Genomic DNA, 72,089 nt, shown 5'->3' on the forward strand with positions numbered 1-72,089 from the left:
TTTTAAAAAAGGAGATGAAATAGCAAGCTAACAGGTTCCGAAAAACAAAAAGACATGACCCTTAATAGGAAAGAGCCTAAAACCGCGATAGGTGAAAAAATAACGTCCAAAACGTAGGCATCTTGCTTTGAATGTCCAAAAGTTTATGACGGACTAACTAAAAGATTTGTTACTACAAGATTCACCGAACACCTAAGGGAAGCAGAAACAGCAAGGAAAAAGGATAGAAAGGCTATCAAATCACCATAAAGATGTCAACAACGTGATGGCACTGAATCAGGTACAAAAAAAGCACCCTATTAGATGCGTACGAAAGCCTATGGATTAGATTAAATTCAGATATAGGAGACTGCAGCTCACACTTGTTTAGGATTTTATAAGATAGTATAATTAGAGTATATAGATTCCAATTTTGTTGACAGAAGCCACTCAGCACTGAAGAAGAGGACAAGTAGTTCCCGAAATATCGGTAATTTCAAAATGAAAGCTACTACTAGCGACGGAGATGGTGTTGTGTTTCAATTCTTTAACTTAACAAGAAACACCGTGAAGATACATCGACTTTAAAGTCCAAAACGCTATAATGTCCAAAACGCGACGGTTGGACTAATGTTGAGCCAAAAAAAGCTGAAAAGAAGAAAGAAAAAATGAAGATCCCTCCTGAAGCAATCATCATTTCTAGCACTGATAGCATTTTGCTTAGACATACTAGGAAAGGTGAAAGCTGACCTTAACCTTACAAACTTGGTGGGGAATGGAATTTCATGCAATGGTGAAGCTGAAAAGTTCGAGCAATGGCAAAGCCGAATGCTTCTATAGTCTGCTGCTCTTCCAAGCCTGACGTGGGCTGAGTTCGCGGACATATTGGACGGATTGGTCTTGAACCCAAAAGGACTGAAACCAAAAGTCTTTACCAATGATTGTAACGCATGGGCCACAGAATGGAAGGGTCAACTGGCTAGAGGAAGTTATCTTTTTGAGACGTTTGTGCAGTTTGACAATATATTCGCTAATGATATTCAGGTTAATAGTTACTGGAAAAGTGGCTCCGGTTCGACTATGGACCTAAATTTTATTAGTCCTTCAATAGTTCGGAAAACGTCCTGGAACATCAGTCCACACTATAACCACAGTGATCATCATGCGCTCGTCTTTGATCTGAAGAACAAGTCAAGCGGTAGGAGATCGGTACGGTTAAGAATGAGGAAAACCAAAGTAATTGACGAGGAAAAATTTATGAATATGTGGTTGGACCAGGGTACTATACCAGGCACATCCTTAGAGGCAGCCTTCCCCCATGACGAAATACAACTCATCGATAACGGGACGTTAGACTTTCTGGAGCAGTGAATTGCGTGATCATCGTCGGGTGTCATCGGACTATAGAACAATGGGTAGGAATGACCAGGAGGTTAAGAAGCGCAACTACAAAGAAGCCCGAAGAAGCTTCTTGATTCCTATACAGCGCAAAGTGAATGCTTGAAACAACTCTGCACAGATGCGTATATAAACTGATGGAGGGGCAGATTGTCATAAGAAGTTTTCAGTTGCTTAGCTGGGCTTATCGACACCCACAATTTGTCCAGGGAATATATTAATTCCATAGGAGTTCCACAGAGCTGTGTGCCGGGGCTACTATTGTGAAATATCATATAGCTTTTTATTCAGCATTTACCGCAGGCCTGCATTAAGACATCCAATATCAGCGTGGCCTTAGCAAAGATGATACTAAATGTTAGAGGTTGGTGATGCAACCGTTGACTGCTCTATACTGTTTTATGCAGCGCCAGTCTGGGGAGCTGCTGCATACCACATGTAATGTTCAAAGGATGAGTGGGGCTTAAAGGAGAACTACCATATGTCTCTGTTGTGGTCTTAGAACCGTCTCAAACTAAGCAGCCTTAGCTGGAATGATACCGATAAACATTTAGGCTGATGGGATTACAGGCACCTATGAGTCCGGTTGTTCCTCTGATCGACACATGAAAAACGCCGAAAGGAAAAATCATTGCGCAATAGGCCACAACGATGGAAACAAGTCGATGGATTCATAGACTGATCCCTAGCAGAAAAAGCAAGGCAAGATAAACTATGATCTAAGGTAGTTTTTCTCACGCTAATCTAGAGGACCGGAGGTATATCTTCTTCCATTATCCTACATTCGTAGGGAAAAGGAACACTCTAGAGGAGACATTTGGAAGAATAGTGGCACCGGAAAGTGTAACTGGAGAAATGCTTTCATGCCAGGAGCACTGGAATGCATGTAGTTAACATGGTGGGCCGGATAGAGTGCGATGATTCTGCGAGGAAGAAGACTGGAGTTTGAGGGTGGATTTAGTGGGCAAGAACCCTATATGCTGGGACATGTGTCCACCTTCGGAAGGCAAATAGACAAAGGAAAGGAAGGCTCGTTTTAATAAGGCTTTATTTTTCGTAAAACTTGGAAAAATTGTTTAATAAATATATTTGTTACTCCAAGGTTTCGTCGAATCTCGTTCCAATCGAAACGGTTTTTTGTCCAAGGGTAATTTTTAAAAATTTGCAGTTGTAAAATGGGACTTTTGAAAGGGCTAACTAACAGGTCAAAACTAGCGGATGTTTTCGAGTACGAGGGACGAATTGCACAGCAAATGGCAGTAACGTTGAAACAACTCTGACAAAAAGCCAATGAACGCATACACTAACCCCCCTGTATTGAGAAATGGGTTGAATAGAAGCATGGAAAAAATAAATCATTACTGGATACAATTCCTTATGAGGCATTGCGATTCTAGGACATACTCGCATTGCACTGAGTTGGACCAGTCACTTGAACGCTCAAATATCTTCAAATTGTACTGTCTAAGGTACCAGGTATAAAGCGTAATTCCTTCTTTATTATTGGTTTTTTTCTTCCAATTCGTCTTCAATGAAATTGTTCTTCAGTTTTATGATCATCACAATTAGTGATGTGACAGTGATAGGGCTAAAGTAACTAGAGAACCACAAAGACAAACTCAGAGAGCTAAGAAGAAACCAAAACCAGGAGATCTAGAGGCGAATATTCAATCAGCCATCACAGCCATTGAACTTACATGAGAAAAAACAAACGATTGATTACGGCTTCAAATAACTAAAAAACTAGATTTACTAATCAATCCTCTTACAAGAAGGGGCTCACTAATAGAGAGTGGCTAATACAAGAAGAAAAAGTTTTCGTATCCTAAATCAAAATGAGGTGATCGAGGACCTCTCTCTAGCTAAATCCGAAGTTTCATATGTCATCCAGAGTATAATCAATAAAATAAAATTCTCATATCAAATCGTTCCAGAAACACGAAAATTGTCCTGCACAATCAAAAACCCCAATCTCAGTGAAACAACAGAAAATCTTCCCAAAAACTTACAAAAGTCAAACACGCAATCAAAAGTGAAATCTGTCAATGTTGAGAATCCATTAGACCGAAAAAGGAATTATCTCCACCGAATTGTGTCATTTAGCAATTCGACATGTGTATTCGAATTGGTTCAGGACATCCATCCACGTACGCGTACTGCATCCAAGTTTTGTCGGCTCACTTCTATTGTCACTGCTCCGTTGGCAGGGTCACAAAATGCTCATTTTTTTCCGGCAGTTATTTTTTCTGTTTCGGTCGCAAGCCGCAACAAAAGAATCCCTGGGGGTTGGTTGATTCCCTTGACGTTGACGATTCCTCGTTTGACGAAAAAAAAACCTGAGGGCACTTGAGAAGATTAATGTGTGGACATCGGCAACAGGTACCACTGAAAAGATGTCACATACAGGTGAAGGCGAATACAAGGAAACAAGTGTTTTTATTGCATGTCCTTTTTTCAGTCTTTGCTGATGTTTGATGGTTTGTTCATTTATCTCGGAGCTGTGATAAATGTCGTGTTTATTGCAGGGAGATGAATGACGTGATAGTGAATTGGGGAAAAAATGGGAGAAGGTTAGATATAATGAAAACATAATTAAGATTTGTTTTTAGAGGCTTTAAGGGTAGCGAATAAAAACGGGACAAATTGTACCAACTGGTCCTTCAGGTTGGGGGTTGGGTAGGGCTGACAACCCTACACGGAAAACAACCTGTTACGAAGCCACAACAGGAGCCTCGGATAGGACGGATGTTAAAACGACGGACCCGGCAACGACAAAGGAACAACGATTTGCGCATTTTCTCATGGAACGTGCGCTCCCTGTACAGAGATGAAGCTGATAAGCAGCTAGCCGATACCCTGTCCCAATATAGGGCTGATGTAACAGCGTTGCAAGAGATGCGATGGACAGGGACCGGTTTCCTGGAGAAGAGCCACTACACCATATATTATAGCGGCCATCCAGTAAACCATGTGCTCGGAGTAGGTTTCTTAGTCAGCCAAAAAATGAAACCTGCTGTTATCGGCTTTGAAAGTATAAGCGAACGGCTATGCACTCTGCGCTTGCGAGGCAAGTTTAGAAATATAAGCCTCATAAACGTTCACGCCCCTACAGAGGAGACTGCAGAGTCGGAGAAGGATACCTTCTACGAGGCAGTAGAAAGAACCCTCGAAGCCTGTCCCAGATATGATATCAAAATCATACTTGGGGATTTTAACAGCCAAGTAGGGAAGGAGCCCGTATTCAGGCGATACGTTGGCTCCTATAGCTTACACGAAAAAACAAATGATAACGGACTGCGGACTATTCAATTAGCAGGGTCACACGAAATGGTTGTTGGAAGTACCTGGTTTGCGCGGAAAGCGGTCCACAAACATACGTGGGCCTCTCCAGACGGGACCACTTTCAACCAAATTGACCACGTGTTGATCGAACGCCGCCACCTCTCAGCCTTGATGAATGTCAGAACATATAGGGGGGCCAATATAGACTCGGATCACTATCTCGTTGGCATGGTGCTCCGAACTCGAATAACAATACCACCTAGAATCCCCTCTGACAATCAGGTGAGAGTGAACACTGAAGCCATCCACAACACAACCCTCCGCGACACCTATAAGAGGGAAATGGATGCCGCAATAACCGCAGTCAATAGAGGACCTGGAGATGAAGCATCAACTAATGATCTTCACAACCACCTGAAGAACGTTATCATGGATACGGCCACAAATATACTTGGCCCCAGCCGCAAAAGGAGTCGGAACGGCTGGTTTGACGATGAATGTAAGCTAGCAACGGAACGGAAGAATGCCGCATACCGAGTAATGTTGCATTCTCAAAGAACGCGGGCACGCGCAGAGACTTATCACGAACTCCGTCGAGCGGAGAAGCGACTTCACAGACGGAAAAAGGAAGCCTGGGAGAACCAACAAGTCTGTGAACTAGAAAAGTACAGGGAGCAACCGCACCAGGCGCGGAAGTTTTACCAACAAGTCAACAGGATGAAGCCTTATACACCTCGATGCTCATCCTGCCGAGACAAAGAGGGAAATCTGATTTCCGACAGAATGGGCATATTGGAGCGATGGGTTGAGTACTTTGATGAGCTACTGAACAACCAGAATATCGGCGAGTTGGAGGTCCCGCCAACTGAAGACGACGGACAAATACTGCCACCACCAAGTTTAGGAGAAACAGTCCGTGCAATTCATCGGCTAAAAAATCATAAGTCGCCAGGAGCCGATGGAATTACAGCCGAATTGGTTAAATATGGAGGCGACCAGTTACACCAAGTGGTTCATCAACTTGTGCTCAAGGTATGGGACAGCGAATCAATGCCTGACGATTGGCAGCGAGGCATAATCTGTCTCATACATAAAAAGGGAGATATCACGCAGTGCAGCAATTATAGAGGTATCACGTTGCTGAGTACCATCTATAAGATATTCTCCACTATCTTGCTAGGCCGGATAGCCCCATACGCCCAGAACATCATTGGCCCATACCAAAGAGGCTTCACTCCAGGCAAATCAGCAACAGATCAGATTTTCTCTCTGCGGCAGGCGATGGAAAAACTGTTGGAATATGGACAACAGTTGCACCATCTGTTCATCGACTTTAAAGCCGCCTATGATAGCATAGCCAGGGTAAAACTGTACACGGCCATGAGAGAATTCGGTATCCCGACGAAATTAATAAGACTGACTAGGCTGACCCTGACCAATGTGCGAGGCCAGATAAAAGCAGCAGGATCACTCTCAAGACCATTCGACATCAACAACGGTCTACGACAAAGGGATGCGCTATCATGCGTCCTCTTTAACCTGGCCCTCGAGAAAGTGATCCGTGATGCTGAGGTGAATGCAAGAGGTACGATCCTCTTCAAGTCCACCCAACTACTGGCCTATGCTGACATCATGGGAAGAACCACCCGAGACGTTCAAACTGCCTTCATCCAGATCGAGCAGGCGGCGCGAGATCTTGGGCTGCACATCAATGAAGGCAAGACAAAATACATGGTGGCAACGTCAGCACCGAAGACGAATCAACCAACAACATCAAACCGCACTGGTCAAATACAAGCACGAACAAGAATAAGGATAGGGGAATACAACTTTGAGACCGTTGACAATTTCTCCTATCTAGGGTCGAAAATCACAACCGATAACAACTACGATGATGAAATCCGCGCACGGTTGTTGTCAGCCAACAGAGCCTACTTCAGCTTACAAAGACTGTTCCGCTCGAAACGTCTCACCATAGGGTCAAAGCTCTTACTGTACAAGACTATGATCTTGCCAGTCCTCATGTATTCCTCGGAAACTTGGGTTCTTAGCAAGAAAAATTGCGAACTCTTGGCCGCATTCGAGAGAAGAATCCTCCGAAGAATTTTTGGCCCCCTACATGAGGATGGACGATTCCGTAGCCTACACAATGACGAAATCTATGAGCGATACCATGACCGTCCGGTTGTGGATAAAATCCGGCTCAATAGGTTACGGTGGGCGGGTCACTTAATCCGTATGGATGAAGATGATCCCACCCGGAAAGTCTATAAGGGCAATATCTATGGTAGGAAAAGAAGACGAGGCAGACCCTGCCTAAGATGGAGCGATGGCGTGGGCCAGGACGCCAGACAGCTTTTAGGGATATCGAATTGGTGGACCTCGGCGCAAAACCGGGATGTCTGGAGTTCCTTATTAAGGCAGGCCTAGACCGGATACCGGTTGTTGCGCCGTTGATGATGATGATGAATAAATAAAAGTACCATTCTAGAGATACATACTTTTTTGGGTAGGGTAGTTGATTATATTTCCGCACACAGTGTTGGTTCTCCACAAAGCCACGGCTACCACCTAAACACCTCCTCAGTGCCAGAGAGCTAGCTTGGAATCGTTTGCCACATTACTTCGGGCTAGCCCCCGAGCTCTCCGGCCTTGCGGAGCCTTCAAATGCTAGTTCAAAGAATTCGGCCTTTTCACTGATCGAGCGCTGTCTACTTCGCAACAAGAATAACGTGAGCCTAATGCGCAACACGGTTCCACCTGTCAGTGCTCCTCAGCATCTCCTCAACAATGCTGCTTGAAGAGAGATCCCCTGTATCTGCATAGAATTGCCGACGAATCTCATCCCAAATTCCACAAGAAAAAAGGTGTGATGGGCGTCGTCCACAACTCCATTCCAACATACACAATCAGAAGTTGGTGCTTTTCCAATTTTGTGCAAGCAAGAGTAAAAACTTCCATGCTCACTTAGGAGCTCGGTAAGGAAACAGGCAGGCCCACCATGTTTCTTATTCAGCCAGGCACCTAAGTTGCTAAAGAGTCGCGCAGTCAGTCTGCCTCTAGTCTCATTTTGTCAAGAGAGTTGCTAATCATCTAGTGTACGCTACCGTTCTATACGAGCAACCACCTTCGTTGGGTCTTCTCCCTTTTGCTTGTATATGGTTTTGGGTTCCTTAGCAAGAAGAGCAACAGGGATCACCATCACGACCGTTCAAAAGCAGTCCGGTACGCAGGCGCTACCCGCAAAGCTCTCCTTTCCAAAAGGAACAGCTCATACCCCTGCGCCATAGAGTAGGACAAATTGCGTTGAACTCATCAGGAGATGTCGCCTACTACACGTAGGGCCCCCAATATTTGCCATTAGCCAAATTGAAACCGAAATTCCAGCTGCAACCTTGCCGCTACTGCTTTGATTTGCTCGAAAAAGGTCCCGCAACCGCCGTTGCTCAGATAATGCCCAGTACGTGGAAAGTATTGTCTAGTGTACCAAGAATGCCCTTCTATTTTACGGAATTAAATGAAATGACGTCAAGCATTGCGAGGAATCCCATCCGTCAAGCTCGTCGACTGTGTGCTTCCACTCGATGAACGGCATCCACAACTTCCATGGCAGCATCAATTGGGGACCTCCCCACAAGCCGACTTAGGAATTGTTCTCTCCGATTGTGTATATGACGACATGTAACAAAAAAAGTGCTAACATCGATCCTAAAGAGAGAGCGAGAGAATCACTCCTTCGATAACTACCATATTCGGATTTGAGCAAAGCTCAGCGTCTTTGCAACTGAGAAAGGCGTTGCTTAGAGCATCAGCCCCAACTCGCCCACAAAATGAACTGCGTCGCACTCATAAGTCCGCATCTCCTGATAGAGTTAGTGCCCCCTATTTAAAGCTGAAGTTCCAATAATAGCCGACCTCAAAGCGAAACTCATGTTGCAGCCTTGTTGACTGCCGCTTTGATCTGCTCGAAAAAGCTAATCTTCAAGTGGAGCGTCAACCCAAGGTGCTTAACCATTGACTTTAAAACGATCCTTGTCATGCCAATCGCCACGGGACGAAAGGTAGGGATTCCTTTTTAACATGGGTATTTCAGTTTTTCCAAGCGCAAGGCTGTAATCATCGGTAGTCATTCTTTTGCTTATTAGTTGCATCAATAGGCCAACAACTGTCACAACATCATCTACATAACCGATCAGACGCGATTCTTCCAACATGTCGACTGTTAGAAAACTATCGGGACCGATAGACCCTGCCTAAAGAACCGCATCCACGGTCATCATAGAGGCATCCACTGTGAGTTTTTTGCTATAGAACTGAACCGTTTTGTCAAAAATACTCCGGCTGCACGTATCCCTTCGACTAGTATTCACCTTATGAGTAAACATTAAATTCGCCGAAAAGTAAGCCCAGATGATGGTAGAACACAACCATGTGTGCTTCTACCGAGATAGTGACGAAATCTTATTTTTCATAAAAAGGACTGCTTTCTCACGGTAAAAAGTAAACATTCCTCGACGTCTTCTACGCTGGTGATATCAAACCGAACAGAATGCGCAGGGAACAATGTTCCAGAGCTTCAGTGGAGTTCCGATTTTTCGGGTAACCAATTTATAACCAAGTCCCTATCGATCCCCATCTACCTCAATGACTAGCTCTGTCCTGAAGCGAACTTTCCTTTCATTAATTGCACCACGTAGTCCGCTTTTTGCTGATTTGTTCTCAGTCATTCTGGTGCATGCTTCCTTCCGTCGTTTGAAAGCTGTGCCAGCTCGGAAATTTCAGTCGTCCACCAGAATATAGAAGGCTTGTTACGGTTGGATGCCCTCTGGGACATGGCAATTCCACAGGCCATCCTTATCAGGTTCATAACTGAATTTATGATAATATCAACTGCAGCTTTTCGACTGCGTCAGCATCTCGTGAGCGGTTGCACTTCAGTGCATATTTATCTGTAGGATGCGGATCATGTTGACCGCGTCCTCGTTCCTTCCACTTCTGCTCCGAAGATTGGACCTCGCTCCGAGCCCGCAGTGTGTGCAACGCTCTCGTCAGATGCAACACGATTCCTACACAGAAAGCAACTCTCCTTTTCGCTGCAGGAGTCCGCTTTATTTCCTGTCTGACTACATTTGCCGCCTTGTTGCCCTCCTGTCTTCGGCAGGTTGTAGGCATGTGCCCATAATCCAAGCATCTGTAACAACTGGTTGGGGCGGCACGGCTCGTTAATATTACCCAATCAATTCCGATTTTTTCGCTTCTACCATAGCAAGTTTTTGGCATCGGGAGTTCACAGAGGTAATACCATTGCAGACATTGGTTACCTACCTTGCTTTTTCTTCTACCTCGTTTTTTTTGTGTGAGGCAGTTAAGGTCTCGGATTTCGAGAGAACACGAGGATTCCAGGCTAGAAAACAAAGCTTTATCCCCCAGTAGCCCCTTGTTACCCATGAAAAGGTGAGAGCTGCCATACTGTCCTTTGAACATTTCAAAGCACCTGGCATGGATGGCATCTATCCGGCAATGCTAAAGGAGGGTATGGAACATTTAGAGCGACCTCTGAGAAAAATTTTTGGAGAATGTCTTGCTCTGGGCTACGTGCCTTCCTCTTGGCAAAAGGTTAAGGTAGTCTTCATACCGAAACCGGGGAAAGATGACTATTCTAATCCAAAGAACTTCAGACAGATCAGCTTGACTTCATTCTTGCTGAAAGGTTTAGAGAGACTGGTGGAGCGTTATATTCGTGGAAACGCACTTAGGTCACCCACTTAGTGAAAACCAACATGCTTACCAACGTGGAAAGTCCTGTAAGTCTGCTCATCATTCCTTGGTCACAAAGATAGAGGATGCAACTTTGAATGGTGAGTACCCGATGGGGGTGTTCGTGGACATTGAAGGGGCTTTTGACTGTGCGCATTTTCAAAAACTTTGCGATGCCGCCAGAGCGCATGGTGTTGATGATGCTTTAATTAAGTGGATCCATGCTATGCTAACGCAGAGATTGCTGTGCGCTGATGTGCAGAAGCAACGAAGGGCTGCCTCCAAGGAGGTGTGCTTCCGCCACTTCTGTGGAGTATGCTGATCGACTCACTACTATGCGAACTGCAAAATTTGCCAATACACGCTCAAGCTTATGCTGATGACGTGGCTGTACTTGCTGTTGATGGGGATCTTGGAACGGTGTGCAGGAATATACAACGTGCCGTTGATTTGATAGACAGTTGGTGCCTCAGACATGGTCTGTCAGTTAATCCAAATAAAACTACAATGGTTTTATTCAGAAAAAGGAGAAAACTGGATGGACTTTGCCTCTGTGAGATGAGGGGTACTACCCTTCAACTCTCCGAAGAAGTGAAATATCTAGGAGTCACTCTAGATAAAAAACTTCTTTGGAGCTCTCACAGCTTATGGGCTGTGCAGACGGATTTTGCCTCAACATGGGGACGCAGGCCTCATGTGGTAATGTGGATATACGTTGCCATCATTAGGCCGACGTGCGTATATGCATCCGTAGTGTGGTGGGTTAAGGTGAGACAAAAAGGTTTTTACCATAAACTAGCCGCACTGCAAAGAACTGTGTGTCTGGGTATTAATGGTGCCCTGAGCACAACATCCGGCGCAGCTCTGAATGCACTACTCAATTTGCAGCCCCTGGATATATTTATTCAAAGCTCTGCAATTAGAGCAGCTCATAGACTAATTCGATTAGATCTATGAAGAAACAACGGATGTGGGGGGCACAGAGCATTGGAAGAGCTACTGGGAGGACTGGACCCAGTTCTTACAATGCCTTCCGATTCTCGTGTCCCCATACATCCGTTTGGTAGAAGATATCAAGTTACCCTGAAGCGTAGAGAGCACTGGGAAGACCCAGAGAAATGCGTGGCGGGATATGCGGAAGTCTTCTATACCGATGGCTCAAAAACAGAAAAGGGTTCTGGAGCCGGAGTCTACCTCTCAAATAAAAACGAGAAGTGGGCTTTTCCTTTGGGACAATATGCAACGGTTTTTCAAGTGTAAGTTTATGCGATCTTAAGGGCGGCAAACTGGGTGATTGACGAGCGGTTGAAAGGCAAACGCATTTCAATCGGCAATGACAGCCAAGCTGCATTGAAGGCACTGAGTAGTCCTTTGATCACCTCGAAAATCGTTCAGGAATGCAAAGACCGTTTGAACTCTGCGGTGGAACTACTCTGGGTACCTGGTCACTGTGGCGTAGAGGGAAATGAAATCTCGAATGCTTTAGCGAATGAGGGGTCAATCTCCCCTATGTCGGGACCGGAGCCAGCAATTGGAGTGTCAGTAGCATTGGCTAAGTCTGTTTTCAAAAACTGGGAACAAGCTTCCCATAATGATAGGTGGCAGAGCCTAAGTGCTGTTCGACACACCAAACTTTTCCTGCCAGAACCGAACATGCGTACTGCAAAATTTACCCTGTCGACAAGCAGGAGGGCTTGCAGGTGTATTGTGGGCATTCTGACCGGCCATAATTCACTAGCAGCGCATATGTTCAGAATAGGAATTAATCAAGATGATACGTGTCCCTCTTGTAATGAGGAAGCAAAATCCACGAAGCATTTCCTATGTGACTGCGCCGCCTATGGGCGCATCAGGCATCAGATTATTGGTGCCGATGTTCTCCAATTGCGACGGGTAGCATCACATTCACCAACTGCAGCTTCTCCCCCACCATACACACACACGCAGTCCCTTGAATGCCTCATATAACGTACTTTTTTTATTTGTTATACTTGGCCCTAATTCGACCACAGGCAAGCCATCTTCGTACCGCGTACAAACGCAGCCAACTCATTCTCCCTTCCAACTATTGCCTCTTTCAGATTGTTTTTATTCGCCATTTAAGTTTTTACCGGCCCATCCTAAGCAAGGAAGGGGGCACAATAATCAGGAACGGGTTTACAAAGCACCTACCCCAATACCCTGAGGCCTGACCTACGCTTAACTGATCCCAGAACTCACGGACGGATCAGCGTTCGCTCGGGGCAATGCAGTCTACTAATGCCGGTTCAATGTAGATTACCCGGCCAAGGTCCTGAAGGGGCTGGTTCCTAATACACGCCACAACTACCACCTTGGCAGAGCTAGGCTCACATCACTCCATCGACGTTGACAAGGAGTTGTCGACGGCTTTGGAGACTTCCGGTGTGTCGCAGCGTGTATGGACTGAGAAACTCTCTCGAGGCTCCTACCTAGGACACAGGTATTATGCCAACAAGGGGTCAGAACTACTTGCTCGGGCACGCAGGGGTGCACCAGTCCCCGTATCGTAAGCGACCGGTTAAGGATCGGTGACGACCCCTGAGGGAGAGATAGATACTAGGCCTAAATAAATTATCCATCCAAAGCCTTGCGCTTTCACCCACATCTAGAAATTAAGAAATTAAATTATTCACCAGCTTAAACGTAATTAATACCAAACATCACAACTTTGAGCAGTGATTAATAGCCCAAAAAAAATCTTGCATATCACAATTGAAGGAACTTTCTTGTTTTAATGCTCCTCAGAAAAAAGGTGCATCATTTCCCTTAAAGGGCCACTGAATCCGTGAAATCATCTTAGAATGCAACCAAGCAAGCGAATACGCATCCACCTTTGAAAAATATGCAAATATCCAACTAGCGAACTAATGTTACAATTAGTTCAGCAGCATAAATTTTCTAATGAGATAATGTATCTTATTATCATATAAGATATCATGATGCTGCACAATATGATACTAGAGTAATGGTTGCAGTGACATGTCCAAATATAAATTTTTTCACTTTAGGTGTAAGAATGCACACCTTGTTAGCGGTGTGTGCAGTAAGAAAGCATTGAGTTTTAGGAATAAGTATCTTCTGAAGTGTATCTTAATTGTGCGAATTTTTTATACTTATAAAGATCTCATGGGGAGACCTTTAAGAATAATGTTTTTAACTATGGCTTGCTTTATCAACGTTTTAAGAAGTTGGGGGTAAAATTAATTTATACATTGGAGACAGGATTCGTTGGAAAGATAAAGAATGAATTGGAATTTCGAATAAGTATCTTTTTGAAAAGTAGTTACATTTTTAGAAACTCTCTGATCACACACACTTTTCGCCCTCATCTTATCACTTTGGATTATCTCAAACCATATCACAACCATCCAATTATCATATTCAATTTACTCCCCATAAAATCCACCTTTTCCTTCTGAGCCCTCCCCTTCCGCACTGGCCATCAAAACGATCTCATCTTTTAATTTATCATGTACAATTAAAAACTACATGTTTCTGTTTTATGCCAATGATTTTGAATGTTCAAAACTTGCTAATTTCCTCCCCTCGGAAGACGATAGGTACTTGCATTCCGCCATTACGTAATTAGGCATTAAGGAGCATTTGAGAAATTGAAGAAGAAATCCAGTGCACGGTGCGTATGAAGGTGATTCGTCTAATTTTTACTGGGCATTGCTATGAATATTTAAGAAGCTGTTTCATATGGAACTGTATAGTTTTCATACTGCATTAATCAAATGGTCCGTCAGCGCGTGCTGGTACTATACTTGGGCAAGGTTTTAATCAGTCAGACCTTTCAAACGCTGATGATTTTACAGTGATTGTTGCATTTTCCGTCATGTTTTGATTGAGTGATTATATTGTATCTTTTACAGGTGTAAGCTACATGTTTATGACTAAGTAACAAGGGCAACCAAGCGATAGATGCAGAACACATTAGCTTTCCTAAAATATGAGTAATTTTTCAGAAAATCACTTTAAGCAATTACAAGAATTTCTAATCAGGGGCTCTTTTTGAAATTTTTATAGGAAGAATCTTAAATGTGTAACTCTTAATTAGGAATTCTGTAGTCATTGCTTTTTCATCCTTTATTTCCGAAGATCCTATTAGCAATTTCAACTTTAACATTACTCCGCTACTAACGAGGTAGTGCGAAGTAATATAAACTTTTTTCAGAAAGGATCCAATAAACTCGTGCGTTGGTTTCAATTGGTCTACCACGATCCTGCTTCAAGTTACTGTTGGGGTTCATCTAGGAAGCGCCCGCTCACCATTCCTCTTTGTTCTTGTTATGGACACTGTCTGGTGATGATGGTCAAGGGATAATATAGGTCCCAGGGCGAAACGTGGATTAGTACACACGATGGAGCATAAAACCTGGGAAACGCCTGCTAAGCCAACACCAACAGCTCTACTACCAAACCCTATTTCCACCTCTACATAGTGACCATTGCGAGCTGTTTCTTAACGAAAAGCTCCAGACAGGGAAGGATGAAGGTGAGTCTCCCGCTGGTCCTAAAAGTTGGGGATTGGGTAGGGCTAACAACCCTACACGAAAAAGAACTTGTTACGAAGCCACAACAGGAGCCTCGGATTGGATTCACAACGCAACGACGAACCCGGCAATGACAACGAAATAATGATTTGGCATTTTCTCATGGAACGTGCGCTCCCTGTACCAAGATGGAGTTGCCAACCAGATAGCCGATATTCAGCGTTGCAAAAGATGCTTTGGACAAGGACCGATTTGCCGGGGAAAAGCTACTGCATTATAGTGGCCAGTCAGTAAGCCATGCGCTCGGAGTAGGTTTCATAGTCAGCAAAAAAAGAAGAAACCTGTTGTTATCGGCTTTGGAAACATAAGCGAAAGGCTATAGACAAAAAAAAATATAAGCGAAAGGGTATACACTCTCATTAACATTCACGCCCCTACAGAGGAGACTGCAGATTCGAAGAAGGATTCCTTCTGCTAGGCAGTAGAACGGACCCTCGAAGCCTGTTCAGGTATGATATCAAAATCATACTCGGGGATTTGAACAGCCAAGTAGGGACGGAGCCCGTATTCAGGCGATACATTGGCGCCAATAACTTACATCAAAATACAAAGGATAACGGACTGTGGATTATTCAATTAGCAGTGTCACACGAACTGGTTGTTTGAAGTACCTGGCTTGCGCGGAAAACAGTCTACACACAACGTAAGCAGCTCCAGACCACCTTCAGTCAAATTGACCACGGAAAAAGGATGAATGAGGGAACCAACAGGTCTGTCAACCCGAAAAGTACAGGGAGCAACGGCACCATACGCGGGAGTTTTACTAACAAGTCAGGAAGATGAAACCTTACACACCTCGACGCTCATTTTGCCGAGACACATGAAAGTCCTGGGGGTTTAACGTGAGTACCTGCCGTGAAAGCACAATCCCACGGTCCTCTCCGGACACGGATTGATTTTGGGACCACAAGCCATGCAAGCACAGCGATCCTGGTTTATACTGAGTGCAGGCTCAGCATTCATACCAATGGATGCGAGGCCTATCTAACACCTCTGCCGCAACTAAGAAGTACGGCACCCGAGTTGTACAGCGCGATGCCCGCAAATAACCGGGCCGGGAGCACATCCTCCAGGAATTCTCCTGGAGCGTATGTTCTCAGAGGGCCATCCCGGTTCCCATGGTACCAGATAACCTCCGGTGAGGCTTCGTGCCAGAGCCACTTCAGATGAGTCCCTTGCAAACTCGGGTCTGATCGCCCTCCTCGAGTACGTGGGGACGGAACTCCCCAACGGGTTAACTGGAATCACCCCGAGGCGGAGAACCGCAACGGAACCTTTCACCAGCTAACTACCGCTCTGCGTACTCTGCCGAGACACAGTTAAGTCCATGGTGTTTAACGTAGGTACCTGTCGTGAGGCTTAATCGTACGGTCCTCTTAAGACACAGATTGATTTTGTGACCACAATCAGAGCCCCGCTGAGACAAGCAACAACGGTACCAGACTATACCAAGTGCATGGCTTAGCATTCATACTGGTGGATGCAAGAATTACCTAAATCTCTACCGAACTATGGAGTACGGCACCCGTGTTGATACGCAACACCACGTCGAGGCCCAAAGGTCTCTTCTCGCTTGAGCACAACCATAACCACCATGAAACTCCCCCTAGGGGGGCCAACCGCAAATAACCGAGCTGTCCTCACATACAACAGGAGTTCACCCGAAGTATGTGACTCCAGGGGCTTTTCCGGTTCCCATGGTACTAGTATACCCCTGGTAAGGTTTCGTGACCAATTTGCCACTTCAGATGAGTCCCCGTGCAGAGTCTGGTCGCCCTGATTAGGCCTTTGGAGCATTCGCCTACTGAATCACGGCCGGCAAACCAAAGTGATTACAACGTCTCCCGGTGCCACCACTATGGGGGTTCTCCTCGGCCACTTGGTTTTGGTTTGGCCGATAGGGTTGCCGCCCCATCTTCCTCACCGCCACCTCTGAGCACCCTTGCCGAGACACAGAGGGAAATCTGATTTCCGACAGAATGGGCATATTGGAGTGATGAGTTGAGCCCTTTGATGAACTGTTGAACAACCAGAACATCGGCCAGTTGGAGGATCCGCAAACTGAAAACGACGGACAAATACTGCCACCACCAAGCATATAAGATAAAACCCTGGTCACTGGCAAAGAGGCATTATCTGCCCCATGCATAAAAAGAGGGATATCACGCAGTGAAACAATTATAGAGGTATCACGTTGCTGAGTACCATCTATAAGATATTCTCCGCTATCTAGGCCAGATAGCCCCAAACGCTCAGAATATCATTAATGAAAACAAGACGAAGTACATGTTGACAATGACAACGCCAAAAATCAACCAACAGACAACATCAAACCGCAGTGGTCAAACGGGAAGAATAAAGATAGGAGACTGCAACTTTGAGACTGTTAATAATTTCTCTTATCTAGGGTCGGAAATCACAACTGGTAACAGCTACGATGATGAAATCCATGCACAGTTGCTGGCAACCAACAGAGCCTATTTCCCCTTACAAAAATATTCCGCTTGAAACGTCCCACCATAGGGCCAACGCTCTTACTGTACAAGACAATGACGTTGCCAGTCCTCATGTATTCCTCGGAGACTTGGGTTTTCAGCAAGAAAAATTGCGAACTCTTGGCCGCATTCGAGAGAAGAATCATCCGAAGAATTTTTGGCCCCCAACATGAGGATGGACGAGTCCGTAGCCTACACAATGAGGAAATCTATGAGCGATACCATGACTGTTTGGTTGTGGATAAAATCCGGCTCAATAGGTTACAGTGGGCGGGGCACTTAATGCGTATGGATAAGGATGATCCAGCCTGAAAAGTCTATAAGGCCAATATCTATGGTAGAAATGGAAGACGAGGCAGACCCTACCTGAGAACTTTTAGGGATATCGAATTGGTGGACCTGGGCGCCAAACCGGGATGTTTGGAGGTCCTTATTAAGGCAGACCTAGACCGGAGACCGGTTGTTGCGCTGTTGATGAAGATGATGATGATGCACAATGACAATCTTTCCACGACTTATTCCGCCAGATGGTTCACGAGCAGCAATTGGGTAATGTTCAGAAAATGTGGTATTTTAAGAGCAATTTAAAGGGTGAAGCAGCATGACTTAAACGTCATCTTCACATCATCGACGAAAACTATGACATAGCATGGAGGACGCTAACCAACAACTATGGCAATCACCGTTTGAAGGTATCTACGCTATTTGATATCCTATCACAACAACCTATGATTACTTCCGACTGTTTCAATGCTTCGAGGAAACTCCATTATGTTATAATACGAAGAAACATCTAGCGGAACTCAAGAACTCCCATATCAAGATTGAGAGTTGGGATCCCATCCTACTATATATTTTACTGAAGAAGCTAGAGAAGACTACGCACGCCATATACGAACCAACTTTGACTTCAAAACGTGAATTGCAGCCAGTTGATGCATTTTTTGTGTAACGACAAAGGGAGTACGACACAAAACAAATCGATAAACAACCGAATCTGGGCTCTAATATCCACCAAGGACAGTCAACCTTTACAGTGCAAGAACTGTAAGGGAGGCTATCAAATGTATACATGTGAAGCTTTCAAGCAAGTGCCCATCTGGGATCGGGTATCTAAAATCAAACAGCTGAGGCTATGTTTGAACTGTCTACGCGAAGGACATCGAAGTGCACAGTGCAGCGCAGGAGTTGCCTTAAATGTGGCACAAAGCACAACCCCCTTCTACATATGGAAACCATCAATCAAGGCAAAACAACACCCTCCAAACAACAACCAACGCCACCAAATAGAGGCAAACATCACGTACTGTGAAGGACAAGGGCTCTACAGATGTCAACCATCCTATTGCATTGTCAAACGCTGTAAAAAAAGCTGAGATACCATATACATATTCGAGGTCTGGGTGGAGCAGCACAGCAATCACAACAAAAGGTTGCGTTGTCATTGTAGTGAAGAATCATCACGTTTGCAAGGAAGATAGACCCTATAGTTTTACCGTATATAAATCCTTTCAACCGTCGCAAGGTTCGAATACAAGGAATTGGGCCCTATCCGTCAACATTCAGCTAGCCGATCCTTATTTTGACCAGGAAGGGCGTATTAATCTACTTCCCGAAGCAGATGCAGTGTGAAAATAATTTTGCCAAATCACGAGAGGAAGAGACAATGTGAAACTTCCTTTCAAGGTCGACCCAGGAACACTCGACAATTCTAGGGGCCACGCGAAAAGCCGCCTTTTCCAATTAGAATGGAAATTAGCACGAAACCCAGAACTCCGCAAAGAATACAATAAGTTTATGAACGAATACAAGCAACTGGGGCATATGACGGACATCGATGAAAGAAGTATTCCGAGTCTTCATTACTTTCTTCGCCATCATAGCGTTCTCAAGCCTGAGAGCACCACCACTAAACTTAGAGTAGTCTTTGAGGCCTCCTCGAAAACCTGTTCTGGATATAGTTTGAAGGATGTACTTCCTACAGGCCCCATCATCCAATCCGAGTTATTTTTACTGTCGACCGAAAAGATGTATCGGCAAGTCCTGATGTCGAAACAAGACAAGAGATTTCAACTAATTCTATGGTGAGACGAACCTAGTGTGTCTATAAGATGTTATCAGCTGAACACGGTTACATATGGTAGTTCCTCTGCACCATATCTAGCCACCAAATACCTACAAAAATTGTCATCACCAACAGCACATAAATACCCATCTGGTTTGGCTACATTAAGACGGGATTGTTATACGGACGATGTAATGTCAGGGGCAAACACCCGCATGCTGAGTACGAGCTGACATTCTTGGTGTACTTAGATGACATCAAGCTGTATGCTGGTACTGATCACCACCTTAGAAGTCTGTTGCGAATATTAGACATATTTGTCCGCGCTATTCAGGTGAAATATAATTTAGACAGGTGCCGAATGCAAGCCATCCACAAAGGTCATCACGAGCTGCCTACCAGGTATAGCATTGGCAACCTCCACATCCAAGCTGCGACCGAAATAGACTTCTACAAATATCTAAGAATTCTGCAAGGAATCCATGCTCGAGTTGGTGATCTGACGGATGGTCTACTTGCCTACGGAAATGGCATCTCTCGGGGAAGAAGAAAGCTTACTAAATGTCTTCGCCATCCCTTCACTGGCAATGTTGGATGGAATATGGCCATGGACGAAGATCGATCTGGAAAACGTCCAGCGGCGATTACGGACTATTATGTCCAAATTCCGAATCATCCAAATTCAGTCGAGTCCCTCCATAATGCTGTATGGAAAGTGATATATCAAAACCTTGCATACAAGCATGGGATGATCACAATACATGTCTGGTTTGCCAGTAAGAACTGCAAGCAATACTCAATAGTTCCGCTTACAGCATGTGTTGGGACCGGCAAGTTCTAACTGATCGCGCAATGTCGCAAGATTAATTGTAAGATTCGATTCCGTATTCACTCTGGAGAAGCACAAGTCCACTCCTCTACCGAGCAGGATAAGAGCTAAAGAACAAAAAGATTTACACCTTTGAAGCTCACTCAGCCTCTCAGCTCTATCGAATAGGAAGGAAGCGACTCGCTATCCGAGAGCTTCTTTTTGCCCGATGATGGTTTGGAATTACCAACTCTTGACCGCGCTCGAGAGAAGAATCCACAGAAGAATTGTTGGCCCCCTACATGAGGATGGGCGATTCCGTAGCCTACATAATGACGAAATCTATGAGCGATACCATGACTGTCAGATTGTGGATAAAATCCTGCTCAATAGGTTACGGTGGGCGGGTCACTTAATCAGTATGGATGATGATCCAGTATGGAAAGTCTAAAAGGACAATATCTATTGTAGAAAAAGAAGACGAAGCAAACCCTGCCTGAGATGGAGCGATGGCGTGGGTCAGGACGCCAGACAACTTTTGCCCAAAGGAGAAATACGCAGCAATAGACTCCTAAAATATCATCGAAAGTTACATGTTACAGAAAATTCATATCCATCAGACTCAAAAACATAATTCCCACTTATTGAATGATTTTTTTTATTAATAAATTTACACATGATCCTTTTAATAGGCTTCCTGTCAGGTGGACCGTGTAAAAATCCAACCATTTCGAGGCTCAAGTGGTATATTGTCGCTCTCCGGATCTGTTGGTGTACGGCTGAGAGCGTAACGAATCCTGTACATGCTTTGACTAGAATTCAGTTCAACCGTTTTTGCATTTTTTTACAATTTTCACCTTGTGGTCGTCCTTTTTTATGCCTTGTGTACTTTTTTTTGTATTTAATCATGCCGAGTATTTTTCACATGTGAAAACATCCCTTTTTCAAGGTATAATAAACATAGAGTTTTTTAACTCATATTTTACCTGAATGAACATTTTAATTGGATTGTCCTGAAATTGTAGGTATGATGCACGGATGAATACATCTACGTATATACGCTTATATGTATATTTATCTATGTGCAGATGACTGAAAATATATATGAACTCATGAAAATGGATTTTTATGGAAGGGAATTCCAACAGGAAAATAACTTATTAAAAATGTATAAAATTTAATTTTGAATCAATCTCAAAGGAAAATATTTGCTATCAAACGATTTGATGTACGAGTAGCCATAAATGAGGGCGTGAAGATTATTAAAAATTTAAATAAGGTTTTGTTTTACACAAAGCTTTAAAAACAATATTTGTGAAAAGGACGTGATTGAAAGATAAATTGGTTAATCATACAAGGACAGCATAGAGAGCTTTTTTGTTTAAACACTGAGGGCGTCCTGAGTCCGCATCCACTTGACGAAATACTAGACAAATTGAAGAAATATTTTCTCCCACCTTTTGGTCCAAAGGTGTCCCCTTTTTGAGCTTAGCACTCATCTTTGTAAAATAGGACAGTTGACGTTTTCTTTCAGGACAGGTGCAACTTATTAGACACTGTCACGCCTCACACTCAGAGTAGCGTAGCCAAAAGTGGTTCTAGTGGTAGATCGTCCCCTTACAAATGCTTGCCAATATGAATGAATAAATGTAAATTATCACTGGAGTGAAAATCCCAATGTTCACCTAACCCAAAAATTTAGGAGGTCCTGAATTCGTGGGGAATCGGACCAAATGGATAGAAGATTTCCCCACCTCAGGTAGTATTGTTGTAGTGGAAAATAATGTAAAGATATCGCGTCAAAGTAGGCCATCTGGCTCTCTGCGAGGATAGAAAAAATGTGTATCCTCTGAAATAGATTCTTGAGATTGGATCCTATTTCTAGTGCCATTCTGACTTTTTATCGAGGGTCGTCCATATGTCATTTTGGAAGTCTCAATTTTCTCCATTTTTCCCAAAAAGCCACCAGTATAGAGCGAGAGGAACTGCTGCTAAACTTTCATTGGAGACTATCAACCATTTAGAAGGCTAAGATTAGCGGAAGGAAATTCAGGATAGTAGTTAACCCATGAACAAAAAGTTTTCCTTAAATTGAAAATGAAAAAAATTGTACCCCCCCTTTTACATGTATGGGGACTCCCCCTAAATCTTAACGTAGAAGGATATCACTCACTACATGTCTGGGGGTCCACAGTTTCCACCTTCTCACTAAATTTTGTGCCAATCAGTACAGGCGTTTCTGAGAAAAGTGCTTGTGACAGAGAGACATACAGACAGATAGACGGACAGACAGACAGATAGACATTGGACCGATTTTGCAAACAAACCCTTAAAAAACAGGCTTTCGTCGATTACTTCCGAATAAGACCTTCGGTTGTTAGATTAAGAGGATATAGCCAGGAGGGCTTAAATGTCGTTACTATAGCAGTGGTGATCAATCGTGGATTTAGGATTTCAAAAACAGCTGGGAACTTTTCAAACGGCGTATCACGCCTGGCCTGGGGAGCGGGGTGACCGAAAGCGAGCACAAATGGTAATTGGTCCGTTTATATTAATTCATAAACATAACGTGAATATGAATTATAATGAGCAACAAATAAAATTAGGACTCCCCATCTACTTAATTGTGGAACGCATTAATTTTGAGGAGAATTTGACTCTCTCATTTTAGTACTATGAAATCATCAGCAACATTTTAATTTTTAAAAAAATCGGTGCTTGTCGGAAACGAGGGATCTTTGCCCTAAAGTAGGAGGGTCAGTTGTTTCTAAAAATCAGTGCAGTGAGCCATCAAGTAGATGGGGACTCAGATCTAACTGACATCTTCAAACCAAATATTTTCATGGATTTGAGATCAGATAAACCAACAGTTCTCAAATTCTGCTATCATTATATGGGGATTCCAGAGATCATCCAGGAATATCCTGCAAAGTCCCTGTCGCCTGGCTGTTGCTCGAATTGGATTTGTGTAAAACAAATTCTTAGAATTTAATCTTCTCAATTTTGATAAGCAGTATGATGACCATATCTCCCTCGGTATAGATAACCAGTAAGAGAAAATGCCATCCCTTAAGGAATTCAGTGGGGTTCCGACCTGAGCAATAGTCATATTTTGACCGCTCAATCCTGTGCTGTCTCTGTCGTGTAGGCTTTGAGGGTAAATGACTCGCACAAACCAGCATATATACCTCCACTCTGAATTCGCACTCTATTTTCGATCCACCTGCGAAGTTCACAGTGCCAACATTTTTATCAGAATTTTCGTAGTGAAGCTTTTTAGTAAAGCAAACTCTTCTTATCTTATAGTCGGTAAGACATGTCTTCTGTTCTTTCCGTACATGCTCCCGAATGTTGTTGCATACACTGACTATCCAGCATCCAACTCTTGCAGTCAGACAGCGCTTTTTTTCTGTTTTTTTTTTTTAAGGAGGTGGAAATCTTCAAAAGTCTCTGGCCTGGGCACGCCAGAGTGTTGGATTTTTACCCACTAAAACCACCCCCGACCACCCCCCCCCTACCCCGTGTAATCACCTATAGATATTACATCACGGGGCGGAGTTAGCTTACTTTAGCTAAGTCTCCTTCCGTCTTCCCGCGGGGTTCGTAACCGCGCTTTCCTCACTTCTTCTATTTTTCGCAGTTTCTCCTGGCTTACTGCGATCATGGAATTGATCGCATCCCAGTCTTCCTGGCAAGCTACCATTCTCCGGACAAATTTTTCCGGTGATAGCACTTCACCTAGAGTTTCCTCTAGGTTCCTCCTTTCTTCCACGAACCTAGGACATTGGAGGAATACGTGCGCTGCGTCCTCTGGGACCCCGTCGCAGTTTGGACAATTAGGTGAGGTGTCCAGTTTAAACCTGTACAAGTATTGACGGTATCCTCCATGGTCGGTGAGAAACTGGGTGAGATTATAATTGATCTCCCCATGCTTTCTCTCCAGCCACTCCCTAATGGAAGGGATCAACCTGTAAGTCCAACGACCCTTTTCTGACTGGTCCCACCGCTGGTGCCATCTGCTTATGCTTTTCACCCGCGATAAGGGAGGGGGGGTTGCCAGGATGTCAATCGGCATCATTCCCAAGATGACAAACGCTGCATCGTCTGAGATGGTCCTGAAGGCAGAACACACCCTTAAGGCTGTTGGTGGTGAATAAATTTTACCCAGGGAAATCTTCAGACTAACCTTATACGAAGGAAAAATTCCAAAGTAGAGTAAACAGTCCTCAGAATTAATCTGACTGAAATATGGAAATGTTAATCCACTACTAAGCCTCAGTTGCTCCCCTCGGACACTACCTTGTCGTGGTGGGGGAGCTTGTGGTAGTTTACTACTTCACTAAGAGTGTCCAAAAACACATGAAAATGGAAACAAAGGATTGTAACTCCCCAAGTGGTAAGAAGCCACAGACTTCTAAAAAAACAGGTCGTCGCGGAGGCCTCACCTAATTCATATTAGCCCATGGAGAAATCTGTGGAAGACAGGCTCTCCACTTCAGTGGAGCACCTACACCCGGTGTCCACGGCGCGGTCAGCCAAAAAGGATAGTACAGCAACTCCCTTAATGAGAGCAACTGGAAATCTGACTACGATCGGTCGGTCGGTGACACTGTTACCTATCCTTGCTAAAATACGGGGGAGGAAAGCTCGGCAGAAGGAAAGGAGAAGGAACTACAGGCTCGCCTGTCAGAACCTTTTCCTCCACCTGTACCCGGAAAAACGAAGGAAAGGGAAAGGGAAATAAGGGATCTGGTAGCGTAGTCAGAATCAAATGGCTTTGAGCTTTTAGCAGATTGTAATGCGAACGCTTAGCATATTTATTGTGGTAGAAGCAAATGCAATCCTAGAGGAGAGAAGCTGTTTGATTTGATCACTTTAGCTAGTCTCATGACCGCGAGCGTAGGCTGCGTTCCTACGTTCGTGGGACCATGAAGAAGTGAAGTAATTGGCCTAACAATCTGCACTTCAAAGTTGTTCATTAGAAACTGGCGAGTGCTAGATGAGTGTCACTCCGAGACCACCATTACTTAGAATTTAATCTGACTATTGCAGGCGAACAGTCCGCAAAGACGAAGCCCTAGGAAAACGGATTGGACAAAACGGCTAAGGACTCCTTTGGCGATAAAAGATCGATTGGAGACTCTGGATTTCACATTTTTAAAGTGCTATCAAGAAGCTTATCCTATTTCACGAAGGCAAAGCGGTTAAGCGGTTCGATGGTGGAACCGGGAACTGCAGAAAGTCAGGAAATAAACCAGCCGACTTTTGAACCGCGCTTGTAAAAGCAATAAGAACGAACACTGGGTAAACTTTTGGAACTCACAACGTGAATATAAGAGGCACGTTAGGTGTTCGAAATGAAACTCCTCTGGAGTGTACTGTGAGGAACAGGAAGCGCAAGAAAGACTTCAAGGCTGGGCAGAGTCCCTAAAAGGGATAAGTCCAAGCCAAGTTGGACTCTTCCGAAAATCCGATGTTATTTTCACGAGCTGCCGATCGGAATCAGTAAAGCCCTTCCTAGAAGTACACCATTCGAGAGCGGGTGAGAGAAGTGGTGGCGTGAAAGTTGCAACCCCTTTAACACATAAGTGTTGCAAGGTGAACTCCATCACTGCGAAAGCCGTTGTCTTTTGAAAACTTTGAAGCACCTGGCATGGATGGCATCTACCCAGCAGTGCTAAAGGAAGGTAGGGAGTACTTAGAGCGATTGCTAAGAAATATTTGTCTGTCAAGCGTTGCTTTGGGCTATGTGCCTACCTCTTAGCAGGAGGTTAAGGTAGTCTTCATACCGAAGCCTGGGAGAAATGACTATTCAAATCCAAAGAACTACAGGTAAATCAGCCTAACATTATTTTTGCTGAAATATCTGGAAGGACTGGTTGAGCATCACATTTACAAGAAGGCGCTAAGGTCGCATCGACTAAATAAAAACTGTAAGCATGCTGGTTTTCACGTGGAAAATCCAGTGAGTCTGCTCTCCATTCTTTGGTTTCAAAGATAGAGGGAGCAATTCTGAAACGCAAGTACGCGATGGGGGTGTTCGTGGACATTGAAGGAGCTTTTTAATGTGCGCCCATTCAAAAGCTCTGTGATGCTGCCAGAGAGCATGGTGTCGACGAAGCTGTAATAAAGGGGATCTACGCTATGAGATTGAAGCTTCAAACATGTGTCGGCGGACCTTTGTCTAGACAAGGGGACTTAGGTCTCAGGTATTAATGTGGCCATATGTTGCTATCATTAGACCGACGCTTGCTTATTAATCAGTAGTGTGGTGGGTTAAGGTGAAACAAAAGAATTTTCACTGTAAACTCGTCCACTGCAAAGAACTGTGCGTCTGGGTATCACCGGTGCCATGAACACGACATCCGGCGGAGCTCTGAATGCATTGCTCAATTTGCAGCCCTTGGATTTGTTTATTCAGAGCACTGCGATGAGAGCCGCTCATAGACTAATTCGATTAGATCTATGGGGAAACACTCGACGGAAGGGGCACAGAGAATTGGAAGAGTCATTAAAAGAACTGAATCTAGTTTTCGCAATGCCTTCTGATTATCGGATCCCCATACATCTGTTTGGTAAAAGATATGATGTTATCTTGAAACGAAGAGAAAACTGGGATGAACCAGAAGAATGCGTGTCAGTAAGTAAGCTCGGGAGAGAATATTCACCCTGTGCTGCAAATATTCATCGCAGCTTCGATTTTTCCATCGGCCAGTTCTTAACTGTCTCTAGCATATCTGTTGGGGAGTGTCATCCTAGCGTATTCGAGAAGCACGATCAGACCCGACGTTACAATTAGACTCATCTGAAGTTGCTCTTGCCGCAAACCCTCACCGGAGGTTATCTGGCACCATGGGACCCGGAATGATCCTCTGAGAACATATACTCTAGGAGAATTCCTGAAGGATATGTTCTCAGCCCAGTTTTTGGCCGTTGGCCCACTTGTGAGCGTTTCTTGATGATTGTGGTTTTGCCCATATCACGGACAGAGCTCCTTGTTGGGTCTAGCACGGAGTTGCCCAGTACAACTTAGGCGTCTTACCTTTTAGTTGCGGTTAGAGGAGTTAGATAGGCGTCGCATCGACTGGTATGAATTCTAAGCCTGTACTCAATATAAACTAATACCGCAGTGCTTGTCACGGCAGGGGTCTGAGTGTGGGCTTCGAATCAAACCGTATCCTAAGAGGATTAATCCTACAGGATACCAACATTAAACCCGCAGGACCCTCTTGTCTCTAACATATGATGACACAGGTGCACTGATCAGCTATGCGAAAGAGCATCTCATTGTAGAGTCATCGCAAAGTATTTTATCCATATGGAACATTTTGGAATGCTATGTTATACTAAGCATTCACAATACATCGTTTGATTTTAAACATTCCTAAGGCGGTAGAATCAATGAATCAATTAGGGCAGCGTGTTAAGTGGGAAGTGGTAGTAGAAGCCTTGTTTGCAACGAACAACCAATTATTCCCGAAAGAAACTGGTCTACTATCTCTACCCAGTAGGGATTCTCTGTGGATGTTGCCCAGATTTTCTACTTCTATTACCGGCTCACTCACCGAGTCACAAACCTTGCTTAAATGGTTCTGAATATGAAGAAGGAAAAGTAGAGCCACAAGATAAATACCAATGAACCCAAGGTCCCCGGTATATCAGGACATCCTACTCCTCTCATCTACATCAATAGGCATAGCAATGAAAATATCTGTTTTTGTCCATGTTGCTACTCAAAGCCCTTGGTTATATGAATAGAGCTCACTATTTTGATCAACATCTGTAAATGTAGGTACCTCAACACCAACATAGATTGTTCCAGCCCAATATTTCCTCCACGCTGTTATATGTGAGCAGCACATGGAAAGATTTAAGACTCAAAACTTTGATAACAACTATCTCCGCCGTTTCATCGGGATACTTTGGCCTAGCACAAATTCCAGGATTGTCAACTTGTAGGTTGTCTTGGAAGCACATGATCTGGAATAGTACAGAAAGAGGATAGACTACTTGTCAAGTGCGAAAAAAGAGCTGAAACATATTCAAAAAAATTGGACCACGATAGCGCATAAATTGATTGATGCAGGGTCAGAAGAGAAAATTTGGGGGCGGCATGAATTAGACAGCTCCCCCCTCCCCCCATGAAGTTTTTAAAAGTTTTTAGCCCGGGTCTTCGAGAAAAAACCTGGGCCTGAGGAAATAAGACTTAGCTTGACACACCATGCCCCGCGTAAAGTTAAATTACAACGGTACCTCAGAATTAGCACGAAACGAACATTTTGACGTAGGTTTATCGTAAAATGCCGTACCAATCGGGGCAACATGCCTTGTAATCAATGCAGAATCATTTGAATTGATATATTATTTAATCAACGACCTGTAACATGTAAACTCCAAGTGAAGGAACATAGATTGGCTCCCCAATAATTCAACCTGTAAACGCCTGTCTCCAAAACTGCAACCTCTGCATGGCGTCTGTCCTCATTGCTACTTTTCAGATTCTCATTTGATTGAAAATTCCATAAGTCAGAACGTGGCCTACTAGCTTACTATTGCATTACATCGGACCTCGGCCTTATCAGATAGTGAGCGTTTTTTTGTCAGCCTTTGTGATCAGTCCTTGCTTTCTCGAACAAACCCCGGGACCTTCCAACTGCAAGTCCTCAATAGAAGTAGACAGGCATCGTATCAATGAATCAAAAATCACAAGCAACATTTTAATTTTGCCAATTTAGTTTCAAATCTAAAATCTAAATTAAAATCAGATTTCGCTGCAATAAAAGCGGGATCACGATTCTTGGGTTGTTTTTTCGCCAAAAAGCAAATGACTGATGGATATAATTATTAGAAGCATAAATCGCGAACTTCCCTCACAATATGTAACAAAATGTTTTGCGGCAATAACATTGGATCGCAGTGGGTAATCACCACGATTTGGACACATTTAGGCGGCAACCACAACTAGGCTAGATCCGCCGTTGTTGCGCCCAGTATTATGGATACGAATCCAACATAGTCAGGTCGTTCTGATTTCCAATTAAATGCGAGCCTCTTGTGACTTGTTCAGCGCCGTACCATCAAAGTAGAGTGACGTCCATCAAATTACAACATACGGACGATAGGCAAATAACAAGGCTGAGGTTGTCCTGACATTTCTCGTAATGTGAAATGCCAGAATCTCGGCTCGTACGCTCAGCGTACACCTTTGTGAAAGCATGAGGTTCAGGGGCTCTCTGCCAGCTTCACGACTGGAGCACTTCTAACCCCAGTTTAAAGTACTCTACCGAGTGTTCGCTATGTTTGAATGTCATTTTCGTAACAGGTCTTCTTGTCTTTTAGCCTTCACCGAGGGTACCAATTAAGCAACAGACACGCTTTCAAGACAAAAGTCACATACTTACAAGGCACAGGTACGAGTGGATTATGAAGATAAAACCGTTTCGTTTTGTTCATTGTCGTTATTGCAGTCATTTTAAAATAAAGTAACATTCGTCGAGTGAATGAGTATTCGCGTAGCGTCAAAATCTTTAACATTTAATGGCCGTGTTAGAGCCAACAAACATATCGAACTGGCAGATAGACAGACTGACACACCGTGTAGTGTCTTTAGGTCAATCAAAGCGAGTCACGCATTCGAGATCGGATTTAATGGAGTCGTACATGTAGCGAATTGCCATGCAAATCTCAGTTTCCTGCGTTAGCGCGAATTCGTGGGAAAGATTGCGTGGATTTGGGAAGATTTCACCCAATTATTTGCTCTGGATTTTTTCAAAAACATACGGCATGCAGGCAGTATTTATCTCCAAATTTACAATCTTGAAAATGAGTAAGCCGTGCACAAGGTTGCATCTAATGACTCAAAACTCTGAACGTATTCATTGCATTGCAGACATGCAGGTTGATTTCCTCTCACAGAAACGCCCATGTATACATCTCTTTATAATTTTATCTAAGATACGAATAACGCCATCAGGTGAAATATCTCATAATGGAATAGTTGGTGGTTAATCTTCGGATTGCGTTACGTAGCCCCAACATGGAAGTTATGTAGTAATTTCTTCATACAAATTTCAATTTGTTTGCTCCTTTCAAGTTACGCACGACTTTACAACGTCAGACCGTAAAAGGTCCTGTCCAAGACTGCAACCTTGTTTTTATCATTGGAGTAATCTAACTCTGTAGATACTTTTTTCCATGATTGGACTAAGAAACCCTTACATCGGCTTCACCTATGTGAACCAGAGAGGCTACAGATCCAAGTTCATGCGCAGAGTACGAAAGAAGTGACAGTTTGGTCCTGTAAGCTAGAGCCTTTTGGAAGGGTAATCAAGTTTAGAAAACTGGCGGATTCCTAGCCTTGAGTCGTGCTTTTGCCAGATGTACCTGTACAATAATGGAGTATACACTTCTCTCAAGGAAATGGTCAAATAATAAGAACCTTGAATTCCTTAGATGAAAAGCGTTAAATGTTCTAAGAGAGAACTTGTTGTACTTTTGAAGGAGTTATGGAAAGAGGTACACATAGAAAGTTCGGCCCTACGATGAATAACTACCATAAAAACACAGAAAACTTGGCTAGAAAGAAAGTCCTGGTCGTAGAATGTACTCCTGGGCAAAGGTATGATACTATTTCGAAGAAGCTCATCATCATTAAGATATAGCCTGATGGTAGGAGTGCTGACAGAGAGACGTCAGTCGAGCTCCATCCACACCTTGGAAAGAGAGGGAATAGGTAAAAAATTAATCCAATAAAATAACAGTGTCTTGTTCAGAGGAATTCACCCAGCACACTGCTTGGAGCGAAAATAGCTGAACTGTCTGAGTTTATAAAGGACACAAGAAGCATACATAAGAAGTGTTAATGTTCGTCACAATACGTGACAGAAAGAAAAGAGTGGTTCCAAGTTAAAGGCGAAACCTGCTCTCCTGACAAGGTCACAAGTACCAGAAGTGAACCGCACCCGGTGATGCGGTTGCCAAATATTGCGGGAAAAGAAAAAAATGAGGAAGTGTTTGAAAGGAGAAAATTATCAATTGGCCGTTCCCAGTATCAAAACTAAATGTTTGAAAGGTAGAAAATGAGCCATAAAAGGACCACTAATGGTTCGTTCAAGGCAAAGTCTACTCATCAGACGTAGCCCCGATCCGTTTATTAGGAAATGTGAGAGAAACCTCCTTCAGGGTGACAAAAGCAAAGAACACGATCACATAAACGAACTCAAGTCAACAACCAAAGGATGAAAAAAGCAAGAACGTCAAGAGTCATCCTGAAGTAATTACAACCGGACTTATTTAATGACAAGGTTGAACCTGATTTAGAAGACCTTGGTGAAGCAGGGTCCGAAGAACTCAGAAAGGGAATCTCAATCTCGAGCTGAAAATATCCAGAGAAGGCTTTCACAATCAAGTCAATCTCGTTCGGAAAGAATACTGCAGTGCTTGTCCCAAAATATGGCACCTACAGGTAGATCAAGGACCTTGGAGAAAAAATGTAACCTGTAGAAACCTTTGACAAGGAGCAAAAGGGAAAAGAAAGGCATATAGTCTTACTCATATTCCAATAATACGCCCAAAAACAGTGCCAACATAGAGGTTTTTGGCCGCCAGAAAGGTTTGTTTTGGGTGGGTTACCTATCATCTAAGAGTGAGAAAAAGCGCTCTTCTCACTAAAGGGGTGCCTCGTGTGTGAGCACTTCGCAAAAGCACTAACAGACCTCGGTGATCGGTTCCATAGAAGCAAAATGTGGGATAAGAGGGGTATATTACCAAAGAGTGCAATAGAGACTACAAATGTGTCTGAAATGGGAATTTTCATTACAAGTCAACCTTACAGAAACCTTAGTGCTAATATTGAGTTAAAAACTCAATTAATAGAGCAGCGTTGTGTCGACGAAGAAAAACAGTGTACATGCCTTCCAACTCAACAAGCCTCATTTTGTCGGAACTTGATATCTTTTAACAACTTGTCTCTGATACAAGAAAAACAACCCCAAAAGGCACAGCAGGTGAATTAAAAATTTGGACCCTTAAGTGGGGAAGTAGAAAACAAAAGCTAGAGGGGGACCTCATAAGAAGCTTCTGAGCAGAAGCGGGCCAATAAAGGAACTGCAAATATGATACCAACCGAGGGAAGAGTTTTAGCTAAACCTTTGATCAAACCTACATCAGCGATACACTGGCCCGTGAAATGTTCTGTAATGAAAACTACAGCGACCACCGGCAATCGCCTACGTACGAACAAGGAGGCCGTGAACCAAAGTACAAAAAAGGTTGAGAGGTTAGCCTATAATAAGAATGGGAAAGTAAACCTTCATAAAGGTGCGACTAAATCAATCTAATATACCAAGCTCGACCGAGATGCTATTCATATGGCACAATAAGTTTATACGGCGGAAATAGAAAATTCTCGTCAGAAAATTCAACTATTGGCCAAATAAGGAATTGGATAGCCTTCGATCGGCATACCATCCAGCCAGATGTGTTGCGCAGAAGATGATAGATAGGGTCGATCAGAAAAGAAAAAAATAAATATGCAGAATCCTGTAGGTGGTTGTTCCGCGAAACAATTTCTGAAGAACTCTCTCTCATAAGTGAACGTAAGCCCGTGGAGAAATGCTTAAAGAGTGTGACGAGACAGTTTAGAAGTTGCTCATCTCTGCCGATCAAATGCTCTAATCTCGCACTAAAAATCGCCCAGACAAGTAACGCGCTAACTGCTTGCAGACCTCTCTGGAAGCGATAGTTCTTCCCACAGTAACTAAAAACGAACAATTTTTTTATGGTGCGCCGCTTTGCAAACTCAGATCTTGCAAGTGAGTAAAGGGAATCCCAGCCGTCTATAACCAGCGAACCCAATGCCTCAATGACCACTGTGATATCTAAAGCTAAAAAAGATGAGATCTGCAGTGGTTTTTTTTTTGGCGGAAAAGTTGAAAACGCGGGACTTGGAAAGAAATACGAATAACCCTAGAGATTGACAGTTAAGTCCTAGTGGTTTAGCGTGAGTAGCCGCCGAGTTGGCCTAACTCCGTGGTGCTCTTCGGGTACGCATTGATTCGCATACCACGATCAGAGTTATGTGGTGACTGCCACAACATTCATATCAGTGGATGCGAGGTCTATCTAACACCACCGCCGCAATTTAGGGGTACGGCGTCCAAGTTCTGCAGCGCAACTCCATGCTTCAGCCTACAAAGAGCTATATTGCGATATGGGCTCAGCCACCATCAAACTCCCACAAGTCGGCTCACCGTAAATAATAGGGAAGAGAATACGTTCTCCAGGAGCTCGCCTCCTCCTCTCCTGCCTACTCGCCATCTCTGCGTATCCGCCGAGGTCGACAGCAACATTGTCGATGCAAATCCCAACCGCAGAAGTAAGCAAACCGGGTTAGCATTTCTTCCCTCTGGCGAAAATATATAAAAATATGCGGAATGCCCCTTGACATGGAGCATTAAGTAGCTCCGCTGAAGAAAAACACCGAAGTGAAAAAGCGAAACGAAGTGAAGTGAAGTGTCAATGAGCCCGTAACCCAGTTAGCTGTCAAGGAACAAATAAATCTTCACCAAAATAGCGCAAAAGTTTATAATTTTCATATTGCAGCCTCAACAATGGTAAAAGTGGACGAATTGGAATCTCACAAGCTCAAGCAATGGTTAAACCTGAGCAATAGACATCCTTCGATGTATGGATTGAGTTAGACAAACACAGAGAGAAGATCTGATGCTACTTTCATAGCAATATAAAAAAGTTATTTGGAAAGCAGAGATAAGAACGCAAGGACCTAGATGAGGATAATATGCCATAAAAATAATAAGGGACGCAGGGAAATCCACGAAGCAACTGCCGTTTGCTTACTGGGGTAAGCGGTGGGTAAATTCTTTACCGCGGTTAAGGTAAGTTAAGGTAAGGATAGCATGGCTTATATACAGATTCAAAGAGTAATTTTCTCAAAAGAGATACATCAGATGCCTCGATTTCGACCGATCAACAGGGTATGTTGTTCAAGGGAGAAAAGAGTGTGGGCGACACATAGGAGGGAGTTTCACCGCACAGGTAAATGAGCATGTAATATGTAGAGTAGCATGTAGAATAGAAAGACGGGATTGCAAACACCTGGGACCACATCCTACTTAAACTTTTGTGGAACTATACTTCGTTCTGACCAACGTAAGACTGGAGTCTGCCTTCGGAGGCGAAGGATTAGGTTTGATCGTCCACCATGCGTACCTCAATTATATTATATTTACACTTACCACCAGGCCAACTTTTGGATATTTGAAATAGTGGAAGCGACAACTCAAGGCGTATTGAAGTAAAACAACTAGAATAGTTGGCATTTGAGGGGAAAGTCCTGAAAAATGGTCACAACTCCAAGAGAACGGTGCTAGGAAACATAAACCAGCTTTGTAGCTTGTACTGATGAAGGGAGTAAGTTGCTCCCGAAATATATATACATAATAAAATAAAATTATAGTTTGGAGTAAGCTACTGGTCTATCAATTTTATAAACCAACTGTATCAGTGTGTAAGCGAGCCATGTAACGCTACAATGCTGCGAATGACGTTTGCATTACAATAAGAAACCACACTACTAGGGGAACCAGGAAACCTTGGAGTTAATATGATCATCAATCATCAATATCATCATCATCTTTACGAACGAGACAGACTTTTGGAAGCAGCGGAGGGCAGGCCGGAATACGAGAAGTTGGAGGAAGAATACCGCGATTTTCAAAGTAGCCTTAAGAGGGTCATACTCAAAAGTAAGCGAGATTGCTAGTGGAAGCTGCACCTTGAGGGGAGAACTAACTCTTGGAGCTGCCTGCAAAGTAGTAATAAACAGGATACGGGAGGAAAAGTCGTTCGATCCTCCATAATTTTTGCTGAAAATAATTTCATCAGCAGCTTAACCAGCAAACGAAAGAAGACACTTCGAGGACAACTCACCAAGCTGACTTCGGATCAAAAACCCAAAAGGAGAATAGTTTTGGAATTGAACAAAATCCCTTCCGTTAAAATGAAAACTGGGCGTTGTTTTGAACAGAGCCAGTTAAAAAAGTTTCTGGGACCAAGGACTCAACTATAATATAATAGTATCGCCGTGCTTGTCACGGCAGGCGTCTGATTGTGGGCTTCGAAGCCACGAATTGGACGAACCTTCCGATCATTATGAATGTGTCCCGGCGGTACATATCGCTAAAACGAGCCTAATTCGGATGAGCTTTTCGAGCATTTTCCCGACCATAGAATGGTCGATATACAGATGGCAGCTCAGGGTTTCCTTTCCCTTTGCTAATCAAAGTAAGCCTAACCACCTGCCAGGGGAGAGAAAAAATACTTTTTTTAGACATGGGCCGACCGCGGGGGATGTTCGGGGAATAATGCCAGAGTTTCCGCAGAGCTTCGATTTTTCGGGTTATCACTTTATAATCGATTTCCCACAGTTCCCCATTCGCCTCATCGATTAGATCCTACAAACAGCGAGATTTCTTCTTGGGTTATCTGTACTCTGCCTTTGTTTTATATGCCTTCCCTCGGTCGTTTAAACGTTGTGTCAAACGATGCAGCTTATGCCACTCCTTTCGCCGCTCGGGCATTTCAGGCGTCGACCAGGGTGCCCTCCAGGACATTTAAGTCTTGCAGGCTGTCGTTATCAAGTTCATAGGTGAATTTATTACACTGTCAGCTACAGCGCCATCACCCTCTGTAGTGTCTTCTAGTGTGATATTCCAAGGGGTTCGACGAAACTCACGTTGTTCACTTTCGCGACATTCCACGCAAAAGGAGAGCACCAGACTGGTGTATACCGATAGATAGGGTTAACCACTTCGAGAACGATGTATTCCTCGTCACTCGTCAAGCAGTCTTCCAGAACTAGCCACTCATCCACCAGAGACGCCAGTGATTCCGTTGGGATGATTACATTGGGAATGCTTAGCTTGGGGGCGAAACGCTGACTTGGATCCAGTGTTTAAAACGGAATCGATTTCTCTCTGGAGTCTGAGTAAGACATGCCTAATTCACGTGCCTTGGTATCGCAGTCACCTCCAACCATCCCAATCCCCCTCCAATCCGCTCCTCCGTGCCCAAAACATCGTTTCATTCGATATTAGATAGACGCTGAAAACCGCTCTCCCTACATATCAAATCCAGATAAAACCATCCCTTCACCTCTGGGAAAGAACCCTAAGGATAGTAATAGATAGTAACAGTACCTGATAAGTCGAGATGCCATGAACTTGAGTCCTTGTTCCGGTGCTGTTCGCTGGTGAGCACTAAATCAATTTTTATCTCCGCAGTGCACTGTGCGGGCAACTCAAGAGCGGTTGTACTCCTGTGCATATCGATCTATAGGATGTGGATCACGTTAGCCGCTGGATCATTCGAATTCCATCGTGAAGATCGGACAAGGTGGTCAGAATTGCGCTCGCTCGAGATTGTTATCTCGAGACCCAATCACCATACAAATCCATCTGCCACCAGTGAGATTCGATTCGCGACTTTCCGTGAGCAGTGATTCCAAGGAAGGATATGTGTCCTATGCCGACGAAAGCAGATCCGTAGTTGACAGACTTGGGGGATAGAGTGAGCCGCATCAGTCACAAAGACGAGATCTGATGCTGAAATGAATTAGATTCAACGAGAATTCAATGAATAGTGTGCGCGGCAAGATGGGAAAGGTTTTAGGGGACCAACCTTAGGTTAAATCCGGAAAGCAGGAGGTATCAATCGAATGCAAAGGGCGTAGATCAGAATAGGGTATAATTAAGAGAACGAGGATGGCATAGGGCTACCCAGCCTACTATTAGAAGTTTGCCGGTAGAAGCATCAGCAAGCAAGTGAACCCATTGTCGTGACAATGTAAAGATAGGGTGGGTCGCAAACTCAGGATGTAAAGGTTGCTTCAGCTACGTCGATTTTGGCCATTTCGCAACAGTCGAACAGATAGGTCTAACAGGTGCCGGAAGAACTGAGTAGAGGTCCATCTCATCAAGGATTAAACTGCAGATCCAGTATGAATGTTGTTCAAAGAGAAAGAGGGTGTGGATAACTGCAAGTGATGCCAGACAAACGAACCGCACAGGTAAACGAGGTTGATGCAAACAAATCTGCGGAGCATGTCAAAGTTTCCTCTCACAAAAGATTCAAGAATCAGAACGGTCGAAGTGAGAACAAAAAGTGCAGTAGGAGTAAAAAGACAAAAAAGGTTGCCTAGCCGATCAAGGGTTTTGAGGACTAGCTATTCCTCGCGATCCTAGAAAAACGCCCTGGCCCTAAGAAAACGGTGATAAAAAAGGTGACTCAGCTGTAGCAGTCTATACTTGCGCACCACTAATGGTGGAGCCAAGAAAGCTTACCTTTCAGATTGTCTTGTCTACGAACGAGCAGACTTTACAAAAACGCAGTTGAAGGTAGGCACCGGAGACAGTGCGCAAAAATGCAAAATAAAATACAACCTCAGGTGTAACGATGGGTGGGTAAGCCTCTTCCCCCCGCTCCTAAGTGAAATCTTTATAGCATCACTGGAAGACAAAATGAAACAGGATGGATTACTACAAAATATATGGTTGATATACGTGGATGACATTTTGGCAGTGATCCCAGAAACAAGTAACACATTAACACGCTACACCCGAAAATAACCCTCACTCATGAGATTGAAGTAAATAAACAGTTGCCTTTCTTAGATATATTAATCAAACTTCACAACGGACAACTTTCCTTTTCTATTTACAGGAAACCCACCAGCAACCATCGGACAATCCCGGTCACTTCGTTCCATAGTTAGCAGCATAAAAAGGCAGCTTATGGCGCAATGATCCGCCGCCTTCTGACAATCGCACTCACAGAGGAAGACTACGATATCGAAAAACACTACATTATGGACACTGCAAAGAAGAACGGGTACAACAGCACCACCGTATCTATGATCAGGAGACACGCACGAAGGATTGAACATAGTAACCTCACTACTGCAACAATCGACTTCTAACACAGATGGAGCACATTAAAAAGGTTCGATATACAACTGGTAGGATCAAGTCGTATCTACCAGATAAAATCTCAGCCTTCTATAGAGAAGGACCGAAAACGGTAAAGGAGAAGAGCAGTACTTATTAAATCGTTTCCTCAGATTGTCCGAAGATGTATTATATATCAGACAAACGAAAATGCTGGTAACCACTAAATTTAGGGTGCATATGAAGGAGGCAGAGTTGGCTATCAAGTACTACCGAGAAACCACAAAATCTATGGTGGCTAAGCATAATAACAGGTAAGAAAAATTAACCAGCTGGAGGCCTACTTATTCGTTAGCAAACAGTCGGTTGACACTAGATTGAATTCACTGACGTTGGCTCGTCTTAATCGGTTCCGGTATTTTGGCTTCAAATCACCATCCAGAATGCCAAGCCACTATTGTTTTGGCCGATCTTTTAGTTGCTTGCCTCGGCTTCGATGTTCAGAATATTGGCAAGTGAATTTTCGTTCGAAGATGCCTCTCTCGTAATTTTTCCACGATCGTTGTGATTCCATATCGAGCGCGGATATCCTGATTTCGGATGTGCTCATGATGTGTTACGCCACTAATCCTACGCAACATCTTTGTTTGTATTAGCGCGAGGTGTAGTCCATTGTCTTTTGTAGTCGGTCAACACTGAGAACCATAGAGGATGCAACACGCCACGAGATGACATGATAATTAATTATCATGAGTTCTTTTGGTGTATATTACGGATCGTATATGAGATAAAGCTATGGTAATATTCTCAAGAAGAATATTTTCTCATTCTCGTGTCATATCTCTTTGTACTCGTATATTATCCGCATGACACGGAATGATTTAGATGAGATAATTGTTTTCACAGGTGTATATATGGCGAATGTATATAACGTCAATAAAATGGATTCGATCTAGCCAGGCATGGTGGAAATATTCAGCAATGATATCCCGAAATTCCCAAAAAATTTTTTGCTGTAGTCGCCCCAGTCGTTCGTCAGTTACGTGGTGACTGGGACAGTTGTCTAGTTTCATGTCGTTAAAACGTAACTGAAGCTTAAATCTTGATTTGTTGCACTTGTTAGACCCTCGCTTCATAAACCAGATCCAAATCTTCTCCGAAAATGTCCCATAAATAAGAAGAAATGGAAATAAACTTCATCACGCATGGCTTCAAATTATGCATTTTTATGACATATTTAACTCGCTATTGCCGTCATTGACTGCTTTCATCTTCATTGTTATCTACATTTCCTACGATGACCAACAAGCTCATTTCCCATTCACAATCTTAAAGTCAAATTTTCGCATGACACACTCATTAGACGGGGGACCTCTCCTAATCAGTAATTCAATGCCTAGGGAAAAGTCTATCAACGGAGAAGAAACATAGACCGGAAAGAATCGGAACCAAAACCACATTACACTATGCGTACAGATAGCGATCTCGTCATGAATATTCTGTTAAACAATTTTATAGCGTCGCAGCAGATTAAGTAGATACATCTAAAGATACCGTCGCATCTTTGTATCGTCAGTGACGAAGAAAGGTGAGGCATCTGTGTCACTACTTCCCGTGTAATTTAATTTAGTGCAAGGTGGCACTCACGGTGACTGGGGACTGTCGCGGTTTTGTGTCCTCAAAATCGCATGCAGAAAACATAGTCATTTTACAATGTCAAACTGGGATGGGAAAAACTTGTTAGAGTAGCGGAGTACAGAAGCAAAGATAGATAACTTTGCTATGCTATAGATAGGCGAATGGTAGGCTTAAGCAGGTTTTAAGAGAACATTTTCCAGCCCCAGAAGGGGTGAGTTTCCTCACTTTAGAGATCTAATCACAATTCATATTAGCCTTCGATCCCTATAGATTGGCTCGTCCTTCTTGAAAAAGATATTTTAGTACAAACGGCTTGGGAAAAGCGATCTCCCCTAGCTCTTAATTATCATCCGAAAAATTATACTATTTAGAGAAAAAACCGTTGGATTTGTCCAGGTGAAGAATTGACGATATTTACACATCAAATACTGACCTATGGGGACAATGGACATATAAAATGTTAATTAATTCAGATGAACAGACAAATTGACCATTTTTTCCTATTTTTTTGTCGCAAATTAAATGTGGGAATAGGTTCCACTGCGGATGTGAAGAAATTGAACGGGTGCGACAAGTGACTCTTGGGATCGGATGTATCTAATCTTTGCATAGTTTTACACCGACTTTGGAGACACCGTGTGACATTTCATTAGCATAGTTTCCACATTGATTATATGAAAGAGAAATGTTTTCTTTCCCAGGGTGCGTCAGAGTTAGTCATCAGTGTTGAATTTCTTTAAGTTTGTTGGCTCCTCAGCGACTTAATTAGATGAGATACTGAATTGAAGTATCTTCTTTCTTTCGAAATCTACAAGAGGATTCAGACCTGTCTGTGAGCTTCGATTCGAGTGTGGGAATTAAAAGAAATTTGATCAGTTATTAGCAGAATTTATTTTCAGTTCAGAATATCCTTAATCCAGAAAGAAGGCTAACTTATTTCTGATCTCATCTTTTCTCATAAAATGCTCTCATTTTCTCCCCTGGTATTACATGGAAAAAGTCAACCACTTGAATCATTCTATGGCTGCAGTGAACGGCAATGGAAAATAACAACCAAAGGATCAATAGGAGAAATAACGAACACATCAAGTAGGCGACTAATTAAAAAGTTTGCTTTTTGATGGCTGTTGAGCTGCCAACGGTGGACTCAACAGTCCCTCTCCATTCTGCTCTGAATGTACAACGAGTAAATTATCGATTTTCCTAATTGGCGGAATTTTATAAGGACATAACGTAGCCGTACAATTCAATAATTTTCCTGGAAAGTTGGTTTATGCTCTGAAATATGGAAATAGGGTTTCTAGGGGTGGTGGTGATTGAACTTTCAACTAGAAAGGACCCATATTCACCATAAAGTTTGATGTTGATGTTGGACACCTGAGTAGGTTATAAAAACTGACGATAGTTTTCAACAGTATAGGTTAAAATAGGAAACTTAATGGGGGTAAAAAAGGACTTAACAAAACTAGAATAGTATCTTTAATCTTGAGTGCATGCAAGGAGCTGGTTCATAAGAATTATGCATTAATGTGCTAACAGACATAAATTCAATAACAAGACGACCCATAGCTTCTTCAGCAAAATGCAAGGCAGCTGATGTAAGAATTCGAAACTTGAGGATTGTTAAACAATGGAAGATCCTTGGCGCCTAGCGGAGGTTAGGTAATATGCAAATTCAGAAAACAAATGTATTTAAAAAATACTCAAACTTCACCACTTTGTAATAGAGAGACAGAGAGAGAGTTAAACTTAATCATCAAAGGTAAAAGGGACATTTACTGGTGCTTACACACCTTCTCCATTTTGATAGAATCCTTTACTACAAAAGAAAAATCATTATGGCGTTACTGATGATACCAAACCAAAGAATCACCATGAAATTCAGCTTAACATCCCAGATTTGACGGTAAGGCGATGAGAAAACTCGCTACAATCAGGAAATCAAAGTTCTGGTTGCTCCTTGCATGACGTTGGCTCTTTAATTTTTTATCCCTTAATTTTGGGTATGACATTATATTGAATCGCAGTCTGGTGAACATTTTGATTTTAAGATCCATCCTCATGCAAGCCCCAATACGCTCAAGGCATGTGGTTTTTGTCAATGACCCGCAAAGAAACCAAGAAGTAAGGATCCTACCCACCGACCCGAAGGGATTAACAAAGAGACGACTTTTTCACTGAAGCAGCACTTAGGTGTTAGCGTACCTGAGTGGTCAAAATTAAGCATTATTTGGGTTTGAAGATGGCCTTTTCATGTGTTTTATAATAGTCAAATCGGAGTGTCTTTTGAATATTTTCAACTTTATAGAGAATACCTCGCTTTATATCGATATCAAGGTGGTAAAAAATGGCAGTAGCGTAGGTATGTGGGTTCAGCTTCAGGTATGAAAGGTGTTGTATTTTGTGTGATTGTAATTATGACTCTTGGGTTAACTTAAGGAGGCAGCCCTGTGTCTTTTTAGATTTTTCGGTTAAATGCATCTTTCTGAAAATGAGTCTGTGAAAGAAACGATCACTTTTGACCTCCCGCAACCCTCCCCCCTCTCAAACAAATGTCCAAGCTAAGACCGGTTTCAGAAAGTACTAATCGAGATCTTTTATTTGATACTCCACACGACAAATTTTTTTCGAAAAAAATGTTACACCCACCCCCTTTTGAATATATGGGGACCAATCCCATAAGCTCAAGGAGAAGAGCGTAAATTTGGTGAAAATGGGAGCAATGGTTTCTGAGAAAAGGCTCTGAAGACAAAATGTCGTGCAGTAATAACACTTGACATGAAGAATGCCTATGATCCCCCAAGATGGGGCAAAATACTACCGGCCCTAATTACACTAGGAGAGCCGAAGTACCCGCTGCGCGTCATTGCCGACTTTTTAATCGATAGACTTCGGTGCTGCCATTCAGATTAAGGACCTAAATCATATCATATGTGCGGAGTTCCACAAGGGTCCGTCCCAGGACCATACTTGTCAAATAATTATGTATAGCGGAGTTCTTAAGTTAGCTCTCCCTATCGGCGTAGCCACCATCGGCTCCGCGGACGACATCAAGATGATGGACTTGACGAGATCGAGATGTATGTTATGTTAAGAAATGAAACATTAAGTCCTGGTTGGTGAACACAGGCCCATCGCTTGTAGAGCATAAGACGGAAGTAATGCTTATAACTAAGCGAAGGAAGAGTGTGTCGAAAAGATAAAAGTTGGGACACAAATTATATGTTCCCAGCCTGCGCTCAAGTATTTAGGCGCAATAATAGACCAGAAGCTAATTTTCAAATTACATGACAAGGGTGCAACAGCCGAAGCACAGAACACGAGAACACTGCAGGCAAAAATGCTTCCGAATGTAGGTAGTCTAAGGCCAAGCCGTCGCCTCCTTGTTTCAAGAGTGGTCACCTCGACCCTCCTATATATGAAACCTCAGTGTTTGCGGATATGTTACACTGTAAAAAAAAAGTAAACAGAAGGAAAATGGGAACTGCATATCGCTTAACTGCACTCCGAACATGTTGTGGCTCTCAAACACGACAGCAGATATTCTGGCGAGAAAAAAACGACACCTTTATGAGTTTGCACGGGGTGTGACTACTGCCTAGTGGCAGAAGAGATAGAACGAGAAAAGCCAAGAAAGGCCAACAGACCCAGAGAATTATACGGGATATTCAGAGATGGATCGAACGGCCCCACCTGACACAAGTTTTGAGCAAGCACGGATGTTATCGAACATATGTCCATCGATCTGGGCATAATCATTCGCCATATTGTCCAAAGTTCCCGAACATTGCGGGGGACACTGAATACGCTTTATTTCAGTGCTTCGGGCTTGGAAGTTCAAAGAGCCGCATTAGAAGATACGACTGGAGAGCACTTAACACCCAAAGACATAATGGAGCATATGTTGAAATCGAAGAGGATATGAATTGCGCTCGAAAAAGTGATTCCAGTCGTCCATAATAGGCTTAGACAGGAGGAAGTCAGCCGGAAAAGTGAACAGGTGAGCAGCCAACCCAGCAGCGTAATACCGGGAGCCCCGCAGGGAAAGCGGAAGGAGGAAATAGTTTTAGTGGATAAAGGAAAGAACGGTCCCTTTTGAAGCTTCCCATCTTTCCGCGGAGAATGAAAACAGACAGGTAAACAGACGTTGAACCGATTTTAATAAGTTTTTGTGTAAAATAAAACCCTTACAGTTCTGTTTGGTCAAAGGTAAGAGTACAGGTTTTTGGAGAACGCCATTCGTAGGAACGCCATATTGACAAGTCGTGAAACCGGAAGTTTGGCGCTTCAGGGTATAAAAGGTTTTGTATTTCTCTATGTGAGGACCATAACGCAGTTCTCCATTGGCTGATAGCATTGACTCGAAATATTTAAATCCCTTAGTTCTGTCAATGGCAGTAACCTGCACAATGCACAATACTGTCCTCTATACCGTTGCAAAATTTAATACTCGTAGGATGAACTTAAGGGGGGTTTTTCAGTAAATTTCTAAAAGCTAGTAACATACTATTAGTAAGTTTATTTGAGCAGATATCGGAGTGGGACATATTTTGAGGCCTAGATTTCATCTAAACGCGCCACCACCCCCCCCCCCCTTTCCGAATTTTTGGGTTGGGTAGTTGTATGGGGAACCCCCCTTTATACTCCACCTAAATATATATCACTCACTGTATGAGTGGGATTTCATAGTTCCCATATGTCCACCAAATTTCGTTCGGATCGGTTTAACCGTTTTGGAGAAAAGTGCGTGTGACAGACAAACATGGAATTGATTTTAATAAGGTCAATGACCAACTGGCTCATTTAGTCCTATATCACCAGACAGTTCCACGCTCATAGCACTCTTCAATCAGTCGGATCTGTGACCCACACATTAACAACATTTCTGCGGGCTTTATTTATTACGGCGATTTGCACTCAGGATCCGATGCATGCAGAAATCTTGCTGAACCCTATAATGACTTAGATAGATTTCTACCACTTTCAATCATATGCCTGTTATCCAATTGACGCTTTTCTTTATTTAGAATTGTCGCCCTCAATGAAAACATACTCTTTGTTCCCACATTTTCTTTTGTCGTCTTTTGAGTGTAACCATAAACTTTTATGAGACTTACAACGAATATCTGCTCCTACAATTCTAGACCAGATCTAGATCTAGATCATTCCCCTCGAAGGGGCTTTTAGCTTGGTTGCAGAAGTCATGTTACTCTCCAGTCCAGATATTCACTTGTAAGTTCTTCGGATCTTACTGATATATGCACTTAGGTTCTTTAAATGGAGACCTTCTTCGCTGCCTGTGAATGTCGCCTTTTGCTATTGGTATGTGACAGACTATGTTGATCACTTCCATTTCATTCGTTTCCGTTTATGTAAAAGGATAACACCCCGTCTGCTCCCCTAGAAAATGCCTTCTTTCCCGCATTATTCGATGATAGCGCAGTAAGTTGTCTTTGACTCGAGATTTCCTTGGTACTTCTTTTATTTATTTCTCTCGTTTAATGAAGATACTGAAAACAAATTCCTTATTACATGTTGTCCTCAGAGGTAGGAGCAAGTAAATGGCTTACCTTACGCTTAAAACTAGAGAAGGAGACAGACTCAAAGGAGCCAAGCTGTAAGGCGTTGTAGGACCGGCATAGCCTCGAGATCGGGGAGTGAAAATAAATATCAAGCTCCGCGAGGGGTACTTTAAAAATGTCCCCGCTACGTGTGTTATGAGAGGCAGTGCGGAAAGTAATATCTCAGTTGGCAAAGCAGTCCACCAGGCAATTGCAGAGTTTGAAAAGAGTACACATATCAAGGAAGATACGGCGTTGCTGCTGGGAGGGGAGATTTAGGGTGCAGAGTCGTGACAGATAGTCTACCCTTGGAAGGTTCTTTTTGTAAAAGAGAGTGCGGGTGAATTTACGTTAAACAACTTCAAGAACGCGACAGTCACGGATGCGGAAGGAAGACCAGAATACACAGCAATATTCAAGGATTATTCTGACTACGGAGTTGAAGGGCTGAAATGAGATAAAGTCGAACGAGGAACACAAGGTAAAACCAGACATTTTAGAAACTCTCTCTCTCTCTTCAAGGAAGAGGGTATTGAAGCGAAGTTTGTCATCGAATATTACCCCCAGGTCTTGGAAGGAGGTCAGTAGTGGAAGGGGTTGTCCACTACCACTACTGAAATATAGATGTTGGGAGGGTTTAAACGAGTAGCACATCCCGTGGCATTTACTGACGTGCAGTATTAGCTTGTTGACCGAACTCCAACAGACCAAATTATCAAGGTTGGACTGCAAAAGAGCACAGTCCAAAGGAGATGAAACAGGCAAATAATTTAAGGTCGTCTGCATAAAGCAAACACGGGTAGGTGAGGATGAAGGCGAGATCATTGATAAAAAACCGAAAGAGTACGTGGCCAAATATAGAGCCGTGGAGAACGCCAGAGGAAGGAGAGAAGAAACGAGATGAGTAACCATGAGAAGAGACTTTGCAGGAACGGTACGAGGGAGGAGGAAAGCCAGGAGATGACTTAGAGAAGGAAGTTGAATAGAAAGAGTTTAGAGAGGAGCACATTATCAAGAATAAATGCCTTTGCAAAGCGTCCACTATTGAGGTCTATTATATCACACTCTAGGCAGTCCATCCAATACTATCTTTATAACTAGCCATAACTTCTGTGATGTCTGCTCTGGAGATCGTATCGTCATATTCCTGCCTTACGAGTACAACCACATGTTTTTATGAAGTAAATACCTTTTTTAAAATGCCTACGCATGCCGCCTTTTTGTCGTTAGTCTGGATCCACCTACGCTTCCTTTGAGCTTTACATAGCTTGCCGTCAGTATCACGTAAAGTACCGGCATCGAACTTTGAATGAGTGGTAGTACCCTGCCCAGAACTAAGCAACACGGTCTCAGGTTGAATTTAAACAAAACTGAATTTTTGACGACCGATCCCCATGAAACAGGCACAATCACTGTCAGCGGCAGTGATCTGCCCAGAACTGAGCGATTTAAATACCTCGGGTCAATGCTATCAGCCAATGGGGAACTGTGCTATGAAATTGCTTCACGCATTAACGCAACCTGGATGAAGTGGCGTTCCACGACTGGTGTTCTTTGTGATCGACGTATCAACGAACGTCTCAAATCTAAAATTTACCACAATGTCGTCCGTCCAGTCGCTCTCTGTGGTTCTGACTGTTGGCCGACTATAAAAGACAATGAACGGCGTCTTGTGGTAATGGAGATGAAGATGCTACGTTGGACTAGTGGCGTCACACGTTTAGATCACATCCGAAATGAGGATATCCGCGATCGTTATGGGGTTGCACCGATCGTGGAAAAGTTGCGAGAGAGGCGTCTTCGATGGTATGGTCACGCAATTCGTGCAAACGAGAATTCACTTGCCAAGATTAGTCTGAACATCGAAGTCGATGGTAAACGACCAAAAGGCAGACCTAAACAACGGTGGCTTGATACGCTAGATGGGGATTTGAAAGCCTCGAGATTGCACCCAGATCAGGCATTCGATAGAGTCGAATGGCGAAGCCGATCACGACGAGCCGACCCCGCTTGTGAAAGGCTGAAGAAAAAGAACTAAGCGACTTAAATATTTCGGATCAATACAATCAGCCAATGGTGCGTTACTAAATCGATTTATGCACCAGCGCGACTTGGATCAAGTGACATTGTACGACTAGCGTTTTTTTTTAATAAACGTATCAACGAACATCTTAAATCCTAAATTTATCGGAGTACCAGCCGACCTATTGCCCTCTATCGTGTTGACAAAAATGTTGCGCTAGACTGTCGGCATAACACGGTATGATCGCATTCGAACTGAGGACATGAGGTTGTATCGGTCATGGAAAAATTTCGAAGGAGGCCTCTTCGATAGAATGGACATGTAATTCACGCTGACCGGAAGTCACTGGATGAGAAACGACCGAAAGGCCGGTCGATGGCTTGATACCCTTCATGATCGCTCGCGACTCCTTCCAGATCAGACCTTTGACCAAGCAAAATGGGGCACAAGATGAAGACAAACGCGTTTGACCTGGGCATAGGCCGAAGACGAAGAGGAAAAAGATTTTCTAAACGGACAACATCTCTGCTAATCTAGTTTTGCTCCGCTTTTCTGCATTCTCCTATTACCTCGTAAGTTGGAAGTAGTGCGGTTAGTTGTCTTTTATGTCCTCCGTGATAATCTCGAAGGGGTGGGTTCCAAATCTGTGGATTTCGCGGAAGTCATAACTATCTTTTTTAACCAGTAAGCTCTCCTAAGGTAAAATTCATTTTGCATACCTCCTTCCTAAACCGCTTGTCGGATTAGATACCACGAACGCCAATTTATTCACCACCAACAAGGTCCTCATGCTTTCGTTCTAGAAGATGATCGCCGTGGTTGTCCCCGACCATCACCCGAGGGATGAAAAGGTTTGCAAATCGATGGCATTGAAATCAATGAAGTTTTGGCTAAGCAGGGAGCGTTTAACCTCAGCAGAAGAATTTTTCTAGATGCCGTACTACACCAACGAACTGAGGAACCATCCTGTTCTATTGTCCTACAGTCGAGACTGAGACAGAGGTTGAACGAGAGCCTAAAAGCAGGCCCATAACCAGCCAATGTAGTTGTGAGGATGCTCAATGCTTATGACCATCGGAAAAGTGGCTTGCAGTTATCGCTGCAATTATGAAAACATAGGAAATGCTGAGGACCAAACAACGAAGCGACCTCAAAAACTAGAGATTCAAATCTTCAAAGTATATACCCTCAAATGAACCTAATGTAAATTTCGTTGGCCAGAATTTCATTTTGTTAGTGCTACGGCAAAGGAACTACAGGTCCAGAACAAAGCTATTCTCACCGATAGCCAAGCAACGATCAAGGCACTTAGGTCCAACCAGGTGAACTCTAAACTGGTGTGGAAATACCTTGAGAGACTGAGTACACTCGGCTCGTCCAACAAGGTCTGGATACTTTAGGTTGCAGGCCATGCAGGGTTGGAAGGCAACGAGGCAGTGGACTAACTAGACAAGAAGAGAGCAGGGACGCCTTTATACGGGTTAGAACCCTTCTGTGGAATCGGAAACGGTTTCATGACTAAGAAATGAAGAGGACCGGTTGGGGGAACTATATTGGCGGGCCTACCAGGGATGGAGCAGTCCAGGGTGCTTATTGGGGGGATACGAACCCATGCGCACAAAGGATTGATTTAACCTCACCAAAAAGAACCTCCGAATCATAGTGGGAATTCTCACTAGTCATTGTCGGCTGAACTATCACCTAGGGAAGCTAGGGTTATCTACGGACACTGCGTGCAGGTTTTGTGAGGAGTATGACGAAACCTCTATACACGTCCTGGGACACTTTTCCTTAACAGAATAATAGTAATAGTGCTGGGGCCTTTTGCAAAAAGCTCTTTTCGCTCAAAGTAAGATTGCGACCAAGAGCTGATTCACGCATTTTTGCGCCAAGAGCCACGACAGACGTTGGACCTTAGCTTATCCGGTTGAGATGAGCTGTTTGTGGTCTAACTATTTAAAAACTAGTAACTTAACCCGAACGAAATTCGGGGATCACATATGTAATAACTTTCTAAATTTGAACCTTTTATCTGAAAACTCCAGTCTGATTTCAGTTCTTCTCTGAATTTCCCCCCAAAAGTACTTATAAATCGTTACAAAATTGCGGCCAAGTATTTCTGTTGCTTTTCTTTTCTTCAAATTTAGCAAATGTCACTTGCCTTGGGCAATCTCCGCCACATTCACTTTATACTAAAATAACTCCACATTTTGGGTACCTTCATCCACGCCACATTTTAAGTTGACATCTGTAAATTAGCAAGACAATTATCTCACACCTACAGTTCACGCGACAGGCACAATACGAGAATGTGGCATGCACAGATGCTGCAAGTCATCCGATTTTATGAAATATTCAAAGAAACGCAGGCCAAGATGAATCAATGTAATGGTTCTGTGCGAACAACATGTTGGAGATGTTGTTCCCTGAAAAGATGTCCGTCTGTGTCTCGATGCCGAAAGATGTCTTCTCGTGGATGATTCGAAAAGACGCCATCAACAAATCTGACAGAAAAGTGGTCGTTTCCTCCGGCACAGAGAGGCTCCCTGGGTCCTGGTGTTGTTGTTGTCATATTCAAGCCGTGGAAGTCCATTAGCGATGTGACACTGTTTTTGATTGACACCTACTGATCTGACGACTAATTTTTCGACGATAATTTCCGACATGTCACAGCGATTTTTTCACATTGTCAGCTTGGGAGAAGTTAATTGCACTGGTCCAGATGAGGAGGAGATGCGTTGCAGAGTTTGGGCTTTTTGGTTTTGCTCGGAAAGACACCTTTGTGTTCAATGTGAATCAGTTTGGAGCAAGGCAAAGGACCGTGAATTCCGAAAACACTGAAGCTTCTAGATAAGATTCTTTTTCGAGAGAGCGCCATACCATCCGATGTGGACTTTGCTTTTCAGCCCAAATGCTTATTTACAAAAACACTAAGCATACCCTGGTAACCTTCCAACTCCATTACTCGGAATACAAAACCCCCTTCGGAAAATGAAAGTCATTCCGTGAACTATACGCGATGGTCTACGACTTTTTCCTGAAAAAAAGATCATGATATGTAGATGGCGACTATTGGACATAGACATGGAATTGGACATCGACAAGATGTTGTGCTTTGAATGACTCGACATTCCGATATAATTGGTCAATCTGATATTAAAGGAAAAGGAGGAGGCGACCAGTCAATCGATTGCTATCCACCACCGTAGCCGCGATTGAATGGACCATTACCTGGGAATGATAATAGTGGGTCTTTGGCGCTACGATGGAAAAGAAGGCCGACAGCCACATTACACAGATTGGCGTCTATGTCCGACTGTATGTGCGCTTGACATTGGGACAGGCTATTAAGATACATGTGAGAGTGGTTCTCTTCACTATTTGGACCCCTTTTTTACAATGCTCTGTGACATGTTCTTGATGTTGGGTTGATCTTGAAATGTAGACTGAAGTTCTCTGGATGGGCAAGAACGCGGATCACTATATAATCTTGAAGCCATAATGAATTGGGAAGTGCTTCGCCTTATTTGCTTTTAAGCTCAAGTAGGCTGTGACCGTGAAAGGCTATGTATTTAGAAAACTAACATAATCTTTTCTGATGATTCTGAAATCTTCTATTGTTGCGTTTTGGTAAGAGAAGAGACTTCGATGTGCATGGAGTCTGTCATTAAGTTTCAGACTCATATTTGGGGACATTAGGTCGAGCTATGACCACAAAAGTTCCACAACGGCGCTCATAACTATTACATAATGCTGTGACCGAAATTTCCCATTACACCACCTAGTACCTGGTATGACTCCTTGTCTTTCCGCAACATGCAAAATATTTGAGTTATTAACAACGTAACAAACGAGAGTCCACCGCCGTGATCGCATCAAATTGCACAAAGCACTTTGCTTTGCGACATCAAATTGCTCTTTACGGCAAATAATAGTTGGCCGGCGAATGACAAATGATTCTCCATTGATGCAACATAGATTACGTGAAGAACACACCATACCTACTTTTGTGAGATATGAATGTCGCTTACAAGGAAGCTACCATTTATATTTTATTTGTTAGTGAGTGGTTATTCCTTTTTGAAATTGATACTTTGAGAATGTACGGTGGCTAAGAGATACAGTGTGTCTTGTAAAAGGACTTTGTTTCAAAATGGCCATAAAAGACCCCCGTCTTTATTTAAATGGCGCCCAATGTGGGATAGAAAAAGCATGAGTGATACAATTGTTCTCTATATAATATGCATATTCAATCACGAAACTCCACTTTTGGATCGCTAGATAGAGATGCCATTAGCCTTACTTGTTTCAAACTAGGCTCGCTCCTTCATCTTTAGTGATTGATTGGCTTCTTTTTCTTCTTCTTGAGAGAAGATCGACTCGGTCTCTCTCGATTGCCCCGTTTTCTGGGCTCAGACTTGATCGCGGTGGAATCAAGAGACCTTGAAATCACCATCTAGCATATTAAACCATCGTTGTTTCGGTTGATCTCTTAGTGGTTTAAGTAGACTTTGATGATCAAATCAATCCTAGCAAGTAAGTCCCACACGTCGGTGTGCTATATAACCCCATATCGACCGCGAATGTCCTCATTTCCGAGGTGGTCATGGTGCGTTACGCCATCGGTTCGAAAAAAAACATCTTTGCCTGCATTACCGCGAGCCGTCTTCCTTCATCTTTGACAGTCAGCCAGCACACAGAACCATTGAAGGTCGATGACGTTCACTTTTTTTCTTTGACTTCGGCTGGAGTTATTCTTTACATCGCATGGAGTAACATGTTGAGATATTGTCCTTTCTTTAATGTAGTTTGTTGGATTTTATTATGATTTGGGAATTTACCAGAGTGAAAGACCTCCTTTGTCACTCAGAAAAATTTCTCGTAAAAAGAACGTAAATTGTGACAGCTCGAAGAAGAAAGCAAGGGAAATAGGAGCTTCTTCATTAACGATTTGAACCACGACTATAACAGTGACAATCTACTCATGCTCATAAGGAATTATAACTTTGTAATGGTGCGATTTCCGCCAAACTCGGTACGATCATGCTCTATGTTATAGCCTACAAATGACAAAACTGAGACCAGTTTCATAGTAGTACTAATTGCATTGTACTACCCTTTTTACGTGTATCGGGACCCCCTTTGAATTCGGTGTAAAAGGATGTAACTCGCTGTATGCGTGAGCGTTCACAGTTCCCACCTTTCCAATAAATTTGGTGTCAATCGCTACATCAGTCTCCGACAAAAATGCGTGCGACGGATAGACTGACAGGAAGCGATAACGATGGGAAATACAGAAGAAAAGGTAGCGCATATTCTTGAAAAGATAGAAAAAGCGTGTAACGCTTCCATAGTCCGACGCACTGTACTCCAGAAACGAATGCCCAACTTCTGGTGGAATGCCGAAATCGAAGAACTTCGTAAAGTTTGCCTTAAAGCCAGGAGACACAGCCGACATAGCAGATACCGGCCTGAGTTTGAAGAGTTGCACAATAAATATAAGAAGGCGAGGAAAAAAACCGCAAGCAGCCATCTCTAGAAGTAAAACTGAGCACTTCAAAAGGTTATGCAAGGAAGCGGACTTCGACTCATGGGGAGGTGCATACGAGGCAGTTATGGCGTCAATCAAGGGTAAGCCAATCACCAACCCTGATATGCTGCGGGATATCATTAGTACTTTCTTTCACAAGTTTCAAATGAATCGAACTTACCCACTGTCCAGATAGATCCCGATGAAATTCCAGAAGAAATCCTTGAAGCCGCCAAGCAGACTGCCGTAAATAAAGCCCCACGTTTAGAGGGCATTCCGAATCGAGCACTGACAGTGTCCGTCAAAACAGTTCGGTTCGGTTCGCTGGAATATTTACGATGTGCCTCAAAGATGGGATTTTCCCGAAAAAGTGGACGAAACAGAAGCTTATACTAATCCCGAAGCCAACTAAACCTTTGGGTGATCCTTCGTCTTATAGACCTATATATTTGCTAAACGCCATCGGCAAACTCTTCGAACGGGTCATCTTCAATAGGCTTGTACCAATCACAAAAAAGGAGGGTGGTCTCTCAGGCAGGCAGTTCAGATTCCGAAAGGCAAGATCTACTGTCAATATGATCAGCACGGTGACGGAGAAATTGCGGAAAAAGCAATGGAGGCCAAAAAATCTTGCGCGGTAGTTACTCTCGACGTGAAGAATGCCTTCAACATGGAAAAATGGAGCAAAATAATTCTGGCTTTAGTCAGGCACTCCTAAATATCTAGTGCACATAGTCATGGAATTTCTCCAGGAGAGGATATTGTGTTACAATTCGGACGATGGACCTAAAACGTATAAAACAAGGGGGGGGGGGGCGGGATTCCACAAGTATAAGTCCTCGGTCCTCTCCTGTGGATAATAATGTATGACGGAACTTTAAAGTTACAACTGCATAAAGGAGTGACAATCATTGGCTTCGCAGATGACATCGGAGTGACTATCGTGGCACAAGATATTGATGAGATCGAGGTACTCACAAACGAGGCAAATTTTGAAATCAGGTCTTGGCTAGACGAAGCTGGTCTGACGCTCACAGAGCATAAAACGTCGATAAAGGTCAGGTTTGGTGAACACATCATACAGTCGCAACCAACACTTAAACACCTAGGCGTCATGGTTGACCAAAGACTGGAATTCAAGTCCCAAAATTGTTGCAGGAATGTTACCAAATATAGGTGGACCTAGACAAAACCGACGGCTCCTTATCTCGAGAGTTATCAGCTCCATCTTGCTTTATGCAGCTCCAGTCTGGGCACCGTCTTTGAAGTTGGAAACGAATAGAAGGAAAATCGCAGCTCCATACCGAGTGAGTGCATTGTGAACGTCGTACACTTACCGTACAAAATTAGACGAAGCAGTCTGTGTGATAACAGGCATGGCAACCATCCATATCTTGGCGAATGAGGGTTGACGCCTCTATGACCCATCATACGGAATCAGTGAGTCCTATACCTATCGTCAGCAATAAGCACGAAGTGAATCTATTTTGGAATGGCAAAAAAGATGGGATAATTCACCTGAAGGACACTGGACAGATCTGCTTGTACTAGGCTGCAACATTTTCCAGTGATGTGGAGCAACACAGGAACGCGCTGACTAATCTGGGCAGCACGTCCAAAATCATCCTCCACTGAGCTCCGGTTATAGGACCATAGAGGGAATTGAATGGTCTGATGCATGCAAGGGACACACGCCTGCTAGGAACCGCCAGACTCCTCATAGCTTACAGTTTGCCATTGGCCAACACTATCTAGATGGCGGGCATTAGGCTAGCAATTTTTTAGGGACCTCGAAGAGATCTCCACTTGCAGAATGGAAGAGCTCCTGTACTTTGTCAATACTACTAGCTAGCTCTAAACATCTGAAGTGGCTGAATTCTGCTATCCCTGACTCTCCAACAGCAGTCATGGCTTAGGAGTTTTCAGCATCAAAACGGCACAGCATGGCCCTTCGTGATATCCCCGTGATAGCCCTTAATTTCTGACAGGATTTCTTGCCTGTTGTTGTTTGACAGTACGGTTTCGAGTCGTACGTATGCGGCTTTGGTGTCGCCAAATGTCCAGTTAGTTTTCCAAGACAATCGCAATCCGAAGGCCAGGAACGGCCCCCTCAAAAAGCAGGACAAGTAAAATCTACGGCGCCTCCTCCTGACTTTGATTGACTGACTGACGATCAACAACAGCAGTTGCAGCAACAACAGCGACAGTTCCAACAACTACAACTGGTACTTCAGCAGCTGCAACAGCAACAGGGTCAGCAATAACAAGCACAACAGGGAATCGCGCAACAACAGTCCCAACAACAGCAACTAAATCACCAAACCTTCAAGTAACCGCCGACAAAATCCATGAGTTGTTTTGCGTCTCATCATTGGTGAGGTGTCGAGCGACGCTCCAGATGAACTGACGCAACTGCAAAATTCAATTCAATGGCCGCACTGTCAACCACCGTAGCAAAACTAGCCGACACCGTTGCTGCTCTCCATCTGAGACGAAGCTCGCGAAACGGGTCGAGGTCCCCTCCTCGAAATAGGCCCTCGGCTAGTAAGTCATCAGGACCCTCGACAGATATTAGGCTATTTTGGTACCACCGAATGTTCGCGGAAAAATGCACAAAATTTACCAGCCCTTGCGCCTTTGTAACAAAAACTAAACCTGTCGGTAGCCCTGGCAGCAACTACCCGACGCAAAACACCACGTCGCCATTCCTGAGTGGACGCAACTATTTGATTGATACAGGCGCTTCGATTCTCCCTTTTATCCAAGTACCATCAATTAACGACTCAGGCTTTAAAATTCGCGGCAGCAAATTCATCGTCGACCCACACTTATGGCTGAGTTCGTGGCGTTTCATTATAGCGGACGTAAGCACTCCCATTTCGGGCGCAGACTTCCTGTGCCACTACGTTTTATTAGTGGATCAGAAATGTAGGTCCGTCATTGATCCCACAACCAACCTTACGTCATCAGGGACGATCTTCACCTGCTCATTCGAAAACCTACCCATCATTTTTGAAAACGTTGCGTCCGTTCACTTCTTCAAAAATACCGGAACATAGCTACCGAGGATAGCCTCTCCGAACCAACAAAGCAAGATGGAGGCTAATACTACCACAGAAGTTCGCTGTTATGCGGAAAGAATTTGAAGAGCTGAGATAACTGTTGATTTTCGCTACTCGACACGCTCAGTCTATTCAGGACTGATATCCTACAGCGCTCATCCATGACTCTCGTTGGTAGCCTTATTTTTTCTACCTTGGATCTACCACTAAATCCCTGTAGCTACGAAGACATTCTCAAAACGGCAATATGCGAGCCTTTCAAATTCTTGGAGTTCACCAGGATGACAATTCGACTCTGCAGTGGGGCGCAAACGTTTCAAAGATTCATCAACTCTGTTCTACGAAACCTAAACTTTTGTTTCGTTTACATGAATGATGTTCTGGTCACCTCCTCTTCAGAGTCTGAGCATATCACGCACCTCGAGTGCATTTTTCGGCGTCTCCTTCAGGCCGGTCTTGTTCTAAACGTTGAAAAGTGCAAATTCCTCCAACCGGCCACAAGCCCTGATGGCATCCAACTGGACCCGGACAAGGCGCAAGCAATCGTCTCACTTCCCAAGAATTTGAGAAGGTTCTTGGCCATGCTAAACTTCAACCATGGTTTCCTACCCATAGCCGCACACCATCAATCGATCCTTAAGAACTGTCTGTTCGAGCCGAATATCAACGACACCCGACTGATTGTCAACCAAGCAACAGTTGGTGGATGACACAACAGCCTCAGACATCGCCATAGATTCTGCTCTTCACCAAGAGGTGAACCAAAGCTGGCAGCCGTTCTGCTTCTTTTCGAAACAGTTAAACCCCGCCCAACGAAACTACAGTACCTACGATCGTGAGTTGTTAGCCGCGTACCCCACAATAAAATACTTTCACTATTCCCTAGAAGGAAGGCGTTCACAATGTTCACGGACCACAAGCCTTTTGCATTTGTCCTAAAACAGAAACACGACAATGCGTCTCCTCATCAACTCAGGCACCTGAACTTCATAAGGCAGTTCACCTCCGACGTCCAACACGTATCTGGAAAAGACAACGTAGTTGCTGATGCTTTGTCACACATTGAGGAGATCAAGATCCCCGTCTCAATCGATTTCCCGGCAATCGCGGAGGCAAAAGGGCGACCCAGTTCTTCAGGTCCCGAGGAGTAACTCCAAGTATACTTTCCGGAAGAACCCCATTTTCGGCTTGACCTCTACATTTTACTGTGAGACCTCAGAAAAGCGACCAGCGTCATAAATTCCGGCCGCTTTCCACAAGCGAATATTTGACGCCGTTCACGATCTGGAGCACCAAGGCATTCTCAAAACGAACCGGTTAGTCACTGGGAAATACTTCTGGTCGTCCATGAAGACGGATATCAATTCTTGGGCCAAACAAGGCATCACATGTCAAAAATGTAAAACTTCGAAGTATGTGAGAAAAGAAGTAGGTATTCCTCAGGTCTAAGTGCTTCCACGTCATCCATGTCGACATCATTGGTCCACTACGAGACTCGCATCGTTTCTAGTATTATCTCACCACCATCGATAGGTTCACGCAGTGCCCTGAAACGATTCCAGTAAAAGACATTACGGCACTATTATGGACCGAGGCTCCCTGCCGAGAGTGGATTCCACGCTTGAGTTTGCTGAAGATCATCATCACTGACCAAGGAATGTAATTTGAATCCTCTCTTTTCTCAGAGTTAGGGAAACTCCAAGTGTTCAAACGCTACTGGACAGCTGCCTACCACCCACAGTCCAACTCGAAGATGGCATAGGTCACTAAAGGCCGCTATAATGGCGCAAGATGATCTCTTCTGATCACAAGCCCTGCTTCTCGTCCTACTTGGTCTACGGGCAGTCAGCCGCAAGGAATTTGATGTACGCCCCGCGGAACTTGTTACCGGGGGGGAACGGTCGAGCATAAACCCAACCGGTCAATTGTGTCTGCTCAGGGTCGGTGTTAGTCGAATCAAACCACCGCCACCTACCAACTATGCGAAAAAGTCGCCAGCGTGCACAGGCATCTTGAGTCGTGCAGGCACACCTTGATAAGGACCGACGCTTTCCGGAGGCCTTTGCAGCCACCATACGACAAACCTCACAAAGCCCTTGAGCGAGGTCCGGTCCACTTTACCCTCGACGTCGGAGGCCCGCCCAAGAAGGTCTAGATAGCCCGCCTGAAACCTTTCTTCCGGGAGACAAAAACTCCCAGGGGAAAGCGCGGATCGCGCGTCCGGTTTGACTTGCCAAGCAGAAATCCCCTGGTTTCTGTTGGGGGTGGAGTGCTGTGGAGATCGTTGCTGTAATAAAATCTGCCGCTGTTTGCAGCGGAATACTAAAGCCCCTGGCCCGGCGAGGTAAAATTCGTTGTGAGTGTTACCCCCACAATAAAATCAAACTGATTTTATGATTCGCTGCAAAGGCAATCACCTCTCCTGAGCCTATATTGCGCAATTAGCAACCCAAAATTTGTAACGCGTTTTACTCCGTGGAAGCCAAATTTTGGAAGGTGTTTTCTGTGACGAAGTCAGTCGCGTTGTTTTGCCATAAATGACTCTACATGAAAGTCTAGTGTCCCATGAGCACTGAATCTCAACCCGCACCTCAAATCAAAGGAATTCCAAATCCACTTCACACGTCCTCTTTTAAAGCACACTGTATCGTCCCCAACTCATATTGTTCATAGTAAAATGAATGTCACGAAGTTGATCAACTGTACAACATGCGACAGTCCATATATCTTGAAAGGTGCCGTACAGCAACACAAAAGCCTGTATCTAAGGTGGTCCTCGGAAGGTGTTTCGCTAAGACAGTTACTGCCTTATATCTGCATATAATTCATTGAAATGAAGAATGGATGATTGTGTTCCTCGCGTTGCTACTGTTTAGACGCTCGACACAGTCCCAAGATGCTATCGCGCAAGATACCGAGATGACAAAACCACGGAGGTGGCAAAAGAATGCGGCATTGTATTCTTCTTAAGGTGAGCTGAGGAATTGGTATTTGTTGAGTTGAGAAGGATTTCAGTGGAATGATGGTTCTGTGGCCAAATGGGGCTCAATTTGAAGTTATTGGCAAATGGAGCATTAGTAACAAGTTAAGAGAATCATTTGGTAAAGTTGATGTCTCCTCAAATTATCATCAAACCATCCCAAAATTTGGCTGATATATACCCTTATCCAGATAAAAACATTATCTGGCTTACACAGGTTCCCATAGCTCGCATTACACGCAATTGATAGTGCAATGAGCACCTTATCACTGTAAAATCCTGCCTGTATCTAGTATCTAGTTCCATGTATCTAGTTTCATGTGCACCTCTAATGATGGCTATTCTCCTCAAATTATCCATCCACATTCAGAAAATTAGCGAGGATTAGAACGTCAGTATGCCATTTGCTTCGGTCGTGCTCCATTGACTCTGATTGCCGGAGTGTATCCTAATTAGAACGGAATTTTCATTACAATTTTCAATCAAAACAAATCAATGTTTCGCAAGCATTCATACGCAACCGAGCAAGGACGAAGAGTACGAGAAACCACCCCAGAAGCTCAGTACAAGTTGCGGAGCAACACCCGCGAATGTGGTCTGGGTCCGTAGTAGACAGGAGTGATTGCAGCAAGCTTCCCTCGTCATTCCCATAATCCCGCAAGTTGGCTGCTTTATTGCAACATAAAGCAATCTAAAACTATTTCCAGGATTTCAAAACTGTGCGGTATCAGAATGTTGAAGTATAGAACGAGCAATGCATGAGATTCACGTTTCATTTCACTGTTTCCTCTCTAAAATCGAGGCGAAAGCTAACAGTCGCCAGCTTTGATAATGGCAGAGGCAAATGATGGTCGATGGGAGCTGCATAGCTATTAAAGGAATGCGGACAACCACGACCTTTACAAGAAGAGCGATTCAAGTAAATTTGTTCTCCTTCCTCCCTGTCCGTCTCCATTCCAGCTTCCCATCGCATAGAACCTTTTGTATTAATTAATTTCCACGTGAATAAGTTTTGTTTTGTTTGAATTCAAATCATCAAAAACAGAAGCCAAAAGATTGAATCACTTTTCAGCCCCTCTCGGTTTTTTTCATGTCCCCACTCCTCCGAGACTCTGCGTTTGGGAAAAGTATGTCGGAAGCCTGTTGCTGGTACGATAAGAATCTGATAATGCTTTTCGAAAACGAACAAATTGTTGCTGTGCCGAAATCTTGCTCTAACTACTCTGCATGCTCCTCACTTTGCGACGCATATGCTCGTCCTCCCAACTTGATTCCATCCTGGCTATGAAATGATTCCCGAAATTAGCGTCTTCGTCCCTGCATAACATTTGAGCAGACAACTGTTTTGATTTTCAGTAATTTTACGATTAACATCAAAGAACTTTGGTACTTGGTATCCTTGCTGCTCCCTTTTTGATTCGCCTGTGGTGGATCGCTCGATGGTATTTTAACAGTTGGAATCGATTGTTTAATTTATTGTAGCGAGTTGCAAATGTGCTTATGCACAGGTGACTGAGCAGCAAAACATCTAATTAGCTGGGGAGGGGTAGTGGCATCCTTTTGAACTGTTACAATTAATTGTGACGTATGATGGGCGAAAGCAAAAAGGATACAGTCTGGGCTTGTATTCTCGACTTGGTTTTCAGATGAATGATCTTCGGTGCTACAGGGGATGTTTTTAATTTTGATTTTGTAATGGCAAATGGCATTGTTATTTTTCACCCAAACTCGGTCAAATAACAAATTTATGGGCTGTTCAAAATGTTTGGAAAATTTAATGTTTTGCAAAGTTTTTGTACTATGTGGTTGGCCGGACTCTATCCATGATAGAACCATTGAGGAAATTGCGAACCCAATTGCTTCCGTGTGGTGTCATTCAAATCCTTTAAAGTTAGCCATTGGAGCACGTGCACAATTTTGCAATTTGGAGGCTCAAGAGTACCCTGGCAAAGGCATGGATGAAACCCTACAGGAAGACTATTTGTCGGCTTACTTTTTTGAAACCCCAATCACATTTAAATTCTTCCAGGCTAAAGCCAAATATGCGAAATTCGGGCCTTGCTGCACACCAAAAAGCCCCTTTCACCAAGGAAAAACAGAATATCGTTATTCATTAACGAAGTCACTTCAAAGAAGGATCTCAAAAATTCAAGAAAATTAGGGCCAGGATTTTTTTTTTGATACCGAGGTGAAAAGCACTTATGCACGAAGCTGCGGACTTCTATCTGAAGTAGACTGCCGGCCCACCCACCCACATTATCTCAGAGGCCTGTCCTGAGGTAGATGTACACACCCCGTGGTTAAGGAAGCCTCCGCTAACCTGTCGTCTCTCTTATCTACCTCCTCCTTTTCTGATCTAAGAAATCGTTGGATGTAACGTGCCACTCTAGTCCACGTGTCCTTGCTCTGCAGAATGGTCTCAATTATAGTATCCGAAGACACTTGACTCACTTTCGTTGATAGGCGATGGTGCCCCTATCGTCTGCAGAAAAAAAAGATGTGGCATTTAAATGGCCGTAATTTCCCGGGGCCATCATGATGCTGAAATATTTCACCGCCGGGTCCGACAAGACCATGATTTCACCAACCTGAATAGGAGGATTGATACACTCCCCTTGGCCAGGAGGACCAGTTCGGTTTTCTTCAGAGCTATGAAGAACTCACGATCAGACATTCATCTGCTAACCCGCCACATCGCTATTTCCAATGCGGTGAGCCTGTTAGACCATACGCGCGTCAACCAGCGCCGGAACATCATATGCGTGTCCGAACAGGTGCGATTTCTACGACATCTCAAATCATAGCAAACTATCGTATGATACAAAAACTCAAGCCAAGGATAGATCCCTGAGTCGTCTATAACGTGACCTCCTATCTATCTCTAGTCTCGTAAAGTGGTGCGTCGCACTTGAAATAGCCCAGAATATGCGCTAAAGGTAGCCTGGAAATACTCTGCACTGCAATACTATGCAGTCCAGATACTTTTTGTCGTTTATGCACAAAACTGCCTCTTCCAGTTCTTTTATAGTGAAGAGTGGGCATTCCTCAGTACTCCTCCTCTAATACACAACGTCAGCTCGAATGGGGTGGATAGGAAAAAGTGCCTGCACGATTTCTTCCAGCTTCACTGATTCTATAGAACAAGGACATCCATGAGCGCCGAGGTTTTTGTTAACCAAGCTATACCCGAAGTCCTAGGGGTCCCTTTTAGTCTCACTGACTAGATCCTGCCAGAAACCTGTTTTTACCTGTTGATTTCGTGGTAGACTTCCTCTGTATTTTGCGAAACTAAGGATTACCTCATGTTAGTCTCTAGCAGGTTGTGCAATCGCCCAAAGTCTATAGCAGATCCTTCGTAGACTTCCAATATCAGCGGTCTACCAGTACACAGATGAATTCCTATGATCGAGTCGCCTTTTGGATTCATCGCAAACTGCGGTGGTAAGCCTCATTGTTGAGTTCACTAATGATTCAGTCGCAGTTCTTCCATCCAAATCCGAGTCTTATGGCTAGTTTGCCCTTCCCGAGAGAGCTTCGAAGAATTTTCCAACGCATTTACCGAACGTCAGAACATTGGGAAGAGCCATTTGACACTTTAAAGCAAATATACTGATGATCACTGGCAGGGTATGTCAAGAACTGCGGAACTACTGACACAATACACGCTGCGTGGTTGCTCATGGTGCAACATATTCGATCTTATTAACTAAGACCGGTATTACTAACTGTTGATGCTTGCTTAAAATTACTTCTATGAAAGGGAATTTTTATACGACAACCATTATCGACTTAAGGAATATATCGTCACGGTCAGTTCTTTCAGCTTTCCTTTTCCTTGCCTCTTTCAGTAGTTCATTTTATATATTTTTAGCTAGGAAGGCAACTACTAGCCAGTAATCATTCCACCTAATCATCGCTCCAATTGTACTCTCCATGTTAACGCTCTCTTCAGCGCCTCCTTTAGGTTCCTTCGTTCACCTGCGAATATCAATAAAACATCACATGTTCAGTATACTACCGCATTCAGGACAATTCGGGTAATCATCCAATACAAAACGGCGCAGATACTATCTGTAGTAACCACCGTGTCCGGTGAAGAAATGAATAATGTGGTAGTTCGTCTTCCTCTGTCTGTACTCAAGCCATCGCCTAATAATGGAAATGGGCTTATGTCCCCACCGATCCTTCGAGAGCTCGTCCAACCTGTCTTTCTAACGATGAATGCGACCCCAACCTTACATTCTTGTATCGTGTGAAACTAACGTGCTTTTGTCTTTGCTAACTATCTATATATATAATCTCCGAAAGTGATTAGATCCGCCCTCTTCCAGCAACATTTTTTGGAAGCGCGGTATTCCCTACTGCCTTTTGGCAAGCATACTATTTATGCTTCCACAAATTAATGTAACGTCAACCATCATCTTCAAGTATTTGATAACCGGCTTACAAGGAACGGTATGGCCATCGACTTCCACTTTGGCAGTCTTTTCTGTTTCTAGGGTTCCAATCAAGAAGACTTTTTTCATCGGTCGGGATTAGCCTGATCTTTTCAAGCCAAAAATTCGCCCCCTCAGTTCCCCGATTCGATTCTCGATTTCCTCTGATCTCTCTAGGTCATCCACAAAACAGAGAATCCCACCCTCTTCTAAAAGCGGAATCACAGACATTCCATACAAGTACAGCCCCTTTTTATACCCCTGCTGTGACGATGTATAAATAAATAGCGTATTAGGGAGTTCTTTAATTTGCCCTAAATTCGTGGATTTAAACACGTTTTTGACGTTTGGCACAATATCAGGAAAAATTTTCCGCGTCTTTTGTTAGGTTTATTACCATGTTCATTGCATCCACAGTGGATTGGTTGCGCCGAAACACATATTTGCGCTCCGGCAGCCCATTGCCTTTTTCCATAATGAATGATATTCTAACTCACTCATCATCTTCTCCCATTATATCCAAGGAAAATATAGGAGGATATGATCTTGGCTCTCCGGGTGGCTTATTGGATTTGGGAAGCAACACTAATTTTTGCTTTTTCCACTAGACAGGGAATATTCCTCCCTTTTGCTGTTGACAAGCAAATCAGCCCTAGGCTTCACTCCAAAGTTCAAAGGTTGGAGGTATCGTGTAGTTGTTGGATTAAACCAACGTTCACTAGTACGCCAAATAACCCTCCTAGCGTGGCGCTATGTATATTAAGTCTACTGAAAATGTCAAGGCCCTCGGAAGGTATATGAACTCTCGACATTCGTGAGTACCACATCCAGTTTCGCGTAGCAGAACGCGTACGTGTTTGGCCCACGCGTGGAAAAGCCCCGCTATTATTTTCGGCCTTATTGCAGAGGTGGCGTCGCAAGAAGCACATCAGCGGTATATGTGGATTAATTTCACGTTGGCCCGGATGAATCCCGCTTTCGCAAGGAACATTACTTGGCCTGATCTCCACAAGCATAAACTACTGATGGACCTATTTGATCTCTAAGCGAAATGTCATTCCCGCGATTCTGATGAATTTCACTAATTATGACGCCTGTTGAGGTTGATTAGAGTCTCTCATCGATTTGGAATGACGGCTCTCCTGTTCTCCGATCACTTGCTGCGGGCTGAAAAATGCTAATGCTCTACATCCTCTTTCCCTTTGCATAATTTAAAATTTATATCATTTTGGCGTTGATATGCGTTTCCGCTACCTGACAGAATATAAGGCAATTGAAGAATTTATTCAATTCTATTTGTTCCCTAAGCAGGCTCATAATCCAGCTCTTCCTGCTGCCAACCCCTATTGCCTTCGCTGATATGCTTATGGCAACTGCGTGAGTGCCACCTTAAACTTTTTGTAACACTGTTGCCGGTAATTGCTGAAGCCTGATAAGGCCGAACTCCTTTTCCCAGGCCATGCGAGCTTCCTCGTTCATATTATCTGATCTACATCTGCTTTCTGTGGTAGATTACTACCTTCAGACTTTAGTGTGGTCATTGCCCTAGAAAATTTTAATTTTGGTTGAAGAATTTAACTACGGTTAGATTCTTAGATTTTTTGAATTCCAACATAAGGTTTCGTTTTAAAGACCCTCTCATTCGGCTAACATTTTTACCCAAATTGGTAAGTTCTGGACCCGCCTTCATCCTTCCCAAAATATCAGCGTATTACCCTTTACTTTATTTGGAGATGAAATTACCTCTTATTATCTTTCTCCTTAACGTAGGTGCCAGGCTCGCGGATCCTCCCCACGGGTTCTTTCGGTTTCCATAGGCTTTGTTTCTATGTGCGAATCTAGCTGCTCTCCCCAACTGTTCCCTTTTTTTGAGCTTTTTTGTTTCTTGAGAGTTTGATCCTCATCCTTTCAGCTATTGACAGCTAAGACCAGTAAAAGGATTTTCCTAATATCGCTCTATCTGTCAATTAGGCGCTATAAAGGGAGTTGCTACAAAGAACGACATATACCTATACCTACAATTGGGGTTTTGTCACACATACATCATCTGTATCGCTTTGTAAGTGGATTTTCCCATTGACCGCATGTTTCTGTGGAATGCCCATATTCTCCCCTGTATGAGCGATACGGCGGTCTATGTAGGTCTGTAGGTAATAAAATGTACAGGGGACAAACTGCGGGGAATGTCAAAAGTGCGCAGAGGGAACTATTTCTGAAAGCCTACAAAACTTTTGGTGGCTGTCTGCTGCTTAGTATTGAGTAGTCCAAAGAGAGGAAAGAGTTGTCCATAAATTCGAATCTATACCTTAATTCGGGCCAAACACCGAAATGAAAATTGAATTGCTATTGGAGGGTAAAGAGGATATTGGTGCTTTTTGTTTGGATTACTAGACAGCTTCAGTAGGTAACTCAACAAGTGATAAGGGGGCGGGAAAAAAGCCAGGATCTCTTCGGACAAAGTGTTACAATTGTACCGCTCCGCCTAGATCCGTGCAGTTATAGGGGCTGTACTGAGCACGTTAGAAAGGAGAGAGTGCATATCGACAATAAGAGAATCGACACAGTGTTAGGGAAAGTGCCCTACCATAAATCGATAATTGTGAGAATACTTTCTACGAGTTTGTCGACACTCCGAAAAGTCAAGAAATCCTTCAGAAAAACTATAACTTAGGTCTACCCTCGAATGCAGAGCTATCATAAACCATCAAGACGACCACGTTGCAACAATGCCTACTATCACCAAAAGAATGGAGCGAGCCGCTCAATAAAGCCATAAGTTGGAAGCAATAGAGGACATACAGAGAAGTAGGAAGGTCACTTTGTTAATGCGCATGATATTAGAACAACACCAGACAAATACAGAAACTCCAAACACTCAACATCTGGGGGAACACAACTTGCAAAGCAAATATTTGGCCGGGTGTAGTCAAAAAAACAGGTCAAACAAGATGTCTAGATGCAATTACTACTCTTGGCAGGAAAGTCTCTACGATGGAAGCATCTCTACGATGAGATTCCGCGGAAAGTCAAAAAAGAACCGGCGCTAAACGACATGGATGACGCTTTTATAAGAATCAAGAAAACACTGAAAAAAGCCTTTTTTCGAAATCCAGATGGAACAGGACGAAAGGACACTCAACTATCAAAACCTAGCAAGTGAATCCTTAAGGAGAAAGGTCATGGGAAGGCAACTGAACTATGAAACAACTGTGGAGTGAAGGGACCTCGAAAACCCTTTCTCCGTATGTGACCTATCCACTGCCGTTTGAAGTCATGTCGAGACGACACTGAGAAACTTTTCGCTTTGTACACGATTTTCAGTAACTTATGAATGAGTCTATTTATGCTATCAAATTTTTGATGTCAAATCAACCGAATTATCGATCGGATATATAAAGACTTTATCAGGAGCTTCAAGGACGACCTCGATGACGTATATTAAAAAGCTTCAAATTGGTATTGAAGAGACCCAATTTCCAGTAAAACCCAGTGATCAGAGAAACTATCCTGAATCTAGTAGTACACCTAAGGACCCGGATCTTATATTGCACCTTATCGCGCAGTTCATCATGAATTTATGGAGTTAAATAACGTTGGAAAAGTGGGCGCAAGAACCCATAACATAACTTAAAATATTCCGACACTTAAACGAATTTTGTTAGCAGTAATACAAAGGAAGGTTCTACGACTGGATCAAGCCTAGAAAAGGACACAAAGGGAAGAGCTAGTACTTTATATATGAGCGTTCGCAAAAAAAAATCCCGTATTTTTTTCTAACATGCTGGAAAACAAAAAAGACGTTTCATTACCGAAATATTAATTCGTTTTCAGCGACCAGCCATGGGGAGGAAACATTAGCGCAATTAGAGAGGCTGAGTTCCACCAGGTCCGTACACATATCGTCTCAGATTCAATCTTCTAAAAGTACATTTTTTCAACCCGAATAACGCATGGCTCGCTAAACAATATTGAACGCTACTATCCTGCAGTTTTAAGTTCCCAAATCACTCCCCGAAATAAGTTAACCCACCACCAGTTCTAGGTCATTTCTGGCGACGCACTGATCTTGGTCACATCATGGCACCTTATCGTTACAGTAATCTGTAGGTAAGAATAGTCTCTAAACAAAATCCACTCAAGTACTTTGCATCTCTGTACTGATAACGCCATCGCTGGTACATCTCCGAGATAATGCAAAAATCGTGTAAGCCATTAGCAATCCTTCCCTTTAATGTGCACCTTCGCGGCTTCCTTAAGCCCCCAAGCGAACGCTTCGGTGTTTCTTGTATGTGACAATGACCATGTTCAGAGATAAGGAAACTTATCTTCGTCTTTTCAGGAACTTCATGGACATGACTAACTGAGCAGCTAGCGAGCGAGATTCTTACAAAAGCACACATAGAAGGCTTCATTCTTGAAGGCTTCAGGGGAATTGTTCCGTGATGGGGATCTTGGTTTACTGATTGTGAAGATGCGATACTTGCACGGCGATGTCTCTTTGAATGCTAATCGCCGGGACCACTTAGTGGGTTGACAAATTTTTGTGTTGGGATGTTTCTGATATGGTGATGAGTTGCCATTAATCTTGGATCGGATGGGATGTGTAGTGTTTGGGGACAGTTAAGACCAGAAGGAACGATCTTTAGATAAGGCTAATTGGAGGCGAAATGTATGGAAAAGCGTTGCAGGTGAGGAGATATTTTTGTCATATTAACATGCAAGAGTATTGTAGAGGCTCCAATCCTTCATTCAGAAAAAAAATCCTTCTCGACCTATTCTTTTTGTACGAGTCAGGCCTTCGGAGATTTTCGAGCCCACATATCATACTCCTCTAAGCCATATCACCTGCATGCCAAAAAATTCGTACACCTTTTCGTGAAAATTTCCATTATTTTTTCTAAGAAATTTTCAAAAATCTCCTGAGCGATAATGGAAAAACTAGTGCCACCTCATATCTATAAATAGAAGCCAGCGACACAGAGCCTACTTGGGTATGCGCAAACGATACTGTGAAGAAAAACTTTTCCTAGTTCCTGATATTTTTATCGGTTGAGTACATTTAAGAGCACCTTTTAATTTGACGAGGAGAATGTTTACTTCTGAAATTAGATTTATCGATAAACAAAGAATTTGTTTAAGGAATCTCGATCAACACTTTTGAAGCTGGAAGCATCGTCGTGGTGGTATGAGTAAGCGCGTACTGGGATTGGAGGCAAATGAACGAGTTTTGCTTTTTGTATTCAATTGAACTGATTGTCGGAGGAACTGGAGTATTTACTCATTTTATTTTAGTTTATATTTAGCACCACGTGAGATTGGATGAAACAGAATTTCTTTAATTATTTATTTATGGAGTAGGTATAAGAAAGCTTCCTCAATTTGTGACTTGAATTTTTTTAAAAATCACCGTATTTTTCCCCAAAGCATGTTATGCCTTTGAACTTAATTTTTCCCTTTTATAAATAAGTGTGTATTGAAAACATCTTATATCCTGTAAAATCAAGATACTCGACTCTGGTTCATTAATATTCTCAAACGATCTAATTATTCCTTGCAGATAAATTCGCCTCATATCGTCAACCAAGAGTAAATCGGATAATCTGGTATGTGAATACTACTAAACGACAATGTGAACTCTAACCATGAACGATTCTATGGACTAAAACACAATTTTACTATCATTGAAGAATTAATTTTAACTGTTTGCACATGGCAGGTACAGGACTATTAATTTGTCAAGGATTAGGTGGTCACTCCACCCTCTCCACGTTGGACACTTCCTTATTTAAATAACCTTCGACTCGGCTGAATGAAAGAAGTTCTGTGAAATCACCTGACCACGACCTCCCTCCCCAACAAGGCTCTGTCGACACTGGTCTCACCTCAGTACTTCTGAGATGGTTTATTCTGCATTTATTAGCAGGAAGCATGCACAGGCGCCTGTGAGCAGATTTTTGTTTCAGGTTGAGGGAGCCATGAGTCCGCCATTCACTTGTTGGCGGATAGGACCGATTACAGAAAAACTTTCCTCCACTTTTCTTGTCCATAGGCCTCTTCTTTTGGACTGACACCCAAAGTGTGTGAGCAGATGCAGATCTCCCACCATGTACATTGACAGCTGGAGGACTGATATATAACTATGAGCGCATGCACTGTCTTTCAAACTTTGCATTGAAGGAAATGTCGAGAACGAATGACAGGCGACACAAATATTACAAGGCCACCTGTATATAAGTGGAAGGGATCGAAGAAAGTTCCTCAGTAGCACGAACTAATTCCGCCAACTTATCGAATTTGCTATCTCTTATATCCTCCTCCGTAACAGGGGGGGTTAGAAATGTAGGTAGAAGGATCAGAATCATGAAAGAATACCACGGGCTTAAGAATACGCTCAAAGCCTTACCTGATTGCTGTAAGAGGCGAATAAAAGGATTGTTGGCTAGCAACTCTACTGCTACATAAACGTCAACATCGACCTCTGCCTATCGAAAACGGACTGTGATTGGTTTCTGGAATGTGCACACGCTCCTCGAAAACGCTAACATGGGTCCTCAGAATGCTTGTCTCCAACTCTAGCGAGAATTCCAGTGATATAAACTGGACATTTTGGGCCGAAACGAAATAAGATGGTGAGACTCTGGAGGGTACTCCTCTCCCTCTTGCCACACTATTGCCAATGTGCTTTCGTACTATGGAAAGCCAAATGGTAGCAGACGCGAATCAGGTGTCGAGTTGCTTCTGACGATTACCACAAGGCGCGTTCTCTTGACTTGGGAGCCGGTTTCTGACTTCAACTGCTAGATTTCGGTCCTGGCTGAGGACCTATTATATAATGCTACGCACCAAACGGAAACTTCCCATGTAGTGGAGAAGGATGTTTTCTACGAGCAATTAAACGTGATTCAGGGGAGACTTCCTAAAGGTGACATTGAGATCGTGATAGGTGAACTATGTTAAATGTTAATGTGAAATCTGACAACAAGACAACAAGAGAGGCGCTGACATCGGCCTCAAAAAGGATCACCAACTGATTGTTACTTACGTTCGCTTGCTTGTTGCGTCCGCTACTCCTCGAAGGGTTAGGGAGTTCAACATCAATCGCTTGTACGACCCAGCTGCCGCTCGACAGTGGGAGAGCCATCTTGCTGATCAAGCGGGAGATCTCAGTAACGCACCTAAGAAAATCGATGAGCATTGAGCCACCATTTGAAATGCTCTTTTTTCAGATGCTGCACATGTCGTCGGCCATGTTCCGAAGGGGCGTCGTACGATCTAGCTGAGTCGTGGAAGCGGATCGATAAACAAAAGGGGTTAAAGGCTCAACTGCCCGCTGCAAGAGATGGCGAATGTAACGCCCGCAAACTCCTATACAGAGCGAAATCCCGATAAGTTTATCGTAGTATACGCCGTGACAAGAGAGAATTTATTGTTGCGCTAGTCAATTAAGCGGAAGATGCCACAAATCGGAATGATTTCAGAACTGTATACCGCTTGACGAAAAAACTTGCATGTATTCGCAAATCTTTCGATGATCCTCTGAAGGACGGTAAGGGTCAATTTCTTATCTACAATGATGAACAGCTGAAGGGATGGAAAGAACACTTCACCATGTTTCTTAACCACATTACATCCAGCGATGCTCCTCTTTTGGATGAAATGGCTAGTAACCGTATCATGCGGATACGAACTGTCCTTTCAAGCAGAAGAGAAATCACTTCGTCCATCCATGCACTCGAGCAGAGTAAAGCCGCTGGGCTTGACAGTCCCCTCGCAGGGTTATTTAATACTACATCTGCAGTTGCTGGAGATCTACTACTTCCATTCCTACAGAAATCTGGGGAATCCGAGACATTTCCCAGAGAGTGGAAGAATGGACTGATCGTTAAGATTCCATGAAAAGAGCACACGTTTTGAGGGTGACAACTGGGAGAAGGGAGGGGGGGGTACCTGCATGCTCCCTGCATTCCCAAAAATAACAGTTAAAATAATCCTGCAACGCATCGAAGAACAACTTCAAGGCTTGATCGACAGGGAGCAGGGAAATTTTCGCTCTAGACCCTCCTGCCTTGATCACATCAAAATTTTGATGGATGATGGACCATTTTGGAACAATGCGCGGAGTTTACATCTTCGCTTCACCTGCTCTTGATCGATTTCGAGAAAGCTTTCGATATCGTAAACAGGGAGTGTATGTGGAGTGCTCTACACAGGAGAGACATTCCGGAGAAACTAATAGCTATTATCAGAGCAATATATGATGGCGGAAAATGTCACGTGCTGCACTGAGGTAAAATCTCGGAGGATTTTGAAGCCGAAAGAGGAGTCTGCTAGGATTGCGTCCTGTCACCGATATTATTTCTTCTTGTTATCGGTGACGTTCTTTATCCTGTCTTGTCCGGAAAACGTGGAGGAATTCAATGGACGGTGACATCTTTCTTCAAACACCTCGACTACGTTGATGACATTCCCCCTCGGACACCACCTTGTCGTGGTGGGGGAGCTTTTGGTGTAGTGTCCAAAAACATATGAAGGATT

The sequence above is a fragment of the Hermetia illucens genome, chromosome 4, assembly GCF_905115235.1.
Source record: "Hermetia illucens chromosome 4, iHerIll2.2.curated.20191125, whole genome shotgun sequence".
Taxonomy (NCBI): domain Eukaryota; kingdom Metazoa; phylum Arthropoda; class Insecta; order Diptera; family Stratiomyidae; genus Hermetia; species Hermetia illucens.